General features: G+C 42.6%; 1 long non-coding RNA gene across 3 annotated transcripts; it reads right to left on the bottom strand.

The window, feature by feature from the left end:
* Positions 1-24,221: 24,221 nt before the first annotated feature.
* LOC310686427 lies at positions 24,222-67,284 on the bottom strand. 3 transcript variants are annotated; one of them, XR_014515894.1, is made up of 6 exons: positions 67,104-67,284; positions 58,982-59,132; positions 57,940-58,050; positions 43,260-43,317; positions 29,461-29,586; positions 24,222-24,473 (listed from the first exon to the last, which is right to left on the bottom strand). It is a non-coding gene; the product is annotated as an uncharacterized lncRNA (long non-coding RNA). The 3 variants fall into 3 exon arrangements; XR_014515895.1 differs by lacking the exon at positions 29,461-29,586; XR_014515896.1 differs by lacking the exon at positions 29,461-29,586 and having other exon boundaries at positions 59,056-59,132.
* Between the last annotated feature and the right edge of the window lie 4,805 nt (positions 67,285-72,089).

The raw sequence follows: 72,089 nt of genomic DNA, 5'->3' as shown, positions 1-72,089 counted from the left end.
CCCAGGTCTCTTGCAAGGTGTGCCACATTATTTCCCTTCGCGTTATTGCATGCTGCTGTGTCTCGCACCTTCAGGAAATGGACCCCGTTTCATCACTGGAAATTCTACCTGAGAAGAGACCTTTAGGCCCTCTCATGCCTACCAGTTCTATGACACTAATCTCTTTAATCGATTACTAATATGAAAGCCATCCCATACTCTTAATTATTTTTATATTCCTTCTCTTCACCTCTTTGCTCCTGCTATCCCTGTATTATTGGCACAGGGAAAGCTGCACTCTCAAGCTGTCAAAATGGATCGTTTCATAAGCACTCAAGTCATGCAAGGATTTTTGTTTGTTTGTTTTTAATATATGCTGCCTCCCAAGAACGATTTTTTTTCATATATAAAAAAAGCTTTGATCTGTTTGAATGTTAACTCATCAGGAATTGAAGACTTTTGTTCTGTAGGATTTGTTATACAACACTTCAATAGATTCAAGTTCTGAAGTGCAATAATCTTAAAACTTCACGAAGCTCCTTTAAAGAGTTATTCCCATCCTTTAAAGACCATTCAAATACACTATAAAGAGCCAGAAAGAAGCACATTTATTGCTTTTGCTGTGTGATGTGCTGAATGTATGCATATCCTATTACAACTGTAGCTATTAGCATCCTGGCCAGAGATGGCGCCACATGCAACCTATCCTACCAGCCATCTAGGGCTCACCACCTGCTTGACTGTCAGAAAAGTTCCAGGCTAGCCACCCACCAAGTGTACAACAAAATATCTGCTCCAAAACTACAATTGGCCCGGAACCCAGAAGCTGGGTTACTGACCAGGGGTCATGCATCTCTCCAGTTTCACTGTGCATATTTTTGCCAGGTAGCAAGGATGGGGAATCCATGCCTCTCTGTCAGGGGCTGGACTAAGGAGGAATGGTGGAGACGGTTTTTTAAAGGGGAGATTGCGTTGAAATCAATGTCAATGTCCTGGTGTCACCAAGTGGGGAGAATGCCCAGAGAGCTGCAAATGGCCCACATACTGACACCACTGTCCTGCATTCACTTTTCTCCTACTCCAATAAGCAGTGGAGGCAGGGGAAGAGCTTCCATGTACAAGGGCCCAAGTATTATTTTCAGACAAGGCTGACTCCATACCTCACCCCTTTACCTTCATATGCAGTGGCTGTCGTGTTACAAACTTCAACACACACACTGCTCCCCATCTCTGCACCCAGGGGGCCGTGGGTGTTTGGGCACCCACAATAAGATAATTGTGGGAGCCAGGAACCCACAAAGTCAATGAAAAATTTTGTCAGGTGGCAGCGGTGCTGCCTCTGAGAGAGAAGCAATTCAGCTCTGTCTTCCGCAGCCAGCCAGCAAGACATACTTTTCTGTGGGCTGGGCCTCAGACAGAGAGGCAGAGTCTCTCTGCTTCTAACTCTAAGGCCTGTCAGCATCACCCTTGAGCCAGTGCCACCAACTGGACTCATACACTTCAGCCCCGACTGGGCCAGGAGAGCTGGGTAGAACTTCCAGAGACCACCTTCTGCACAGGAACAGGTCAAAGTGCTGTGGACTCACAGCTTAAGAGTTGTGAGCACCAGATTAACTCCAACAAGAAGACAGTCGTCACACAGCAGAGTACAGCAGAGTATAGCAGAGCATAAACGACTCAGAGAGCAGCTCTGTAGAATATCTTCTTTTATTCTATCTACAACTATAATACACAACTATGTACAGAGCTAAATGAGGTCTAAGCGAGAATGCTGAACTGCACTGAATGTCTGCAGCTGCTCTTAGCAGCAACCTTATCTATACACACGATCTCTCTCTAACACTCAGTCTCTCTCTCTCTCTTTTTGATGTGAGGCTGGAGCGGAATAAGTAGAGAGCAGAAACCGCCCCCTCCTCTCTGGAGAATCAGCAGAGAACATCAGCAGATTCTTGGATATGGGAGGGGTGAAATCTCCTCAAGGCCCTCCCTGTGGAAAAGGGTGCCTCGCTGACTGCGGATAGGAGGAGGAGTCACTGCCACCACCAGCCGCCACTGGCTGCCTCAACACGGACATGCAACGTCACATGCACACACCTGCACATACAGTGTGTGATGTCACACACATTATGTGTGGTGTGTGCGGGCACCCACAATCCTGAGGGCAAAATGGCGCCCCTGTCTCTGCATATAAAATATGTGATTGTTTTCTGAATGCTGGTTCTCTCTTGCTCTGGATATTGAACCTGCTTTGTGTCTGGAGTTCAGTTTCCAGACTAAGGACATCCTGGATTCAAAGCACCACCGTTCTTCTGGTTTGGATGCTTCCTTCAAGATGCGGAGCTAGGGAGGGGCAGGGAAAGAATGGGTGAGCCTGGGGGATTGAAATTGGAGTGTGTGGGGGAGAGAAAATGCACCAACATTCCTTTCTTCCTCTAAAGCCAGCATATTTTCTAGCAGGCTAAATAGAAACAGCACCATATCTAAACGAAGCCTCTTTTCCGAATGGATTCTGACAAGGGTCCTTCTGAGCCTCGGAGCTACTATTCAAATGATCATTTTTTCTTCTTCTACAGATTTAAAAGGTAACGTGCACCTGCAGTATTGAGTCATCAGAAGCAGAAGCCGATTCTAAGCTCCTGCTTCCATGGCCCTGATTTGTTTAACTGAAAGAAATGAAAGTGCTCTTTCCTTCTTTCTAAAACTGTGTTGTCAAATTATTTCTGAAAAGCCCGCTTAGAATTATAAGAGATTCATTATGACTGTAACAATGACAATAACTGTCCCACCCTCCAGAAGGCGGAGGCGGATAACGTAACATAACCTAATGCTTTTGTGGTTGTGTGTTATTCTACAGATTTTATGTATATTTTTAATCTTTTTATCTGATTTATTTTATCAGGTTTATCTTCATTGTCAACTGCCCTGTGGCTTGCACAAAGGATGGTATACAAATGGCTTAAATCAGCTAATGATTTAACAAACAAAACTCTTCACTCTCTTTTTTTTTTAAAAAAAAAAATTATTAACAGGCCAATCACATCACATTATCCGTATCACATTGATTCTAAATTATACAGCCAAATTTTAAATTTTGTTGGGGGTACCCATACATCAAGCTCCGCTCGAGTCCAAAACAGCATCACTTATCTTACTGCATTAATTAGACAGTTCTGTCCAGTTTGATCCGGATAGTCCTTTATTACTTCCTTTCTCTTCTTGTTGTTATCATAAATTCCTTTCTTTGCGATCTCTGATGATTTTCACAAGCAGGTTGAAAGCTGGCATTCTATGTGGGTTTTGTACTCTTCCAAAAATTATATCGACCCGGGACAACCTCCGTACAACGCTTCCATAAAAAAAAAATCTCTGATCTGTCCTTTATTTTTCTCAGGCTTACCGAATAAATCAAATGAGTCTGGGGGTTCTGTCAGGTCAAACTTACATTCCAGCATTCCTTCTCATTCAAACAATCCTGATTCTCCTCCCCCAGTCCTTCTTCCCCCGGCAAACCTGTCATGGCGAGACGCCATTTTTTAACTGCGTCATTAAATTTTTCCTCTTTTCTCACTGTTCTCCAGTCTTCTTTCCTGTTATACTCCATCCCACATAGTTCTTAAAATCCTGCCTGTGATTCACAGAAACGCGACAATCTTTTTTCTATCTGGGGTGAAGGGTTATTAATGTCACATCATGCAGGAAAAAAAAGAGGTTTTTCCTCCACCCCCCCTTCGTTCCAAACATACAGTCTCCTTATGGTAATTCATCAGAAGATTTACTTATCCGTCCGTCACTCCTGGTCGCAGAGATCCATTAATCAGCAGTCTTATCAGTCGAGCTTTACTTGATGTATGTGCTTTCAGCTTCATTTCCAAACGTATGTTTCCAATTATAATTCCAAGCTGCAGCAACCAGCACGCGCTGATTGGAATCGGCGACAGGAAGATCTGACTTCACCGAGGGCCTGTGCCAAGTGTTCGGCACCCCCGCCACTCGTTTCAGGGGGTGCAACTCTTCACTCTCTATAACAGCAGCAGCTAACATGGTTAGCTGGATGTTGTTGGACCACAGTGCCTGGAGACAGTCAGTCAGGTCGTGTATCCACAGCAGTAACCATAGGAGAAACGATCACTGGGAGGAGCACAGAGAGAAGAAATGCCATGCTGCATCTGCAGCAGCACAACCAGATGCCTTCATCTGCCCCAGCTGCAACAAAACATGTTTCTTCCCTATCAGTCTCAACAGCCACAGCAGACACTGCAACTCTCCAGCAGTTTGACTTCACCCATGAAAGCACACTCCTCCATTGTCCTCTGAGACAGATGGATGCCAGCCAGCCAACCAACCAACCAGTTCCCACCAATCCCAGGCCAGCACAGCCTAAAGTCAAGGGTGATGGGAGTTGTAGTCCAACAATACCCATATAACACCACATTGGCTACCCCGTGTTATTACGCATAGCTCATCCTTTCATTTGGCTTGTTCAGCTTATGTAGCCAAAATGGCACCATCCACACATGAATAGGCATGGGACAACCCCAAGGTTTGCAGAAGTACAGAAACATATTTAGGAGGAACCTGAAACGGCATAATAAGGATTGAATGTTTTCAGCGGCTGTGGGATGTTGGCTGGGACCTACGAAGTGAAGGACATAGCATAGCACTACACAATGACCCATTTTACTTCAGATCCCATGCCTGAGTTACATCATGGGAGAAGGGATTCCAGCTTTGCTACCTCTTGCCTTTAGAAGCCTCGCACGTTGCAATGTAAGAGAGACTGCAAGCAACATCGTGGGAGGGGAATTTATAGAAAGAAGATGGAACGATCAAGCTTCCTTGTTATTGCTGCTATTGCCAGGACAGTCTTAAGGTAATCTTGTTGCCCAAACAGCAACAACATTTCCGTCTTACAAATCTACGCTATTATACTTGTTATTGTGCCATTTTATTATACTATTCTGAAATTGCTTTTGCACTATTTGCTTTTGAGAATCATTCCTCTTTTCTTTGTTGTAAGGTGCTTTGAGCTTGATTGCTTGATTGATTGTGGAAAAGCAGCATACAAACAAAATAATGAATGAACAAATGGCCTTAAACTGCTCAAGCATAAACCCCATTGTGTTCGTCAACATCTGCACAAGTCAGAAACAGAACCCAATTTTCAAACAATTTACTCCCCGAGTAAATTTACTTTCCTTGAGCTACCTTCCTAAAATCTATTTTCCTTTTTCATGACTCAGTGTCCCCAGTTAACATTCTCATTATGTAATTGCAAAGTGCCTGAGCATTTTGTTTTAAAGAAATGTATCGCACGCATAGTATATTCAGTTAAGTGTCCACATGCCCAGAAGTCTTTGCTAATATCTGTTTGTCACCGCAGAAGGTTCTGGTTGACATGATTTTTAAAAGAAATGATTTCCAGTTTGAATTCCTTTTCTAGATGATGAATCCAAGAAGGTGAAATAAGAGTATCCTATGTATAAGCAATTATATATATAATTGAAATATGGTCTCATATCTCCACCTACAGACACAAAGACAATGGCAGGAGATTTTATTTTCCTCTTCTGCTAATGCCTTTTAGAAACCAGTGCCATATATTCTGAAGCAGAAGACATGCAGGTACTTCACAATAACACTTCATTATACTCGGGCCTTCACAGCAAATGCTAATAAATGAACAAATGCATATTTGCATATTTTACATTTGCATTTCATTTTCTTTCCTGCAGCAAATGAACAGTCCCGTGTTAAACCCTTTTCTGTGCAAGTCCAAATATCCTTCATCATCGTATGAAAAGTGTCACACGTGCTTCAGAGCAGCCCAAGGCATTTTGATGCCTGAGGCAAATAGCAAGATTATGCCCCTTCCCCAATTTATACCAACTAGGCTGGCAGCTTCAAGACTGGCAACCATTTAAGTTTGTTTGTTTTTAAACTAAACTGTTTTTACTGTTGTAAATTGTCGTGACCTGCACTTGGGTCTTGGGGTGATGTGTAGGTTAGTTAATTAATTAATAATACCCATCATCTTTACATAAGTACAAAGATTTTGTTGACTACTGCCTAGAAAGCCTTGCGAGTACATTGTACACAGTTACTGCACAAGCAGCACATATGCAGCAAAAATAATTTTAAATTGAAATACACGATGTAACAATTCCATTAAAACATAAATGACCATGTTTAAAACGTACAATAATATCTTATTAAATATATTATCAAAGATATCTTTATCAAAGATATTAAGATATCTTTTTCTTATTAAAATAACATGGCAATTTTGCAACAAAGCAAACTGGACTCCTTGGCTGGCTTTGAATAAACATTTGGTATTTCAGCAGAAAGTGCACTCCACAACACCAGAGCAACTTCTTCTTCTTCTTCTTCTTCTTCTTCTTCTTCTTCTTCTTCTTCTTCTTCTTCTTCTTCTTCTTCTTCTTCTTTAAAACCTTCTTTGTCACCACAAGCAAATCTCTACATTGTTCACAACAAGCTAAAGCCTCTTTAAAAAATACTGAAAACACCCTCCTTCTCAATCCATAGTCCATAAAACACAATTAACAACTAAATAAAGATACTCCCATCCCAGATATCTGAAATGCTTTAATAGCGACACTCCTTAGAATAGTTTTACAGTCGTACCTTGGTTGTCATATTTAATCCATTCCTTGGTTCAAAAACCAAGGCGCAGCTTCTGATTGGCTGCAGAAGATTCCTGCACTCAATCAGAAGCCGTGCCAGACGTTCGACTTCCGAAAAACATTTGCAAACTGGAACACTCACTTACGGGTTTCCACCGTTTGGGAGCCAAAATGTCCGAGTACCAAGGCGTTTGACAACCAAGGTACAACTGTAGTGACAAAAACAGCTGGCCCTGTTGATGGTGGAAATAAATCCACCTCAACAGCTTATTAACAGGTTAATTGAAATGATAGGCATAGAATCAACTTGAAATTGTTTATCTTTCTCTGGCATGGTTGGGGTAAGTGTGCTGCCTTCCCTTGTTTTCATTTGACCAGATAGCCATTGGTTTACTTGGCACTACAAATAATTCGTCTTGCTTCTCTCTCTCTTTTTCCTTCTTTAAAAAGGAGGAAAACCGCCTTCTCTGAACCTATTATAGTGAACAGCACCAACACTGTAAAGCGCACATGTGCAACAGAGAAAATCAGATAATAATAATTATTATTATTATTATTTATACCCCGCCCATCTGGCTGGGCCTCCCCAGCCACTCTGGGCGGCTTCCAAAAGAATATTAAAATACTATAATACATCAAACATTAAAAGCTTCCCGATGTAAAAAGTGATATTCTTGTTAAATTGGCACAGAATGTGGAAGCAGAAAGACCTACGGGGGGGAGTTCTGCTTTGTCAGGACAATGACCCTGGCCAAGGCACACATTTTCCTATTCTTCTTTTGTGTCCTTCATCCATCATGCCACAGTCTCAATTAAAAGAAAGTGTCTATATTTTGTATGTGCTACCATTAATGACTGGGACATGGGTGGTGCTGTGGTCTAAACCACAGAGCCTAGGGCTTGCTGATCAGAAGGTCGGCAGTTCGAATCCCCACGACGGGGTGAGCTCCCGTTGCTCGGTCCCTGCTCCTGCCAATCTAGCAGTTTGAAAGCACAAAGTGCAAGTAGATAAATACCGTATTTTTTTGCTCTATAAGACTCACTTTTTCCCTCCTAAAAAGTAAGGGAAAATGTGTGTGCGTCTTATGGAGCGAATGCAGGCTACGCAGCTATCCCAGAAGCCAGAACAGCAAGAGGGATTGCTGCTTTCACTGTGCAGCGATCCCTCTTGCTATTCTGGCTTCTGAGATTCAGAATATTTTTTTTCTTGTTTTCCTCCTCCAAAAACTAGGTGCGTCTTGTGGTCTGGTGCGTCTTATAGAGCGAAAAATACGGTAGGTATCGCTCTGGCAGGAAAGTAAATGGCATTTCCTTGCGCTGCTCTGGTTCACCAGAAGCGGCTTAGTCATGCTGGCCACATGACCTGGAAGCTGTCTGCAGACAAACGCCGGCTCCCTAGGCCTATAGAGCGAGATTAGTGCACAACCCCAGAGTCGTCCATGACTGGACTTAACGGTCAGGGGTCCCTTTAACTTTTTACCATTAATGAAATTATTCCCACCTACACCTACTCTCTCTGCTGTGAAATGCATGCTGTGTTGTGTGGTGATGCTCAATAGAGTTGTCCTCCCATCCACCCTGGGTCTCCAATTTGGGGTGAGGGGAGATCAGGCCACTCTGCTTTGGGCTGACCTAAAGTCAACATATGCTCACCTCAACTTTTGAGGTGTCCTGGTTTTTACTTTTTGAAATACGGCAACCCTACTACAGAAAAGCCCCTCATGAGTGAGCAGAACCACAGACAGTGTAGGGAAATATCACAGAAACTAGCACAGCAAATGTATAGATCAAACAGTGCCCAACACCGAGGGAGGGAGGTGCTCTGGTGCACAGGATATATTCAAGGGAAGAACACATTTAGTTAGGTCATTTCATAGGGAAGAGATTAGTGGACAACTCAAAACTATTAACCAGCAATCTCCTTAACAAAAGAAGAGTTGATGCTTGGTGAACATCTTAGTAATAATAATAGGTTTTTTATTATTTATACCCCGCCCATCTGTTTGGGTTGCCCCAGCCATTCTGGGTGGCTTGCAACACACATAAAAACATAATAAAACACCAAACATTTTAAACTTCCTGATACAGGACTGTGTTCAGATGTTTTCTAAAAGTTGTATAGTTGTTTATCTGCTTGATATCTGATGGAAGGGCATTCCAGAGGATGGGGGCCACTACCGAGAAGGCCCTGTAACGTCACTTCTTACAGTGAGGGAACCACCAAAATGCCCTCAGAACTCAGCGCCAACAGTATTAGTAAAACCTATTGGTGTTTCACAACTTTCTGACAGGCCCTTAGCCAGACCTAGCAGAGTAAACGCAGAATCCATGGAAGCAATTGGCGACTTGGCTGCAGACAGGATAGACGAAGCAGGAACCAGGAACTTGTAGAACAGAACACGGATCTTTTGCTAGCTCTCTCTGACACGACTCACAACTCCTACAGTGACACACAGAACTCTGAACACAAACTCCGAACTAACACATTCCAGTTAGTAGGCCATTAATTATCACTCCCTTGAGAGGAGAGAGCTTGACCAATCAGGGAGCGGTCTCCATGTCTCTGTTATCACCAGGGAGACTTACTCCTTCAGATTGCCTTCTGGCTGTCTGCCAAACCTTAATTGACTCTGTGTGAGTAGCTGTATGTACACAGTTTCCCAATAAACACTTTGAATTGTGCTCGCAAACATACCAGGAGCCAATGTAGATCCTTTAGGAACAGTGTTGTACTGTCCTGGCAGCTGTTCTCAGTCGCCAGTCTAGATTCCGCATATCAATACAGTTGGGGTATGAAAGTACATAATCAAATATGTACATTAGCTCAAGTGGCAAAAGTGTAAGTGATCAGAATAAGACGGCAGTGATCTTAAGAATCTAAGATGCCCAGATCTGGAAATCTCTGAACTAGATGGAATGGTAGAAGGGGAGCCACTCACCCCCTTGCCCAGGTAAGTATGCCCACACCCACCTAGTAATTATACTTTAGGAGAAAGTCATTATTGCTTTCCTTGCTCTTTGTAAGTAACTATAGATTTTGTTGTCTTGATTTCTTTCCTTTTTACTTTTTTTATTCTAAGCTGTGGCACGTGTCCAGTTTTGAAAGGACGCAGTTCTTGTTGAGGGGAAAGAACATTTCAGATTTATTCTGTCACCAACAAATCTAGGGTTAATTTGAGCTTAGAAATGGGTTATTTTATGCACACCTCAATAGCTCTAATCGCCATATTTATCACCATGCAAAAGCTGGAACTGCTAGGAAGGTAGTGACATTTTAAGAGAAAGCACAGCTTCCCCATAGGGATTTTATTCTCCAGCATTACAGAACACCTGCCATACAGTGGTCATTGTCACCACAAGCTCAGCTGTGCAACACAATAACTTGTTTGCTAAGGGCAAATGGGCAAAAATGTCCTGGTATTATCTGAAGATTTCTTGTACTGTACAAAGTGCTGCACTGAACCTTTGTGAAAGCTTGCTAACGGGGGCGGGGAAGGGAGGAAAGATTATAAAGCATGTAGATTCAAAACCACATCAAGATTTTTAGAAACTATAGGCCTTTAGAAAAAATAGTAGCAAATTCTTTAAGGCATCTTTTAAAGTAGGGCTGAATCTTAGGCAAGTCAATCAAAAATTGTGAAATATCATGATTTGGGGGTCTTCCTAAAAAAAAAGCTCATCAACTTTGGGGTGTCCTAGTTTTTACGTTTTGAAATACAGTGGTACCTCGGGTTACATACGCTTCAGGTTACATACGCTTCAGGTTACAGACTCCACTAACCCAGAAATAGTGCTTCAGGTTAAGAACTTTGCTTCAGGATGAGAACAGAAATCGTGCTCCGGTGGCGTGGCGGCAGCAGGAGGCCCCATTAGCTAAAGTGGTGCTTCAGGTTAAGAATAGTTTCAGGTTAAGAACGGACCTCCGGAATGAATTAAGTACTTAACCTGAGGTACCACTGTATAGCAACCCTATTTAAAGTAGACAATGGGGGGATTAATACTGTCATGCACACCCCAATTTCTGAGCGGCTCCAGGGGTGCCAGCACTTACCAAGAATTCTGTTTCCTTGGAATGAAGGTCACTGGAGATGGTCTTTAGGATATATTGTTTTGTTTACATATATATGCAGCCTGAGCACAATATAAAAGGACTCACAACATTAGTGCCCCAACAGATCTTGCTTCCCCTATTTTTTAGTAGGGTCCTGAAAGTCATAGTTTTCATTTCAACCCAGAAAGCGTGCCCAGGTTCTACATTTTTCAAGGTCCCAGCTTCAGACCAGACTAAAAAAAAAAAAAGGCTAGCTCTTGGCCTATTGTTCTTCTACCTACAAAATGGCATGGCCTCTTGTAGGTGGGAGGAGCAGGCTTACCCCTTCCTTAAAGTGCACCTCAGTCAGTTGTCTCTATCTGTTCTTCACCAAGACTTTAGACATGTAAATGTATGCCTAACAGATTTAGCTCAGCCCATTACCTTTAAAAAGAATCTGGCCTGACCACTTCAGCAGGCCCTTCTATAGTGAACTCCCATCCCACAGATGGACTTGACAATGGACTTGACAGAGACCCACAGGCATAATCCAAATCAAACTTTCAAAGCGATAGCAACTTGAATGTAGTGTCATTCAGTGGACTTTTGATGCAATCCTAACCTCTCTTGAAGTAAGCACCTATGGTAAGTAGGACTTTCTTCTGGGTAAACTCAGTTAGGATTGGGTTGTTAGCTTCAGTTTACTGACAATCTATTTGTGCTACTGCAATGAAGCATCTTAACACCAGTTGGTTAAGCTGTGGTGACATGGAACTGTTTGCTGAACAGTTTTTGTTTTATTTTGAAGAGTTCTACTAATAAAATTTGAATAATATTTTCATGGGTCTGGACAATGCTTCATTTCCAAAAGGAATCCGTTTACATGCATCTAATCGCTTGAAACTGCACAATATTAATAATATCTGCAACACTGTATGGCAGAGGGTAGGAAGTTGGGTACCAGAAACAGAGCCCTTTCAGTGTTTCCCCGAAACCTATAGATTATGATCCCCAAGGTTTTGTTTAAAGGACTCTCAACACATGTTAATATTGGATCTGTTTTTTATTAGTTGTTATCACCTGCTGGAACTCGCTGTTGTTTCATTTCATTGATGAATCACTTTCCACAAGGAACCCCAAAGTGATCTGCAATATAATAAACTATATAAAAGCAGTTAAAAACAATCACATAAATATTTCAAAACAATTAAAACAGCACATCAATTCAGTTCCAAGGCAGATGTCAACTGTGATAAAGCTTTTAGAAGGTTTGTTGAAATAGGTGCTCCTTTAGCAGGCAGTGTCTGATAAAAAGTGCTTGTCTGATATACAATAGGAACAAGTTCCAATGTATAGGTGCCACCACACTGAAGGCCCCATGCTGACATCCTGGTAGGATGGTAAATGCCAGTTGCTCTCTCCAGCAGAACACAGTGACTGGGTGCTCTTTAACTGCTCGTTCTAAGGTGTTTAATTGTTGTTTGACATTCTTGTTTTTATTTTACATGCTGTCAGAGCTGCCCGAGGTCGCAGCTCACAAAGGACCAACGCCAGTTCGTTGTTATATACAAAAGTCTTTATTGAAGTTCATTTTCGCTTTCACAGCCGCAGCGTGCAGCTCTACGTCTGAAACTCTAGACCGCTGAAGCTCCGTCTGAATCTCCTCCCCCCAGACACCAGTTTAAGACTCTAGCCTTGCTCCACCTCTTCCTTTGCTCTTTCCTCCTCTGGGTCCGCCTGTCAGCTGGGGTCTCGCCCTTCCTAGGCTCTTCTGACGCTGAGTCCCCTGAGTCTTCCCCCTGCCTCCGGCGGGCTTTAGGACCTGGTTCCCCATCCGGGTTTTCTGCTGTCCCGCGCGCCTGTACATTCGAACTTGGCACGCGCGCCCAGCCGGCAACCTTCCTCCTGACCGTTACACTGCTCCTGTCACTGCTTCCCCCTTCGGGGAGGCTAGCTGGACCTCCCCTCCATTCCCCCACTCTCCGACAGAGGCGTGGTCAGTCCCAACTCATCTTCTCTCCCTGCTGGAGGAGACGCTGGCCCTGACACCTGGGACTCTTCCCCCCCACTATGCTCTGGTGGGGAAGCTGGTCCTGATCTCCAGCTGCTGCTTTGGGAGTCCCCGCTGGCCCCCTGTTTCTGGTGTGTCCCCCCTGGGACCCCCCTTGCCCTGACCATCGGCGCCTCCTTCTGGGAATCTTCTGATTCGCTGAAGAAGCTCATGGAATCTCTCGGGTCACTGCCATACTCCCCTACGCTGCCCTCAGATCCTTCCCCTTCGCTCTCCATTTCCTCTCTCCCCTGTGCCTCTGTTCCTGAGCCCCTGACACATGCTTTCCACATGCCACCTTGTGAGGACATTTTTCCTAAATGGTGGGACATAAATGAACACCTATGAGTCCCTTAACCACAGGCAACTTTGTTGTAAATTCTAAGCATCCGCTATCGGGTTACACAGTTCCAGTCCTTGGAGAAGTGCATGGAGGCACCAAGAATATAAAAGTTATTCATCCTTGTTACAAGAGCATCCTTAACAGCTGTGAGATCTGACTGAGACCAAATCCCTTCTCTGTTGCAAAAGAGCCTGCACACTTGAAACAATGGGGTAAAGCTCTGCAAGATTTATGATTTCTGCCCAGCATGTATTCCCCTCTTCGCTGACCACTGAGTGAACTATTGGCAGTTTGTGCTAATTGTCTGTGGGTTTGTGTTTCGGCTTAGCACTTCTTTGGCACACCTCCCAGTCCGCTTCTCCTTGGGAAGGGAACATAATCATAAGGAACAGGAGATTTAAAGGGATGAGCACACACAACCCTAGTTACAGTTTACCTGGACCAATGCAGGTAGCCACGGGAACAAAATGTTTAACAAGATTTTTTGGGAAGATTCAGCATGCCAGCTCCTATTAGCAAAAACAACAGAGCCTTGCAATGGCACCATAATGATCAAGACACTTATTGTGAGAGCCCAGTTCACTGGATGCATGAATGGAAACCAATTAGAAGAAAACATTTCCCCCCGTGGGGCTAAGGAGGGGGAACTGCAAGATGTCAATGGAAATATCCCAGCTCCACAAACTGTTAGTTTAGGTGTGTTTTGGGACTACAGTGCTACCTCAGGTTACAGACGCTTCAGGTTACAGACTCCACTAACCCAGAAATAGTACCTCGGGTTAAGAACTTTGCTTCAGGATGAGAACAGAAATCGTTCAGTGGCGGCACAGCGGCAGCAGGAGGCCCCATTGGCTAAAGTGGTACCTCAGGTTAAGAACAGTTTCAGGTTAAGAACAGACCTCCAGAATGAATTAAGTTCTTAACCCGAGATACCACTGTACTTGTAGTCATCCTCAAAATTGGACCTGGAGTTTTATCAGGCGGTTTTATCAAGTAGTGAGCCATCACCCTCCAGTTCTGACTACAGGGAGATATTATTGTTTGTTTGTTTGTTTGTTTGTACCCCAGCCATCTGACTGGGTTGCCCCAGTGCTCTGAGACGCTTCCAACATATACAAAAACATTCCACATTAAAAAGCTTCCCTACACAGGGCTGCCTTCAGATGTCTTATAAAGGTTATATTTTTACTCATCTCCTTGACATCTAATGGTAGGGTGTTCCACAGGATGGGTGCCACTACTGAGGAGGCCCTCATCTTTGTTCCCTGTAGCTTCACTTCTTACAGTGAGGGAACCACCAGAAGGCCCACAGAGCTGGATCTCAGTGTCTGGGCTGAATGATGGAGGAGATCAGCCAACAAACCATGAATCCTCTGAACCAGAAATAGATTAGATGAGATCAGGTGGTACTCCTTGACCTTTATAAAGGGTACCAGTTCTGGATTGTTCATTGGTCTCAGTAACTTCCTTCTACCTCCACTGTTGGACACAGTATGCTTCTGAGTACCAGCTGCTCATAAGTGTGGAGTGTTTTGATGTGTTCAGGACCACTTTGAGGGTTCCATAGGCATCTGGTTGGCCACTGTGAAAACAGGATGCTGGTGTAGATGAGTCTTTGCCCTGATCCAGCCTGGCTCTTCTTAACTTGAGAAGTCTTCTTCTTCTGCTGGATGCGTGTCTTCTGTTATCTTAATAGTTGGAAGGGAGAAGTGGCTAGCTTTTCTTTCTTCACTTTAATTTATTCTGTCTCCCCCCTCCTCTCCCCTCCTCCCCGCATAGGCCTCTCTGATGCTAGGACCTGTTTTGGAGAGGAAGGGGCAGTAGTTTCAGATCTCCTGCCAGTCGACGAGAAGCCCCGTCCAATGCAACTATTGTCTTCTCACTCATTTGGCTGAGCATTGCAAGGATGCATGAGAAATTCAAGCTTTGTGAAGTCCTATATGAAAGCACACCCTCCAATATTGCTCCGATGAAAATAGGGACGTCCTATCTGGACCTGTGGGTCTTGGACTACTGTGAGGATCAGAATATAAGTATTCAACAGATTTCATACTTCTCCATCGTTAAAATGTTCCAAGTATGCATTGGTTGTCAGGGCATCAAGAAGAGCTCTCAGCGAGCAATTTGTTTAACTCAGTGTCCTGGTCACTGCTGGATTCAAAAAACAGACATAAATGAATAAAGTAGGAAAAGTAAGTCTGTAACATATTCGTTTTCAGGAGTGGGGGGGGGGAGTTAGCTTTGAAAACCTTTTTTGTAGATAATTACCCTTTAAATAGGTCTGATTTGTGCTGTTCAAAGCTTCAAATTTGCTTAGTTGCCAAAAGCTAATTGTCCTAAAGGTTAAAATGAAATTAAGGCTACTGTTTCCTTTGAACTAAAGCTGTGGCATCCCCCCCCCCACCCGCTGGAAAAGCCTTTCTTTACTTTCAAGAGAGCTTAATTAAAAATGCCAAAAAGTTGGAAAGAAAAATGGAAGTGGGTAGATTGAATAAAACATTCAATCAGTGTTATATTTCACTGAAACATAAGTGCATCAACATATATATATATATATATATATATGCAGGTTTTGGTGTCTTCGGGTGTCTTCCCGTGTAAGAGTTGGGGTGTCTAGGCGACGTTTCGACGAGGTCTCACTCGTCATCTTCAGGCTGGTGCTTTCGGCTTCTTGTTACTGGAACAGAAGCCGAAAGCACCAGCCTGAAGATGACGAGTGAGACCTCGTCGAAACGTCGCCTAGACACCCCAACTCTTACACGGGAAGACACCCGAAGACACCAAAACCTGCATTCCTGTACCCGTGAAAATCTACGAAAGCAAATATATATATATATATATATATATATATATATATATATATATATATATAAACTATTAAAAAAATATAACTTCCAAATTTCATCCACAGTGAAATTTTACAATCAACGTCAAGGCTTCTGTTTGGGTAAAATATCTAAGGTATTTTGAGGAAAGGGGGCGGAATTATTATTTAAAAAATATTATTTTTTAAAGCTTTTATTTTGCTAAAGGTATGTGTGCTGAAGACAATATTTAGTTTGAATCCAGTTTTGGCACTTTGGAAAGTGGTTCCTTTGCCTAGACTGCTTCAGAGGTCATACACAGGTCAGAATCAGACCCTCTCTTCAGAAAGCTTGATGGTTTCTGTATCTCCCCATTGGCTTACAAGAGGGAAATGAAAACATGGCTATAACTTCTTTAACTTTCAACAGAATTGGATGAAATTTGCAGGTGCAAATTATCATCCTGCGTAGATGATATCTGCCCAATTTCAGACAAATGAGTTTCAAAAAATAGCCTTTAAATTTTTATATATAAATATTTTTTAAAGTGAACTACCATTTTAAAAATGGAAGAACTGGATGAATTTTACAGTCAACTTCTGAGTTAATGTGACCTTGATAGTGAGGCATCTGATCAAGGCCTGTAATTTAAAATGAGCTTAAAGATATATTTGCAAATGTTTGTATGTTTCATGCCAGGCATAAAGCAGCTGGCTAAGTACTTTGGCAGCTGTTTATCTTCCTGCTGTCCTGGACAAGGGCCCCCCTGATTTATAGCAGTAGCAGGAGACAAATTTCTCAAAGTTGTAAAAGGGAATTACAGGCTGGGAGCAAAGGTCATACTGACCATACATATTACAGAATACAATCAAGCTGCAAAAACACTAATTAAGAGTTGGTAAATAGTAAGATTTATTGTTTAACAGAAAATAATACCATGTGCCTCCCATTAGACTCGAGTCATATTTTCCTAAGGTTAAAGGGCAAGAGCTAATGGGAACAAGCAGCTGGCTGGGAAAGGGCGTTGTAAATTGAAGAGGTTGCTTTTGAAACTGTTTTTACTGAGTTCCTTTTCTTCTAAAAAGCTATCTATGTTAATGTATGAAATTGATTGGTTAAATGTAATTATGCAAAGGATTTAGAAAGTAAGAATTTTTAGATTCTTATGTTAGATTCTTATTTCATTGATGGTGTGTGAGAAGGTGAACCCAAGATCTCTGTTTAGATAAAATTTAAAACCATGAGCCATCTGTTTTAGCCATTTGTTTTTGAAATGCCAGGGGCAATAGGGCAAAAGGTGATCTCGTAATTAAGGTGCCTTGTCGAGGCAAATGTAAGATATATGGCTACTTGTCTGCCATTTATGGATAGAAGGAAATATAGCTCTTTGTCTCCCATAAAAGGTAATAGGAAGTGGGTGTATCTTTTATGATTGGTTCTAGCAAACAGCCAATAGGAATTTCAACCAGGCTGATTGGACAGAGGCAGCCAAAGGAGGAGCAAGGGGGCTGGGCTGAGGAAATATAAGTGCTGGCCATCAGGGCTGGAGTGGGCAGAGCTTTGGTAACCATATACCACTGTGTCTCTCATTTATTTGTCTGACAAATAAATTATTATTTTAATTTCTCTATTGCTGCGTTGAATATTTCATTCCAGCTAAGCGTTAACCACAAGCAGGGTGCTACAATAGATTTCAGTCAGATAGATATTTTCTGCATTGCTTACAAAAGCACTGTGACTGAAAGTACAAAGGAGAGGGCTGGTTAATTCCTGGATGGAAACTAGATGTGTCTGTCAGTAACAAAACTGTACTCCCTCCCCTTCCCCCATGTGATGTTTTCCTAACTAGACTGCTGCCGGGGGGGGAGGGGTATCCATTTTTTCAGACACATTGTATCTCTGAGTTCCTCTGAATCACCAAATTGGTCCCAAAGCTTTAGGAAATGCCCAGTTCAGTTTGAGCTCCGTTGGGGACATCCATTTCTATTTGGACCTACCTCAAATCCACCAGAGTGGCTTTATTCAGTTAAGGATTCACCCAGACCAAATGTACATCCCTAGTTCCAGCACATCTCTGCTTGAAATCTACAGAGGATACAGGTTTTGTTATCTTCTGGATCTCAACTGTATCGGATGTTCGGTTGAGAACTTTGGACTAGATAAGAAACACTCCACGCTGTCTGCAAGAATATGACCTGCAGCCAATCACAAGTATCATCTAAAGTGAAAATTCATGGCAACTCTGAGGATTTCTGTTCAGGAGAAACTTCAGGATAATTCACAGAAATCAAAGAGTTCTCCATTTCTTTTTGTTTTCAATTTGTTACTAAAGGACAATTTTAACTTAAACCAGCTTTTGAGAGCACAGTCCTGTTCATGTTTACGTAGATGTCAGTTGCATTCAATTTACTGTAAGCCTGATTAGAATTGCAGCCTAAATAAATGCAGAGCTGTCATATTTGAATATTGGCAGAGTTTCATCTTAAACTCTGAATATGCTTTTTTGAGGAGATGCAGGAAAGTCATGAAAATAAGGGTCCATGGGTATCTGGATAATATAGTCTTTAGGATAATTAAGAGTGCATTGGGAACGTTTAAATGGATAAAGATATTAAAACATTACATCAAACAAGATGCTATTTTATTACCTTCATCTCTATGAAGCTATATTTAAACACGAGGCTCATTTTGCATTTTCAAAACAGCATGCACACTTGATTAAAATGAGCTTGTAACGGTAATGTTTTGTATCAGTGCTGTACAGGGATGCCAACAGGATTTCCTGGTTCCAGTATGAGCTCCCAAAATGCATGCATGTGTGGCAATCACACAGGGTTCCTGGACGTTTCACCGTCTATTGATCCCTGTGCCACCACTTTATTTCTCCCTGCCACCACCCAGGCCCTACCTGGTACAATACTGAGTCCAGTCAGGGTTAAATTGGAACATAAACTTTTGTTTATTTATTGCAGTTTAACAAGCGTATGTTTTCATAAACAGTATCAGTCAATTACAATCATGGGGGACCTATCCAGACCTATAACTTCTGCTACTTGCTCTCACTCACTAAATAATAATAATAATAATAATAATAATAATAATAATAATAATAATAATTTATTATTATTTATACCCCGCCCATCTGGCTGAGTTTCCCCAGCCACTCTGGGCAGCTCCCAATGAAATGTTAAAAACAACCACCTCTCAGATATTTACTTGTCTTCCTAGCCCCTAACTATTCCTGACTCAGCTTATTTCGCTACACTAACTCAACCTACCCACATACTCTATCCCAATTTACTCCCACTCCAACCAACCACCCAACAAACTCCTCCCTTTGCCCCTGCCAGAGGTGGTTTTATAGTCCCTCTGACTCCACCCCCCTGGGTCCTGATTGGGTAACCTGTTTAACTATTTCACCTCCAGCACTCTCATATGTTAACATCACAGCATGCACACACACTTTACTGGCTAGTTCTGATGTTTATGTGCATATGTTAAATTAGCTGAACTTACCTCACAGGGCTGTTGCAAAGATAAAATGAAGGAGGGTAATGTACACTTCCTTGAGCTACTGGGATGTGTCGTAGAGTCGTAGAATTGTAGAACTGGAAGGGACCACGAGGGTCATTTGGTCCAAGCCCCTGCAATGCAGAAATCTTTTTGCCCAAGGTGGGGCATGAACTCATGACCCAGAGATTAAGAGTCTCATGTTCTACCAACTGAGCTATTACCCTCCTCTCCCCCATTTTAGGGACGTGGGTGGCGCTGTGGGTTAAACCACAGAGGCTAGGACTTGCTGATCAGAAGGTCGGCAGTTCAAATCCCTGCAACGGGGTGAGCTCCCATTGCTTGGTCCTAGCTCCTGCCAACCTAGCAGTTCGAAAGCACGTCAAAGTGCAAGTAGATAAATAGGTACCGCTCCGGCGGGAAGGTAAACGGCATTTCCGTGCACTGCTCTGGTTCGCCAGAAGCGGCTTAGTCATGCTGGCCACATGACCTGGAAGCTGTACACCTGCTCCCTCAGCCAATAAAGCGAGATGAGCGCCACAACCCCAGAGTCGGTCACAACTGGACCTAATGGTCAGGGGTCCCTTTACCTTTTACCCCCATTTCACCTTTGCAACAGTAGAGTGTGTGAAAGTGTGTGCGTGCATCTGTGTGCAGGGTGTTCAGTTCACACTGTACTGGAACCAAGAGATCCTATACAATGTTATAAGTTTGGGCCTGCCAGACTTCCCTGAATTCCTGGACCCAGTAAGTGTTAGACTTTAATCATATTTTGTATTTGCCATTTGGGGAGGGGATTATTTAACGTCTATCCACACTTACTGTGTAGGAGTATTTCCAGAAAGCATATTCCAATGAATACCTGATCTTAGATGAGCCCAACCACAGGATAGAAACATGGGTGGGATAGAAATAAATTATCATCATCATCATCATCATCATTATCATTATTAGTATTACGACTTGGTGGAAAGGAAGGGTATGGAGATTCCAAGGACTTTTGGGAAATAAAACAGAAGTGTAAGAAACACACTAAATGGGAGGAGAAGACAGCAGCTCTTATGATCCGAGGGATTCCTGTTGCCTCATGTCCAAACAACTCACTTAGCAACCACAGTTCTGACTTCACTCATTGGATAAAACAGTGTTACGTGACAGCAGCTTGGCTGGCCCATCCCACAGAAATTTCTTAGAAGAATACCTGCACATGTTGCTTCATACCTGCCATACTTGAAGGGCTGTTCCTCTGTATATTTCTGAAGATAAAAAAAGCACCCTGCACACGACTACAAGTCAGATCAAGCAGTGCAATGAATCTTTTTAGTTAAATCAAATCAGCACATTTTTCTGGTTCATTTTGAAATCTCTGATATCTACATATGACCTTTCCATTTTTATTAATACTTTATTGGAATTTTGCATTGCAGCCAGTGGAAGATAAAGTTAATTTACACAGATGTGACAGAAAGTTAGGCAAGCAGCAGTAAACTCCAGTCTATTCACTGAATCTTCCTGTAACTTTTACTTGACCTATCAATTTTGTTTTTAAAAAGCTGTGTACATTTTGTGTCTCTGTTAAAAACACACACACACACACACACAAATGAAATCACCTTATTTCTGTACTTTTCAATTGCTTTTCAATTGTTTTTAATATTGTGTTGTGTTTTAATTATTGTAGCCTGCCATGGGACCTTAGTGTGAAGGGTGAGTAATAAAGTATTATTATTGAATGCCATCTTCATCATCTGCATTTTATTGTTCAAAAAATCTCAGAGCAGTGTATCAATGAAACACAAGATAATAAAATATGGCAAAAGCATCAAAATTGCAGCATATAAATCTTTTATAAACTGCCTCCAATGTGATACTTTTTCAGATGCACTGTAGGTGAAAAAAGAGTGGCCTCCATTGTTTATTTTTTTAAAGAGATGGTTGATGTAGGCCAATGCTTCTGAAGGGACAGTGTCCTTGGTGAACATATTGGGTTGTCTCCAATTCAGAGTAGATCCATGAATAACAATGGACCTAAGTTAGTAATGCCCATTACAGTGGTACCTCGCAAGACAAATGCCTCGCAAGACGAAAAACGCGCAAGACGAAAGAGTTTTCCGTTTTTTGAGTCATTCCGCAAGACGAATTTCCCTATGGGCTTGCTTCGCAAGACAAAACGTCTTGCGAGTTCTTGCGAGTTTGTTTCCTTTTTCTTAAAGCCGCTAAGCCGTTAATAGCCGCTAAGCCACTAAGCCGTTAATAGCCGCTAAGCCGCTAATAGCCGCTAAGCTGCTAAGCCGCTAATAGCCGTGCTTCGCAAGACGAAAAAACCGCAAGACTAAGAGACTCGCGGAACGGATTAATTTCATCTTGCGAGGCACCACTGTACTTTCTATAGTTCTACTCTGAGGGACTAAATATGGACACAACCCCCTTGGTCATGTGTAGGTAGGAAAGCATGGATGGAAGAAAGATGCAGAAAGCATGCATGCTGAAATCTGGTAATTAGTTTGTTGTTGTTTTCAAAAAAAATGTCCTAAATAACTTGAAATTTTGCAAGAGCAATATCCTGGCCACAGTGAGTCCATAGAATAACAAAGTTACACAATGAGGGAGATCTGTTGATCCCAAGAGACCACTTGCAGTATTAGCATAGAGTCCAATCTTGCATGAAGCTTTCCCACTAGGTTAAAAAAAAAGGTAAAGGATTCCTGGATGGTTAAGATGGGGTTGCAGCACTCGTCTCGCTTTCAGGCTGAGGAAGCTGGCGTTGGTCCACAGACAGCTTTCCGGGTCATGTGGCCAGCATGACTAAACTGCTTCTGGTGCAACGGGACACCATAACAGAAACGCGGGTGATGCTGTGGTCTAAACCATTCCATCAGAATGAATGTTAGAAGGATGTTGGATAGCAACTAAGCGGTTTCCAGCTGAAATGTTTTAAGAGATATGGAAAGAAAAAAAAAGAGAGGTTTTATAAATAGGTAAAAGTTTAATGGTAAGGATTTGCTGAACTAACAAATTGAACTGGAACACAAAGAAGGGAGGTATGAGGAGGTCCGAGGAAATAAGTGTATGGAAGTTATGTTATTGAAAATTAATGTGTGTTTTTAACTGTTTTTTATTTTGTATGTTTATTTTTCTTTTTTCTTGTTATATCTTAAAAACTTTTAATAAATATCTTTTTAAAAATAAATAAATAAATAAACCATTCCATCAGGCAAGGCCTCTTTCCACCTGCCTTGCCCCACCCTCTAGTCTCTGCTTCTCAATTTGTATTGTATTATTTTATGTACTGTGGCTTGTCATTGTTTTACTGATTATACTTTAGAAATTATTTATTATAACTGCTGAGTGGATTTCTGTTTACTTTTCTATGTTATTATTATTATTTAATACTATTCTAATGATTGTTGGATGATACTTTTTTGATATAGGTTACTTATTTTAAAGTTACGTTTTATTATCACATTTTTGTATTGCATTAGATTGTTATTAAATGTATATTTTTTGTTTCTTCGGCTTGTAAACTGCCTTGAGCAGCATTGTAAGATAGAAAAATGGTATACAAATTAAAAATGATGAATGATGATCATCAGCCTCTTGGGCTTGCTGGTCAGAAGGTCAACAGTTCAAATCCATGTGGTGAAATGAGCTCCCATTGCTCTGTCCCAGCTCCTGCCAACCTAGTAGTTCAAAAGCACACCAGGGCAAGTAGATAAACAGGTACCACTGTGGCGAGAAGCTAAATGGTGTTTCTGTGTGCTCTGGTTTGCCACTCTGAGGAGCACAGAGTAGAGGCTGAATTCAATACAGTGGCTTCATTTTTCAGAGCTGTTTCAAAGCACACAGTTTGAGAATCGTGGCTTGAGAGACTGGGGAAATATTGACACCATTACTTTCCCACAAAATGGTTGTGCTTTTTTTTTCAGGTACCGGGGCAGATTGGGTTTGCTGCTGTCATTACCATGAATGAGAAAAGACAAGGCATCATTTATGTGAAGCCACTCAGGGAATAGGCATGAGTCATTAAAATTTTCAGAAATGGTGAGTGTGTTTTTTCTCTCTCCCTCCCAATAAAGCAATAACTCTAAACTAATTACAGCAATCTAAGCAGTCCTCTACTCCAATGATATTAACATTCATTGATCCTTTGCATTTAATCTTTATTTGTCTAAATGCAAAATGACATTTATTGCACAAAAATAACAGTAAATTGTACAAGCCTGGATCTCTGGATAATTAAAGGAGTCAGACGAGATTGGCAGGATTTTGAGAGAAAGGATGTCCAGTATGGTGTTGTTGAGCTAGAGGACATCTTGATTAATAACTTTCAGAAGTGCACAGAATTTCTTTTACCTTCTGGGCTGTTCTGTTGTATTTGGCTGAATTTTAATGCTTGGGGAGAGAATAATATAAGTAATAAAAAGAGCTCTACTGAGTCAGACTAAAGGCAGACTAATCCAGTAGCCTGTTTTCTATGATAGCCAACCCAGTTTCTCTGGCAAAAACTCTAGAAGCAGGATACAGTTGTTACTGAGCAACTGGTATTCAATATGCCTTCATGGCTTTGAAGTATTCTTTTATATAAAGTTTATATGCCAAAATGACTTCTAAGTGGTTTACAACTATAAAATCAATGCATAATTAAAATGCACAATAATAAATCCATTGCGACATTAAAACATCCTCAGTTAAAAATACAACAAACAATTTAAAAGCATAACAATTAAAACAGTTAAGAAACAGTTAACAAAATTTGTAGATCTGACAAAGACTTTTGACCTTGTCAGCCCCAAAGAACTCTTTACACTATTCAACAAGATTAACTATCTTGTTGAATAGTGTAAAGAGTTCTTTGGGGCTGACAAGGTCAAAAGTCTTTGTCAGATCTACAAAGTCAATGTACAAGGGGCATCCCTAGATGTTACTTATCCCAAATTTCTTGAGAGACTTTGGAAGAGGCAAATGTTTTAAGGGGGTATCATGTGCAGAAAGGCTGAGGGAGTAGCAGCGTTGTCCAATGATATTCATTGTTGTGTCATCATGTCCACTGAGGTGATTGAAATTTAAGGTAACATATGCTGGTATATGAGTCAAAAAGCCACAGTTTCAGGTACTGCCATGTGGAAACAAAATCGGAGAGGATTACAGGGGAACCTCGGTTGTCAAACACTTCAGAAGCTGAACAATTTGGAACCCAAGTGCTGATAACCCGGAAGTGAATGCTTCCGTTTTTGAACGCGCCTCAGAAGTCGAACAGCTTCTGAGGCGCGTTTCTCCATTTCGCTAAAGGAATTTTCCGACCGGCAATTGCACCTTGGTTGTCGAATGTTTCGGAAGTTGAACGGACTTTCGGAACAGATTACGTTTGACAACCGAGGTTCCATTGTATTAGCATTATAATCAGGAATATGAATACAATATTCCCCAAGACTGAATGCACACTAACTGAAGGGTCTTTAAGACTCTTTGCCAACCACATTCCTTCCTCAGCAGTTCCAAACTATTCACTCTCAAACAGGTTTTCTCCATGCCTGGCATAAGGAAAACAGAGTGACTCCACCAATAATTCCTGCTGGATTGTGTAAGGTTGAGTATAGCAATAATTCAACAAAACAGTAATGCCAGCATCATCTGACGTCCAGCCAGCAAGAAGCACTTACCATAGCCCAAAGTTACAAAGCCAACATAAAAAACAACAACCCTAGAATTTAAACTGCTGTTTTTGATGATTGTGTAAGCATATCCAAAAGGAAGGCGAGGGTGAGCGGAGGGAGTGTGGGGGACATGCTCAACAAAACAAATTAGACAAATCTGCTGGAGCTTCACTGCCTTAGGGAGACACAAAACATCGCACAATGCATGGAGCAAAAACAACATGGAAATCAAACTCATGGCAAACGCAAGCAGCGAGCCACAGAACAGGAAAGCTAACCCCCAAAAAGGATGTGCTGGTCAGGAATGACAAAAGAGAAGAGAAAATGTTACCCTCAAGCTATGAGCATGCTGCCAGAAGTCATCAGACTTAATCTGCAATAGAGTGGGCTACTGTGAAAAGTAGGGCCAAGCAATGTGGGGGTGTGGGGGGCAGGGGGTGTCTATGCTGCCTCTGAAACACTCCTAGGTTGGGATGCTTCAGGAATTGCAAATTATGGTAGGAACTGGCCTGATTTGCTGTTCTGCCCCAGATTAATATGTAGCATCACTAAGGCCAGCTCTACCATTAGTCAGAGGGACACGGGTGGCGCTGTGGGTTAAACCACAGAACCTAGGATTTGCCAATCAGAAGGTCGGTGGTTCGAATCCCCACGATGGGGTGAGCTCCCGTTGCTTGGTCCCTGCTCCTGCCAACATAGCAGTTCGAAAGCACGCCAGTGTAAGTAGATAAATAGGTACCGCTCTGGCGGGAAGGTAACCGGCGTTTTCGTGTGCTGCTCTGGTTCTCCAGAAGTGGCTTAGTCATGCTGGCCACATGACCCGGAACTGTATGCCAGCACCCTCAGCCAATAAAGCGAGATGAGCACCGCAACCCCAGAGTCAGCCACAACTGGACCTAATGGTCAGGGGTCCATTTACCTTTACCATTAGGCAGAATGAGACAACCACCTTAGACAGCATGGTTGAAGGACAGAGCTGTATTTGCTACACAGCCCCTTTTGCGTACAGGAGCTGCTTGAAGGAGGCATACAAGGTGTCATCCAGCTGTCTTAGGGACTCCACTCTAAATTTGTGTAGGGTTTACAGTGGTACCTCAGGTTACATATGCTTCAGGTTACAGACTCTGCTAACCCAGAAGTAGTGCTTCAGGTTAAGAACTTTGCTTCAGGATGAGAACAGAAATCGCACTCCGGGGGTGCGGCAGCAGCAGGAGGCCCCATTAGCTAAAGTGGTGCTTCAGGTTAAGAACAGTTTCAGGTTAAGAACAGACCTCTGGAACGAATTAAGTACGTAACCAGAGGTACCACTGTGCTCCTTATTCTTTTTTACTCCTGAAGGTATCTCATAAGGCTACAGAGAATAAAATAATAAAAAGTAGTCATAAAACCAAACAGAAGCCCGGACATTACCTAAAAATGCCTACTGGAATAAGAGTTCCTTATACATATCTGGTGGACCTGTGAAAATATCAAAAGCTTCTGGGATATAGTATATGATGAACTTTTAAAAAATGTTTAATTATAAGTTTGTGAAAAATACAGAAGCTTTCCTATTGGGAATAACAGACACAGGTATAGCAAAGGAAGATCGGAAAACATTCCTTTATGCCACAGGCGCGGTGAGGACCTTAATTGCCAGAAATGTGAAAAAAGAATTTGTGCCAACAAAAAAGGGCTGCCAGGATAAATTATTATATTATACTGAACTGGCCAGTTTAACAGAGGCAATTAGGGGACAACCCAGTCAAGAATTTCAAAAAGAATAGGGAAAATGCAAAGAATACTTTACCAAACAGTGCCCCAAAATATATACCTGGACAAATATATACCTGGACTTGTTTTGATTAATTTCTACAGGAGACTTTGTGGTTTTTAAAAGTCCTAACTAGGAAAAATTATATACAAGAAGTAAATAAGGAGGCCATTTACAGGATGAAGGAAGTCTTCTATTTTGATGTTTGTTTTCTTCATGTAAGGGAATAGGAGTTTAATTTTGATAATTAAATTGTCGATAGTGGTGGGTTTGTTTGTATGTATGAGTTGTTGTGGACTATGTTGTAAATAAATTATTATTATTAATTTTTAAAGAGTTGCTTTGTCATGCACTTGAAGTTCAGCAAGGAGAGTGCTGAAACTAAATTCTCCAAGATCCCTAGTTGGGTTCAGCAACACCTGGTGGATCACAAGTTTCCCTTTCTTGATATAAAGCAAAGAAAAAGTATAACAACAACAATAGTTTATTTATTATTTATAACCCGCCCATCTGGCTGTGTTTCCCTAGCCATTCTGGGCGGCTCCCAACAGAATTAAAAGCACACAAAAATCAAACATTAAAAACTTCCCTAAACAGGGCTGCCTTCAGAAGCTTCTAAAAGTCAGATAGTTGTTTATTTCCTTGACATCTGATGGGAGGGCATTCCACAGGACAGGCACCACTACCAAGAAGGCCCTCTGCCTGGTTCCCTGTAACCTCACTCCTTGCAATGAGGTAACTGCCAGAAGGCCCTCGAAGTTGGACCTCAGCGTCCAGGCTAAACAATGGGGGTGGAGACGCTCCTTCTGGTATATGGGGCCAAAGCCATTTAATTCAGAACAAACACTTTGAATTGTGATCGGAAACGTACTGGGAGCCAATGTAGGTCTTTCAGGACTGGTGTTATATGGTCTCGGTGGCTGCTCCCAGTCACCAGTCTGGCTGCCGCATTCTGGATTTGTTGTAGTTTCCGGGTCGCCTTCAAAGGTAGCCCCATGTAGAGTGCATCCTCTTCACTTAGTGTGCATGCTGTGTAGAAGAAGAAGAGTTTGGATTTGATATCCGGCTTTATCACTACCCGAAGGAGTCTCAATGCGGCTAACATTCTCCTTTCCCTTCCTCCCCCACAACAAACACTCTGTGAGGTGAGTGAGGCTGAGAGACTTCAGAGAAGTGTGACTAGCCCAAGGTCACCCAGCAGCTGCATGTGGAGGAGCGGAGACGCGAACCCGGTTCCCCAGATTACGAGACTACCGCTCTTAACCACTACACCACACTGGCTCTCTTAAATTCCCTAAGCATGGGAATTTAAGCATGTGAGTTTGTTGAGCTCAGCCCAAACCACTATTTCACATGTTTCATAGAAGACTGCTGAGGGGATGTATGTTTGTGATTCGTCCCATACTTGCCCCCCACCCCCGTTCAGTGGAACTGAGGGAGGCAAGATAGGGTGTGGCAGAGCAACATGGCAATGTGGCAGGAACAACTGTGAGAGGTAATCTTGATGCTTGTTTTTCACCCATTCCCAAACTCCCCTGAGCTCCTGTCCAGACAGCAAGAATTTTAAAAATCTCCCTCTTCCTTTCTTCCCCCATCATCATTCCACCTGCTTTCAACATCAGGTGCTAGTCATCTGCCACAAAGTTTCATCAAATTTCAATTTTCTGCCCATGTAGGTCTTTCCCGGAAAATGCAAAGTCTGCCCTGGTGGTTCCGATTCACCATTCCACTTAATTTATTTCCAAACCTGCTTAAATTAAACGTGACTGGGGACTTTATCCGTTCCTGCATAGATGAAGTTGTCAGAGAGATCATAAACACACAGGCTCATTTGAGATATGATGAAGTACAAACAGTCAGGAAGGCATCCAGCTATATGACAGAAAGAGGTCCAGGAAAACTCCAGCTGTTTATGCAAATAGTGATACTGAGAGGCTGGCATCCTATCAAGGACCCAGGGATCAGTGGCATATTTGTATACTGTCGTCAGCATGTAATGGATGTTTACTGCTTCAAAGAGAGAGAAAAATGTGTGCTGTTCTGTAATAATTTACAGGGTTCAGAATACAGGGATGTTCAATAGTGCCTAAACTAGGATTATATAATTGAACTTGCCTGGAACTACTTGCAGTTTTCACTCGCCAGTGTTCCCCTGCATGCTTCAAAGAAAGAATTTTATTTGTTCTTTTCAAACAGAGTTGCCACCAGCTTTCTCCTAAAGTGAGATTTGAGGTGAAATTGGTAGACCCTATTTAGGCAAAACAGTTCTAGAATTTCAAGGGGAAACAAAGGAAGTTCACTGAAATTAACAAAACATTTCCAGGAAGGTAAAAGGTAAAGGACCCCTGGACGGTTAAGTCCAGTCAAAGGCGACTATGGGGTTGCAGAACTCATCTCGCTTTCAGGCCGAGGGAGCCAGTGTTTGTCCGCAGACAGCTTTCTGGGTCATGTGGCCAGCATGACTAAGCTGCTTCGGGTGAACCAGAGCAGCACACGGAAACGCCATTTCCCTTCCTGCTGCAGAGGTACATATTTATCTACTTGCACTGGTGTGCTTTCGAACTGCTAGGTTGGCAGGAGCTGGGACAGAGCAATGGGAGCTCACTCTATCATGGGGATTCGAACCGCCGACCTTCTTATCAGCAAACCCAAGAGGCTCAGAGGTTTCGACTACAGCGCCACCCCTGTTTTACCTTTGTTTCCAGTAGGTCTGTCTGTCTGTCTGAGTGTCTGTCTGTCTCTCTCTCTCTTTCACACACACACAGACACTCCCCTGAAATTGAAGCATATTTTGGTGGGTCCTGTTCAGGCAAATACTTCTGCAAGAAATCAAAGGGTAGTTATAGCAATTTTAATTTTAAATACAGTGGTATCTTGGTTTACAACTATAATCCGTTCCAGAGGTCCGTTTGTAAACCAAAACAGGTTGTAACCCAAGGCGCGCTTTTGCCAATGGGGCCTCCAAAAATAAATTGTTCGTAATAAAAAAACAATGGGTTGTAATCCAAAAAAGAAAGGTTGCAAACCGGGACACACACTTCTGGGTTTGACGTGTTTGTAATCCAAAACGTATGCGAACCAAGACATCTGCAAACCAAGGTACCACTGTATAGCAATATTTCAGGAGGTGTGAGTTGGACTCATCTAAGCGATTGCTGCATTTCACCAAAAGTGAAGGTTCTTTATCAGGTGGCACATGTGTAGGGGTTTTCAGACAAACATTTCTCAGTGTCCATTTCACATGTCTCTTCTGGTCCATTAGAGTGAATGGGAAACGGCACCGCCAAGCTGAATTGCCCCCTGCCTTCTTCCCTACATCCTCTTACTTAGTCTCAGTTTTGCCTTTGTAGAACTCATCAGAAAAGATGGGGACTAAACTGGAATGAATTGCCTCTGCCTCTCACTGACTATGGTCCTACTGAACTTTGAGCTACATGCTGTCTGCTCTACCACTACCATGGACTGCACAAATCCTCTTTAGCTCTGATTTCATACATATTTCCCCCCCCCCCCATATCTTGTGCTGTGTTTTCACAGCCTGAGCTGCTGCTGATGGCTTCTTTGCCTGGTTCATCCTAGACGGGGCATCACTCCCTCTGCCACTCGAAAACCAGTCACATAGCCATATAACTGGAAGAATACACCTCAAAGTTGTGAAAGCCAATGCTGTCCAGTGGGCAAAGTGGTGGCTGCGGACCTGGGTGACCTTGATTCAAATTGCAAGTCAGTGGTGGCCTTCATTGTGATATAATCTCTCATGTTGAGTTATATGGCAGGGAGTGAGAGCTATCCTATACAGATGTGCAGCTGCTGATCAAGATAGCATACTCATAATATATCTATAAGAATTTGAATTATGTGTGCTTTAGAATCATTACTCATTTGAGGGCCTTTTCTTGAGTACTGGTGGAGGGGAATGAACACTATCATTGCCATTCATTTCAGCTTCGAAATGCTTACATTTTATTTATTTATTTGGGCTACACTTTCCTTGTTTGTTTGTTTTTATAGGATATTTATTAAAGTTTCCAAGATTTTACAAAACACACACAAAAAAGAAAAAATACAAAGTAAAAATATTTAAAAACAATTCATTCCTTCCATTACTTGACCTTCATTTGCTTATTTCCAGGACCTCTCACACCTTCCTTTTTTGTATTCCAGTTTGGTTATTTCGTTCAGCAAATCCCTCCCCTCTTTATGTATCCTAATCATTAATCATAGAGTATTGTAATTTTAGATTTTTGCATATAAATAAGCCTTTTTTCCATATTCCTTATAACCTTTCAGCTAAAGCACTTAGTTTCTATCAAACATCATTCTAACATTCATTAATTTTACAATATTTCTGTAGATAATCTTTAAACTTTTTCCAAATGTTCCTCCATCGACTCTTCTCCCTGGTCTTGGATTCTGCCAGTCATTTCCGCCAATTCCATATAGTCCATCGCCTTCATCTGCCATTCTTCCAAGGTGGGTAGGTCTCGTGTCTTCAACATTTTAAGCTGTCCAAAGCGAAAGGTGTCATTTCACAGACGGTGGTCACATTCTGAGCATTTCAGCATGGTTTCTTAAATGTGGTCACCATCAGGAGTATGCATGGACCAATGGTACCAAATAGTATGGGAAACAGCCCTACTAGAAAAGTTAACCAATAAACTGAAACTGACACGGGGACAAACAGAAGAAGATGGCTCCCCTTTATCACATACACAGCCCAACAAGACAATGGCAATAATCCACCAACAGCATATAAATCAATATGGCTAACCTGATCCAAAACACCCACCCACCTCACCCACACACAAAAACAAAGATCACCACAGCCAATTACAAACAAACAACCATACCCTAGGCCAACCCCAACCTCTCTCACCACCAAAGGAACACAAGTGAACAGCACAAGCAACGCTGACACCAAACCCTACATGCATTAAGCATAATAGAAACATCGCCACCCGACCCCCTCATCTTTCCCCCTCCCCCCATCCCCATCTCCCCCCCCCCCAATGTCTCAACAAATGAAATGGATTTGTAAAAATGTTACATGGAAAAAATACGAGAGACATTACACATATTTCTGTAAAACAAGAAAATCTTTAATAAAAAAACCAAAAATCTAAATTTAAATGTCGTCACCAGGATCTTCTAATAAAGTCTCCACCCCACCCACCCCACCCCCACCCCCATTGAGCTGTGTGCGATATTATAGTGTTGTGACTGTTGGGATACTGTGACCAGTGGACATATTTTGTGACTGTATACCAATTTCATAACCACTGTTCTTGAGTGTCTGAGAAGCTTATCAAAGATTGTAATTATCCAGTCCTCTTTTTCCTTGTAGAATAATGCAAGCCAGTTAATTTATAAGGTTTGTGCATGAGAGAGGCTAGTGTATGTGGGTGCTTGAACACAGTGAGAGTTTTAAGCAAACAGGCTCATGCACTCTTAGAGGGGGACATTAACAAAGCAGCGTTTTTTCTAATGCAGAAATCTATAGGCAAGGTAAATCAGAATCTGCATTAAGTAGACTTCTAATCCTGTAAACAAAATGTAAATTAGAACGGAATTACAATATTTAATTGCAATTTCATTTATGATCATGAAATTATGGTTGTAAAAATATTTTACCCCTAACTTAAACAAAGTGTCACATTCTCTTTATTGAGGCTTACAAACTGTATAACAAGATGACACATTATTATGATCTTTGCTAAGCACCAATAAATATGTACTTAGTAATCAGATTTGTATTTAACAAGTACTTGCTACCCTATTAAATCCAAATTAAACACCGAGTGCATGCAAGGAAAGAAAATGTAAAAGTTCTTAGTGATTGTCAAAAAGTTAGTTTCCCAGAACTAACTTTTTCTTTCTTTCTTGGACTGTTTGTTACGTTACATATAACCTCACTCAGATGTTCAGCACAATATAGAAAGAAGTAGATAAAAACCCAGGGCCTCTTCCCAGTACTCCATTACTGTTGTTGCTTATTACATTTTCTTTTGCCAACCATTCACCATAGGTTCCCAAGGCAGGTTACAGCAAGATAGAATTCAGTTTTTAAAACAGTTCAAACGAATTCCAGTCACAGAAATAGGGTAGGTGCCAAAGCATGTGCCAAAGTCCAGCATAAAAAGGTGTGTCTTTGTCATCGAAAAACAAACTACTTAATGAAATAGCCCAATGCCAACACTATATCGAAGGGGTCCACAGCTTAGGAGCTGCCACAAAGAATGCCCTCTTCCAAGCTGCTACTTTCTGAATTTCTGAGGACCATAGAACTACCAAGAGGACTCCCTCTGCTGATCTTAAGACCCAAGGTGGTCTTTAGGGATGGAGGTAGTCTTTCAGATATCTGGGGCTGAAGTCATTTAGAGTTTTAATTACTAGTGTGAACACCTTGAATTGGGCCGTGAAACAAACTGGCAGTGGTAGCCAATGCAGCTGTTTTTAAACAGTGGTTATGTATTTTTTAAGTGCAGATCTCAGAAATTCCTGATACCTTTCAGTTTGGAGCAGACATCAAATTACTTGCCGTATTTTTCCATCTATAAGGCACCCCTATGTATAAGACGCCCCCTATTTTGGGAAACTCTGATTTAAGAAAATGGGGGAAGAGCTATCCGTGTATAAGATGCCCCCAAATTTTGAACATTACATTTTAGGGGAAAAACCTAGTCTTATACATGGAAAAAATATGGTAAATTGCCGCTTCAGATCTCCCCCACATCAAGCACTCAGTTGCATTCAGAAGCCTCATGCTGCATGGACTTGCATGCAAACTACTTCTAGTTTTAACGATTCAAAAAGCTAAACTAAATAAAAATGCACGACAGAAATGACCCAAGTTGGAGCAGAGACTCCTGTCTTTGATACTATCCCACCACCACAGAAGCTTTGTGAACACCACAGAAGACCTCAAGGTCTGCATGTTGGTGATTGCTGGATCGGACCATAGAACCCTTTTAGTGCAGGGATGACTAACCGGTAGCCCTCCAGATGTTCTGGAATGGTATGTCCCATTTTCTCTAGCCACTGACCAAGTTAGCAACATCTGCTTTAGTGGATTATGCTGTCATTCAAAGTAATTGATGGCATCCATATGAATGTTAGGTTGTCCAGATTGGAAGCTCTGGATTTTTAGCTAAAGAGCAATGAAAGAAAAGTTCAAGCTTCCAAAATAGAAGCTTTCTAATTAGATAAACTAAATTAGCAAAACAAGTAAAGCAATAATACTGATGGAAATGTTAATGTCAGTTGTGAATGAGACAACAAAGAACCTAAACAATTCTTTGAAGTCAGAGAAGCAAGAGACAATGGAAAGGATTAGTGTCCGGGCCGAAAGGTATTTCTAGTTCAAAGTGGGTAAAGTGTTATCAACGTCTTTCAGGGTCAAAGTACAAAATGTTTTCCATTTTCTCCAAAGTGTGATATTATCATCTGAACAGCTACAGGGTTTATACCTTTCCTGCTTCGAAAAATGCATGGGCGCCACATATATAGTCCCCTGAAAACAACTGTGTATGAGTTGCAGCAAATAACAAATATAATAATAATAATAATAATAATAATAATAATAATAATAATAATAATTTATAACCTGCCCATCTGGCTGGGTTTCCCCAGTTACTCTGGGTGGCTTCCAACACAATATTAAAATACAGCAATGCATCAAACATTAAAAGCTTCCCTAAACACCTTGTATGTCACTTTCATTTGCTCTCAGTGGTGAAAACGAGCTGAGGTCAGACACCTTGTTATGGTGTCTGTTTTGAGACACAGCAGCTTGCCATTATAAAGCAAGGAGTTAGTTTTCCACGTATTAACGAAGATCTAGAATACCATTCTGAACATTCACATTCATAGAACATGCAATCCTGGTTCACCCATAAGCACTGGCCATCAAATGGCTGCCCCATCAAACCATGGTATCAGAGCTATCTCCAAGGGGCTGTGGGGGCTTTGGCTCCCACAATAAAATATTTGGGGGGATGGGCCCTGTAGTAAAATTGGGCCGGCACACGCCCCTTCCTCACCTGTCCTGCAATCCAGCGGGACCAGGCTAAGAGGGAAGGTGGTGCCACAACATTAACTTTTACAGAACAAAACGCATCAGAAGGGTAGTTGCTGCCACCACTCCCTTGTAACCAGGGATAGCCAGAAGATTAACCCAAGGGAGAAGGTTATTCTTCTTAGTTACCGGCTGCCCCACCCTGCAATTTGCTTCCACAAAATGCAGGCAGAAATTCAACAGGTTCCGCAATTACAGGCAGAAATTCACAGGCTCAGTAGGCGGCTAAATGGTTAGGCTCTGGATTCAGACTTCCCCAGGAAGGCACACAGAACAAATAAAAAATTCTCTTTTTAAAATTTATTTAAAAAACAAGATTAAACATACTTAAATGTAGGCACATCTCTTATAACGTTTCAGACAGAAAAAACAAGAACATTGCAAAGTATCACTAGCTGAACGTACTTACAAAACGAGAACAACAAAAAAGTTAGAGCAAGTCATCATCATCATCATCATTTAATTTAATTGCATTAGCATACAGCCATAGCAAAATAAGACAATACAAAAATGTTGGAGACAAGCAACCAAGCAAAATTCAAAGCGATATTGCTGGCGTAATGACATTTAAAATACCTTAAGACAATAATACAGAGATTTAGTTGCCAGCGCCAAAAAAATCTAATATGCGGATATAAATAAAGCATAAAATGGCCCCAAAATAGGCTCAGCACATTGAGTTAAAAAAGGTAATAAAAGAATTAAAACAGGTCCAGGACTAGGACACACTACCCTGTCAGAGTAGCCCTGAGTTTCAGAGCCTGCACTATGAAGATTGCCACCCCACGTGAAATATGGGGATTTGCGTCCACAAGAAGTGCTTTCAAACAGTCTTCCTTAGATGAAATGGAGAACGGGATCAAGAGGAGGAGCTTAGGTCTTATTGGGTCATAAATAGGGCAGTAGAAAAAGAAATGTATGAAGTTCTCTACTTCATTCATTGTGCATGGACATAGACGCTGAGTAATAGGGGTCTTAGAGTAGATCCCCTGCAGGAAGGCCGTGGGTATAGAATGGAAACAGGCCATAGTAAATGCTCTTCTCAAATTGGGCTCCGTCAGGTCTATCTAGAGCAAGTCAAAAGTCCTCCATTGAATCCGCATCTCAAAGACAGTAGGGATCTTCATCACAAAGGCATGCATACAAATGTAGCAAGTCGACTGTCAGCGTGATGGTTACCTGACAGAAGGGCGGATGGCGGCTGCACACTGCAGGCTCCTTTCCTAGGGTATTTATTTTCAAAAACCCCATGTGGAATCGGACCTCAAGACCAAAGTTGATGGGTATTCCCATTCAAATGGTGTGGGTGCACTCAGTGGCATAGCATGGGCCGTCAGCACCCGGGGCAAGGCAAGTAATTTGCGCCCCCTAACCCATGGATTTGCGGCCCCTAACCCTAACCCCCAGATGTTGCGCCCGGTGCGGCCGGCCCCCCCTGCACCCCCCACGCTACGCCACTGGGTGCACTGCATCATGTGATCGATTTATGTGGGGCGGGGCTTACCTAGACCTCCACAATATTTTATTCAAGTTGGTGCCCCTGAACCGTGGCACTTTTGAATGTGTTGTCCTAAACAAAAATCTACCACCTCATCTTTCTTCAGGTGTAATGCTCTTCAGTGGATACACATTAATAAAGTGATGAGAATTCCAAATGCCCAGTTTATTGAGCATTCATCCTGATTTTTTTGCAGGGAGATTTGACAATGTTTGCTATTTAATATACATACGGTCATCCCACAGGGCTCAAACCAAGTCACGGCAGTGTCCCAATCCTGTATCTGTTTTCAAATGGATACACTTCAGGATAGTGAAGAATCAATGTGCAGTGAGCTTTTATATTTAGAGTGAAACCAGTTTCTCAATAAGCACTTTTTACGAGCAAAAAAACATGCAAGAGATCTGGATTGTGCGACGACTGTGTACACAAAACAAGTGCTCAGTTACCATTGATTTTAGAATAAAATGTTGTGTGTACACAGTCCATGACTAAATTGACTCCATCAGATTGGTATTTTCTGTTTTGGGTATCATTTCGCTCTGATATTAGTGACTTTTTTCTAAAAGCTCCACCAAAAAAATTCCAAGATTTTCTGTTTTTGGAGAGAATCCTGAACCACATCTCCGAAATGCAGGCTGTGCTATATATGTCTTGCTTACTCGTGTAAATGAAATCTCTACTTACTAAAAATGACAATCTCCTGAATGCTAATTGTCATTTTGTGAATAAGTGTTATGTTTCGTGTTGCACGCAGGAGAAGAAAAAAACGGCACTTCAGCTTGCTATTGTTATGTTCATGTAGGTTGCCAAGATGATCATGAGGCGCAATAAGGCATTCTTTTTATCATCCAAAGAACAAGGACGGGAATGAGATGACTGCTTTTCCGTGTCAGTTAAAATCATTCAGGCAGTTTTGGCCTTGTACGCGATCAAAATAAAGCTTGTAACAGACGTTTTATCTTTTTAAAGGCATACAACGGTCCTTACTTTTCAGCTTTTTGTTTCTTCCTCATTAAAAACCCTGAAAGCATAATTATGCTTAACACATTTTACCTGTGACATATTTATGAAAGACAACATCAACAAAGTATAGGCACAGCATGGATTCTGGCAGGATTGAGGCAGGAATGGAGAGCCTGTGGCTCTCCAAATTTTGCTAGACTACAACTCCCATCATCCCTGACAATCAGCCCTGTTGACTGGGGCTAATGGTAAGTTGGAGCCCAGAAACACCTGGACTTCACAGGTTACTCATTAGTGGATTAAAGAGTGCAATCCATCAAAATTTATGGATTCTTCAGGGAAAGAAATTCAGTCTAGGTATCACTGAAAGCTGGCTCTATCAAATGAGGACTTTCCAAAACAATATGCAAACTGAAGCACAGCTCTCCTTCAAAATTCACACTTTGTGAAATTCTGTGATGCAGTTCATCAGCTAAGCAATCTTTACGAAAGTGCATATATGAGACGAAGGGTGCATAAAAATGAATATACTGGTGAAAATACCACACAGAATGCCTTATATTAATGGAAATTGCTTGCAGAAATGTGCCCATTTGTTAAAACTGCATATACAAATGTGCCCATTGGGAGAAATTCACCCTAAAATTGTGGTGAATTTCATGAGGATTTTAAAAAATCACGAATTGCTGCAAAATGTGGAGAAGTGAATTTAAGATGGGGAAAATAACAAGCCGAGAAAATCGAAATTGACACATCCTTCCTCCATATTTGGCCAGTACCATTCTAACCATCTAATCACCTCAATGAAGACTTATGTTTTAAAGTCCCCTCCCTTCCAGTCAAATTAGACAATGAAAAGAATACACTGGCAAAACGAATAAGCTTCTTTCTAGAGGGTAAATCCTTGTTTTGTTACTGTTGCTTATTTCCAGAACGATATTTTCTCAAGCAAACTGGAGCAGGACGGCTTTTGTGCCTGCCAAAAAATTCTCAGGAAGCAGAGCATGTTTCAGGGATGCGCATTCTTGAGTGCAAGAGACTGAGGAAACTGTCTGCTTCAGTGCCATCCACAGCAGCAGGAGATGACAACAGTGGCTGTAGCAGTGGCATGAAGCCGGTTTTTCAATTTAGAAATGAAACTGAGCATATGGAGTACTAATTAGGCTTTTCCTCATTTGACCAGAATAGACCCAACTGGGCAGCATCAATAGAGATACTGTACAGGCAGAAAAATGCAAGGTGCCATTTAGGAAAGACCTTTAAAAAAAGCATACTAGCAACATGAATTCCCCTCTAAATCAGGCGTGCACAACTTACAAGCAACCGTGCCAAACTCACCCTTGCATGATGATCTACCAGGAGCACAATAAATGTCCCAGCTTCATTGGCTGCATGGGACTTCAACATCTATGCCAAGAGGTCATGGAAGGCCTTGATAGTGTTTGGTGGGACACATGTCAGACCACCCAGTCCAAATGGCCTTGAGGAAGGGTTTATTCTTCACCTTTAAAGCAGGGATGGGAATTTTTTTTATCCCATGGGGCCACATTTCCATCTGGGCAATGTTTCAGGGGCCATAGGCCAATGTTCTGCAAAAACAGGCAGAGCAGCAAATGTGGATGTTGCAAGCAATTTTCAACCTCTCTATTCTCCACCCTCGCAAGCAAAAGGTGTTATCAGGGTTCAGGGACACATTCCAACCATGCAAAAAGACACAAGGAGGGTGTAAAGCAGTGTGGAATGCAGCCTGGGAAAATGAGATATAGCTGAATAGAGAGACTTGGGGCCACAATTGGCACACAGGCCTGAGGTTTTCTAGTCCTGCTTTCAAATGAAGTTGCTCACTATGATGTTTCCCTCCCCCTGCCTTTTAAAGGTAAAGGTAAAGGACCCCTGACAGTTAAGTCTATTTGCAAATGACTCTGAAGTTGCGGCGCTCATCTCGCTTTACAGGCCAAGGGAGCCGGTGTTTGTCTGCAGACAGTTTTTAAGGGTCATGTGGCCAGCATGACTAAGCCGCTTCTGGCGAAACCAGCGCACGGAAACGCCATTTGCCTTCCCACCGGAGCGGTACCTATTTATCTACTTACATTTTTGGTGTGCTTTCGAAATGCTAAGTTGGCAGGAGCTGGGACTGAGCAACGGGAGCTCACCCCGTCGTGGTGAGAGAGGCTTGGAGCCACAATTGGCCCACAGACCTGAAGTTTTCTAGTTCTGCTTTCTAACGAAGTTGCTCACTGTGATCTCCCCCCCCACCTTGTGCCCAGCCCTCAATCTACAGCAGTAAATCTCTTAATTTATCTCCAAAGATATGCAAACTGAGAAAGTAGGCTGGTATTTACAGTGCCTCATTCTGGCGTATTCTATTTCTTCATGATCAATCATTCCACAATAGGATGATTGCACTAAAGTAAGCAGCAAGTGGCCCGTGGACGACATTCATCTCATGAAACACTAAATCTTGTCATTTCCCCCTTTGCAATTCATCCTCCTCCTGATTCTCTTTCAGAAATGCTGGTTCAAGTATTTCTCATTCTGATTATTTCATACAGTTCCAGCTGGTATTCTCCTTGGCAGGTTAGTTTTGAATGCGCAGGGTGACGATCATCATCATCATTACATTGAGACAGCTAAGAAGTTCTGTATTTATCTACTTTATATTTTGAAAAGTTGTTTATTTGCTAGGCATTTGGACACCTCTTAAGTTACCACAATCAACTTTTGTATGGTGGTTCCTGAGAGCAGTAACTCCATTTTCATCTATGTTTCGATACAATTGGACACTATTTTGAATCCAGAGGGTGGAGTGACCTTTTCAAAACAGCTCTGATTTTAACAGCTTATTTCACAACTTCACTGAAATTTTGGCTCCTTGAGTTCCTGAACAATGTCAGGTATGAGGCTATTAATTATATTATAATGTCAGGGATGGCCAAAATTTGTCCTCCGGTCCAAGCCATTGTAAACAGCAGCATGGTGGAGGGACGGAATCCAACTGTCAGGAACGTGCCCCCCCCCCCCGAGCACAGGAGAAGAGCTAGACTCAGAAATCGAACTAAACAAACGTGGACTTTGCAGATGAGAGTCGAGAAAGGGCAGTCCAACCCCCCTTCCAGGGAAAACTCTATTAGCTCTCAAGATGAAGAAGAATTGGAAGGCAGCCAAAGTGTTGCTAGGCAATCAGCAGATAAGCAGAGGTCAGAGTCTGGGTTGAGTAACAGTGGGGAGGGGGCAGACCAGCTTCACAATCCTCAGGCTAGGAGTCTGGATAAGATCAGATGGCAACGGAAGGGCAAGAGGGGAAAGGTGGGTTTGGCATCCTTCCTGCTGTGGGAGGGGCGAAATTTCAGACTGACCAACTACAGTGGTACCTCAGGTTACATACACTTCAGGTTACATACACTTTAGGTTACAGACTCCGCTAACCCAGAAATAGTGCTTCAGGTTAAGAACTTTGCTTCAGGATGAGAACAGAAATCGTGCTCCGGTGGCGTGGCAGCAGCAGGAGGCCCCATTACCTTAAGTGGTGCTTCAGGTTAAGAACAGTTTCAGGTTAAGAACAGACCTCCGGAATGAATTAAGTACTTAACCCGAGGTACCACTGTATTGTAAATGTGAGCAGGCGAGAAGCCGTATGTACATAAAACTCCCGGAGAGTTATTACTTCTTATCAGGGCTTGATTATCTGCCAGATATCATTAGACCAACTGAGATAGTGGTAGTGATAAAACATTAAAGACCCCTTCCTGACTCCACCCTCCCATGCCAACCATTTGCTAAAATGGGTGGGGAATCTGTGACTTCCTATACATTGCAGTAGCACAGCTCCCATCATCTCTGACTCTTGGCCTACTGTGGATAGGAATTGAAGTCCAGCAACACATGTAGAGACACAGGCACCGTACAGTGGAAACATCAAATCTAGGATGGCCCTTAGCATCACTCTGTTCTCTAGACAGTGAGTCAGAAAAATGCATTTTACGGTATACATATGTCGTCCTGACAAGAAGGATGTAACATTAAACAATGAACCAAGAAATGCAATCCAGGAATGCTTCAACCTTCACTGAATTTTGTCTCTGGTCCTGGCCACTGCTGGCATGTGGCTTCCTATGAATTACCCTTGAAGGAATGAGACTCTCAACAGAACAAAATGTTCCCCATTCCTGGAATTAAAGTGCGGAGTAAGGTAAAGGTAGGGGATGCGGGTGGCGCTGTGGGTTAAACCACAGATCCTAGGACTTGCCAATCAGAAGGTCAGCGGTTCGAATCCCCGCGACGGAGTGAGCTCCTGTTGCTCAGTCTCTGCTCCTGCCAACCTAGCAGTTCGAAAGCACATCAAAGTGCAAGTAGATAAATAGGTACCACTCCGGCGGGAAGGTAAACGGCGTTTCTGTGTGCTGCTCTGGTTTGCCAGAAGTGGCTTAGTCATGCTGGCCACATGACCCGGAAGCTGTACGCCGGCTCCCTCGGCTAATAAAGCGAGATGAGTGCCGCAACCCCAGAGTCGGTCATGACTGGACCTAATGGTCAGGGGTCCCTTTACCTTAAGGTAAAGGTAAAGGACCCCTGGATGGTTAAGTCCAGTCAAAAGCGACTATGGGGTTGCGACGCTCATCTCACTTCTCAGGCTGATGGCGTTTGTCCATAGACAGCTCTCCGGGCCATGTGGCCAGTATGACTAAACCACTTCTGGCACAATGGGACACTGTGATGGAAACCAGAGTGCACGGAAACACCGTTTACCTTCCCGCGGCAGCGGTACCTATTTATCTACTTGCACTGGCATGCTTTCGAACTTCTAGGTTGGCAGAAGCTGGGACAGAGCAACTGGAGCTCACCCCATCGCAGGGATTCAAACCACCGACCTTCTGATTAGCAAGCCCAAGAGGATCAGTTGTTTAGACCACAGCACCACCTGTGCCCCAAAGTGTAGAGTATAGTAAGCCCTCAATTTATGAACATTTAACTTGTGTGCATTCAGCTTTACATGCTTGGCAAAAAGAATTAAAAGGGGGGGCAGAAGGGGGGGGGGAGACAATACCACCTGCCATTGCACCCAGTGTGTTTTGACTATACGTGATTTTGGCTTTAGGCACTATCCCCTGGAACATATCCCCCACGTAAGTTGTAGGTTTACATCTGGTTGGCACCAGATTGGATAATGCTGCTCTACTCTTACAACTTGAAATAATTCCCCATTCCTTTTGAGAGAAACTATGGGCTACATTTTGATCCTAACTTGATCAATAGAATTCTCCCCAGATTTTGGGGGGTCTTTACTGATGTTCTGTAGTTTCCTGGTAGGGATGTTGAAGGGGCCCTCTGTGGTCCACAGACCACCTCTCATCAGTCAGCCATCACGGTTCTCATCTAGAGCACCATCATGGACATGTAGATTTGCTGTCTCCCTTGAAAGAGTGGAATGATTTGAGGATATAAGCAGGCAGAAAGTTACTTTTTCTCCCTTAATTGCAAGAATTTTATCTGAACCAAAGCCCAAAGTCTTTCATAAAGTCTGAGAAAATGACACAGGAGTATCACGTTATTAAATCAATCCTTGCATCAATTTCTCTTTAGTGCACAGTGTCACTTTTTATTCTGACAGCTTCTTGTTTCAGATCCTGGCTGGAACCGAGTGAAAAATGTAGTGATAAAAGGGAAAGCTGGAAATGATATATAGCCCTTTACTTAAGTTCTGCTTTGTGCTTTAATTAGGAATCTTACTAAGGCCTACACTTTGAAAGGCCATATTTTATTTCATGTTTTCACAAATTCGTTCTGCATAAACTGTTGGATTGTGAGGTTTGGATGGGAAGATACTTCGTAGCATCTTTTTAAACACATCAGACAATGTCTGGTGTTTAACTCTCAGACTTCTGCCAAACTTTGCTGTGTAAATGGAAAACATTTGATGCTGCTGTATTGAAATAAATCAGGATAGTACTACTTACTTTTATAATTATCCCATAGAATCAGACATTCTTGTATTTCTTTCACATTGCATGACCGCTGGGAGAAAAAACAGCCCAGGTGGATCTCTCAGGATTTGGTAGGACAAGATTTGTGGACAGCAAGGATCTACCCGAGCATTAAAACTTCAAGCTACATTAAGCTTTCTCAACCTCACTTCTAGATCAATTAATGGCCACACACACACAACCCTACCACATGATTTTCTTCTTCTGATTTAGGTGCCTTTCAGTCTAAATGGAGCTGACTTCACTAAGATATTCAGGCTTCATAACTAGTGCCAATGAGGGGTGTTCAGGTGTCAAGTGTTCCTTGTTTAGTTGGTCTTTAATAGTAAGGTAAAGGTAAAGGGACCCCTGACCATTAGGTCCAATCATGGCCGACTCTGGGGTTGCGGTGCTCATCTCACTTTATTGGCCGAGGGAGCCGGCATACAGCTTCCAGGTCATATGGCCAGCATGACTTAGCTGCTTCTGGCAAACCAGAGCAGTGCACGGAAACGCCATTTACCTTCCCGCCGGAGTGGTACCTATTTATCTACTTGCACTTGACGTGCTTTCAAACTGCTAGGTTGACAGGAGCAGGGACCGAGCAACGGGAGCTCACTCCATCGCGGGGATTCGAACCGCTTACCTTCTGATCGGCAAGTCCTAGGCTCTGTGGTTTAACCCACAGTGCCACCCGCGTCCTGGTCTTTAATAGTAGTTGGCTTCTATTGATGGAAGGCTCAGCAACTGCAAGTAGGGTTTCAGCAAACTCAGAAGAAAAATGGAAACAGGAATAGAATTTGCTTATTTGTCCCTTGTCCAAATCCTGAAGAATGTTGTATATAACTTAAATACTTGAAATATATTGAAGAAAGAGAAATCAACATTTTAGCCCTTTTCCAAAAACCATACAGGAATATTGGTGATGCATTCACCTAACAGCATTCATTATTTTTATTTTTTAATGCTTGATTCAACCAAATTGTGCTTGTGGGAGCCAGTGCTCTCCCTATGTTACCTTCATACCTTCCCCAAATCTTCTTGGGACAACCTTTAAACAGAGCAGAGGGAGGAAATGAGTGGTCGTTCTGTCTGGCAAGCACATTTCCACTCATAATAGCTTTATCTTAATAGTTCATAACAAGTCAGCGTGCAAGAAAGAAGTGCAAGAAAACAGCCAGCGTGCAAGAAAGAAGTGCATGTTTGCAAATAAAATTTAAAAACCTTGCCTTCTTTCATCATCCTGTCTTTCCCCCCTTAAAGAATAGAAAACTTTGAAATGTTCCCATTGCATGCAGTCTATGCTCTATTTATGGTTTGATATGTGAATGACAGGGATGGAAACAATATAAACAAACTCTGGATAAAGGCTCAGTCAGTGAAAGTTTTGAGTTCTGTGAAGATGCAGTGGTCCATGAACAGAAACATTTCCCCCCCTTCACGGCTGATCATATGGCTGAATTTTTAAACTGTAGGCAAGGATCTAAGTTCACCTTTAAGGACATTCTGCAAGTTAAAAACTAGCAAAGGAAGCGGGAAAGACTTTTCACCCTGAAGTCTTCGTTCTATAAACCCCTTCTTGTCAGGCCGCAGTGCATTATGAAGACTTTATTTCAGTACTCTGTTGCTGAATGTGCTTCTGCTGCGGACTGCTTTTGTGGGGTATTATGGGAATTTATGGATATCTACTTATTATTTTTACAATATTCTCATGAACCAAGTGAGGGCCACTAAGAAGTAGCTTCTAGAGCTGCATTTTAACCCACAACAATTAGCACTTCCTGCTGTTAAAAACAGAGGATTAGGCCCAAGTCTATTTTCCAGAGGAACCTGAAGGGCAAGTTGAAATACAAATGTATAAGTGTATGAAACTAAAGGTCCCTATTATGGATCTGCATGTGTCTGCATACATATTGTGTCTGAGAAATATGGGTTGTTGTTGTTTTGAGAGAGGATAGCAATCATCTCATTTAAACTTGTGGTAAAAAGTATAATTGCATTTGTCAGGAACTGTGACATCTCTCCACATGAGGCCTTTAAGCCCAAAGAAGAATATCAAAAAGCATTTGGCACCCTTCTTTTTAAACTCAGAATATAGATGCAGACCTTTTCAGAAAGCATACTTTGCTCCAGAGCCGAAATGAGAAACTTCTGTCCCTTTTATCTAGTAAGGTTCTTGAAACGTCTGACCCAATCTATGCCTTCAACACTGTTAAATGTCTTTTCAATTCACCACCACCAGAATGAAGACACAAGGAAAATAAGTTGGGTAAAAGGGTCAAGGCTATCTTACCTAAAGTTCTGCAGCAGGAAGTAAACATGCATGAACGGCAGCTTGTTCTAGGAAGTGGCCAATGCTTGTTCACCTTTGGTTCCAAACTTGGGCAAACCTGCCTGGCTCAAGGCTCGGTCTAGTCCAGGGATGGGGGACCTCTGACCTGCAGGCCAAACTTTGATCACTAGGCCTCCCCAATTGGTCTACAAGGCTGTTCAGGGCATGCCATGCCTGCCATACCTCCCCCCCCTTACCTGATGTGTTTGGAGCAGTTAAGGGCGGGGCTTCAAAGTAACAATCAGGAACTTTAAGTGAGCTCCTGGCTGTACTTTTGCTGGAGCAAGACATGCCCTCCATGGCCCATCAACTTATTGGTGGTAGGAATGTCCCTAACTCCGGGAGAGGAGAGCGGTTTCCACTGAAACCACTTTTAAAATGGAGGGGAGGGATCTCCATTTTAGCAGTGGTTTCCCCCTCCCAGTGCTGCTCCTTTAATCTCCAAAAACTGTTTAGAAAGTTTAAAGGGGCTTTCAAACAGGCCAGTGCTGCTCTTTAAAACAGAGTGATCCCCTCCCCGCAAAATCTATACAGACTTCCCAGGCAGCAACTCCTCTGAAGCCCAAACAGTCCATAGCATGGACAGCTGGGTTGGTGTGCCAAATGCAGCTGAGGAGGAACAGATGGAAAAGATGTTTATACGAACCTTACCCCTTCTGATTGGCTGTGTGTACAGTGGTACCTCAGGTTAAGTACTTAATTCGTTCCGGAGGTCCGTTCTTAACCTGAAACTGTTCTTAACCTGAAGTACCACTTTAGCTAATGGGGCCTCCTGCTGCTGCTGCTGCTGCACTGCCGGAGCACAATTTCTGTTCTCATCCTGAAGCAAAGTTCTTAACTCAAGGTACTTCTGGGCTAGTGGAGTCTGTAACCTGAAGTGTATGTAACCTGAAGTGTATGTAACCCGAGGTACCACTGTACAGCTGAGTGGATGGGAAGGTAGCCCCTCTAGGAGAAGGAAAACTCTGACCCTAAATCTCTGCTGCTTTGTGGCTCTACACATTCATGAGAAAGGCTTTGGGAGTGAACCCCGAGGGAAACTTGTGGGACATCTCTGGGAGAAGAAAGGGCTACGGAGTAAACCCTACCCAAATCCATAGTGGAGTCCCTAGGATGGTTGGATGGTGTCATGAATGAGCCAGCTCCCAGGGAAGGATGACTGCCAACTGAAGAAAGCAGCCAGGAACAGAGAGGGTTAACTGCCATGTAGGATGATCATCGGCTAGTGCCAACTCCCCCGCCCCTAGGAATGCCGGCTGATAAGGGAATGGCGGAGAGCAAGTGGGCAAAGCTCACCGGAAACACAAACAGGTAGAAAAGAGTTAAGAGACAGCCTCTCAGAGAATGGGGTAGAGCAGGGAGCTGACCCACTCAGTCTGAGATCTCGACGAATGGGAGGGCTGCAAGATAGGAAGCAAAACGAAAGACGAATGAAGTGAAAGTTCAGTTGCTGCTGGTCACGCCGGAAGCAATCCTCAGAAGGGTCATCTTGATTGATGATGGCGGAGGCTATCTTAAAGCCATCTGGAGCTATCTGTTTCTTTTGACAAAAAAGCATCTTTTTTAAATAACAATGCTCACTGTGTTATCAAGCCAGGAACTGGACTCCTGACAGATGGCACCTTGTATGCCTCCTTCTGGCAACTCTGGCAGCCAAGCTGGTGCCAAATGTATTGCTTTGCTTTCCTTCTGACAGCATCAGTGAGGCCAAGATGGTCTGTGTGTCTGGGCAGTCCAAGACCTCCATACACCCTCCCTAGGCTAGCACCTTGGAGGGGTCACTTTGGTGCTGCTGATACAGCAGAAACAATGAAGGAGGGAGAAGTTACAAGTTATGGGTCCCTGCAGCCACAGCACATGCTGTGATTCTCCAGTGGTTTGAGTTCAGTCCTGTTGGCACACTCCATTGTCTCTCAAGATTGACAGATGCCAACAACACCACATTGGGGCACCTGTGTGTCCCTTCCACATGACCTCATTCTAGCTTTTTGTGGGAGGGGGCAGACCTGCTCTCCCCTAATGGCAAGGTTTGACATTCTCTAAGTAAGCTGCTCAGATTGTGAGGGAGGAATGATAATATAGATGGAACTGACTATTCCCTCTAGGCTCATTTGTTTGCTCCCCAAGTTTTCCCGGCAACGATATGTTGAAATCTCTATTGAAAATGCAAAAACAGACAAGCAAGCTACCATTGTAATATTGGATCTTTCCATTTTAGAGATAAGATATGTACACAAGTCTGCTTTTTTTATATAATGAAAGAATGACAGGGCAAAATCTCACTAGGATTAGTCAGAGAACATCCTTCCCACCGAGACGGAAGACATTTAATCATTCCTTCACTGTTCCGGGCAGCTGCACACTGACCCCTGAGACATCACCTGCTTCTGGTCTGTCAGCCACAGTGCCTTGTGCTGAGGAGAGAGGAGATACTTCTCATGCAAGCTTTACAAAGAAGAACTGCCACTAGCTGTGACAACATCCCTAATTAGATGTTGAAATACTATTGCGAGGATTTGTCACTAGTGATTATTCATCTCTATAATGCTTCCCTCCAACAGAGCTGTGTTCCGGCTATTTAGGAAATGGCTGATGTCATTACTAGTCCCTTAGGGGCTTATCCTAGTACTCTAAAGGACAGCTGTTCAATTCTGGGGTGAAACACAGTTGCCAACACTAGAAATAGCACAGGTGGGGCAAGCTGATCTTATTGCAAGAGGGAACAAAGGGTAACTGCAGACAGGAGATGACCTGCATAAGCCCACTGCCAGTGCAGAAGAGACCATGAAAGGCGTCACTCAGAGATCAAACTCTGAACCAGATTTGGAAACTCTTCCTCTGGTAAAACATGCAAGGCTTTTGAGGGAAGCCTCAGATGCGTGACTGCATAATGTCTAAAAGTCCATGGAGGGATGCCTCCACATCTCTAGATAGTCCCTAAATTTTGCCAAAGTAAAATTCTTGGTGAATTTGGAGATTCCATCTCAGGGGAAATGCCCAAGGGATGCCATAGATAGCAAAATGTTCCAGAGGTTTCACATTTCCCAGTACTGGACGCTAAGTAAATTATAACAAAATGTGTGTGTGGGGGGGGGGGAGATATACTGAGAAGAAAATGGAGGAAGATTAGTCTAAGCATAAGTAGAGCAACCACCTGTGCGTTTTCCAAAAGAGAATCTTATCAAAACCACACCATTCATTATTTTTTAATCTGTTTTTAGTCTGTGGCACACATCCACTTATTGACACCTTACTTGCACATTAAATAAACCATGGCTTACCATGAAGCAGCAGCATCACTCTATCACTTCCTTTGTGTTTTGCCATTCCACCCCTTTTATTGGCTTTGGTTTATTGTGTCATATGAACTGGCCCTTGGTGAACCAAGAAAACCCATTGGTTTAGCATTGTGGTTTGACTGGAGAGAAGCAAACCATGAGTATTAGCTTCCATACCATAGTAAGCGAAGATTTATGACTTGTACTTGACTCAAGGAAGAGTGGAGTGAGTCAGTAGTGCACTTGTATATTTTTCAGTCATGGTAAGCTATTGTTAATGACTTTCCATGATAGGAAAACATCAGTATGTGATGTTTTTTCCAGCTCATAAAAAATAGTTAGGTTGCACACAGACAGTGCTTTATTCCATCTTCCTGATGTTTGCTCACCAGTTAATTTTTGCTCACAATGTGATATTTCCAACAATGTAAAGCCTTCTTCAAATATAGTGGAATCTAGCTAGAGTTTAGTGCTCATTTCCATGTTACTTATTTCCAGAAAGAAAGAAGAAGAAAAATCAGGCCAACCAGGAGCTGATGACACAAGTTCTCTGGTCTGGGCTCCCTCGTTTCTCCTTTCCCTCAGGTCCATTCATGGTCTGGAAATGGCTGCCCCATCAGTTCCGCCTTCCCTCAGAGCACACAGATCTTTTTTTAAACCAAGGAAAGGTTGGGGAGGAGCTGCCACAACATCTCTCTCTGGTCATTGATGGTTCTGTCAGGGGCCTGTGGGTTCTGACACAAAAGAAGGCTTCTAAGTGCATTGAACCAAGTGCACTTAAGAAGCTTCACATCAGATCTTAGCACTCAGCACAGATGCTGGACTAGGCAGTGATGCAGATTTTGTGGGTGGTGTCCATACATCTGTTCCCCCCCAATGGCCAAAGAACACAGGAACAGCCCTATACTAAAATTCCTACCTTATTCATACTTTTATGCACAAAGTTTGAAGAACTGCATTAATGCAAACTTAAAGTTAAATGATTTTCCTACATATTCTATCTGCCAAACTAAATTAACTTTAGCTTAACTTATATGCGTGCCCTGTAGAAATTCATTCCAATTTAAAGCAGTAGTTGTTGGCGTTTCTAAAAAGGATTTCATCTCTTCCTAATAGCCTAGACACTCTTCGATACACAGCACACATTATCATTTTTGTGCATTGAGCAAATTGATAAACACGGAATAGTAACCTGAAGATTTGTAATAGAGGGTCTAACTTACCAGAAATAAAGTCATGGTTCATTCCGGTGGCAACTCAGCTGAGAAATTACAGATAAATTATTACTGACCAGAATAGCTAATTGTCACAGAGTGAAAACATCTTCCTTGTGGGTTAGCTTACATGCAGGGATGAACAAATCAATCTATTTTCAGTCCATGTCACTTTCAAATGTGTTTACATCACATCGTCACATTAATTTGCACCCAGCCCCCCCCCAAGTGTATTCTCTCAAAATACACATTTTTATACTGTTTCTTTTTTCAATTTAATTTTTCCCATCAAAACATGCTTTTAAAAAACATACTTTTTCAACATTTTGCAAGCTAGAGGCTGTGTCACAACATTTGCAGGAATGCAAAATTCAGTGGACAGCTCCTTTCTGATCTGCACATTAGTTCATGAGCTGGTGATAAGGTCAGTTCATATTGGAATCATCAAAGACTGAATTCCTCAGATATTCCTGTTCACAAGACCATTACTCAAACACAAGGAGATTTTCATGAATGATAGGATTGGATGCCATCTGCTTTTTGGAACAGGTTACCTCATGGGTAGGCAAACTAAGGCCCGGGGGCTGGATCAAGCCCAATCGCCTTCTCAATCCGGCCCACGGATAGTCCAGGAATCAGCGTGTTTTTACATGAGTAGAATGTGTGCTTTTATTTACCGTATTTTTCATCCCATAGGACGCTCCGTCCCATAGGACGCACCTAGTTTTTTGGGGGGGAAATAAAGGATTCCCCCCCTTTATTTCCCCCCAAAACCAGGTCGGGGAAACCGAACCAGGTCGAGGAACAGCGGGATGGTGGCACTGCGCCTCCCTGCTGTCCCCCGAGCTTGTGGGGCTGGCCGATGTCTGCCCGGCACGCGGGGCGCTCTGCTTCAGGGTGTTCCGTGCGCCGGGCGGCAGGCTGCTATCCGCAGCGTGGGGAGCCCTGCGAGGAACTCCTGCAGGGCTCCCCACGCTGCGGATGTCTGCCCGGCGTGAGGGGCGCTCTGCTTCAGGGTGCCTCTCGCGCCGGGCAGCAGGCTGCTATCCACAGCGTTGGGAGCCCTGCGAGGAATTCCTGCAGGGCTCCCCACGCTGCGGATGTCTGCTCGGCGCGAGGGGCGCTCTGCTTCAGGGCACTCCTCGCGCCGGGCAGCAGGCTGCTATCCGCAGCCTAGACAGCCCTGCGGGAACTCCCGCAGGGCTACCTAGGCTGTGGATGTGTTCCCGAAGCGCCGGGCGCTCTGCTTTCAGCACGCCCGGCGCTCCGGGAAGCAGGCTGCTATCCGAAGCCTAGACAGCCCTGCGGGAACTCCCGCAGGGCTGCCTAGGCTGCAGATGTGTTCCTGAAGCCTGGAGAGCGAGAGGGGTCGGTGCGCACCGACCCCTCTCGCTCTCCAAGCTTCAGCGAAAGCCTGCATTCGCCCCATAGGACGCACCCAGATTTCCCCTTCATTTTTGGAGGGGGAAAAGTGCATCCTATAGGGTGAACAATACGGTAAAATGCATCTCTGGGTTATTTGCGGGGTATAGGAATTTGTTCATTATTATTTTTTTCAAAATATAGTCCATTCCCCCAACAAGGTCTGAGGGACAGTGGACTGGCGCCCTGCTGTAAAAGTTTGCTGACCCCTGGGTTAGCTACTTACCTTGGATATTGATTAGTAGGTGACACAATCTTTTGCCGATGAATTATTAGACAATACAATTATTTCATCTAACTTTGACAGTGATCAAAATAATCTATTTCTACGTTTATCTAGCTCAGCTGCAAACTCCATAAGGACTGTACGGTGAAATATAGCACTATTATCACTGAAATTAGTTTTTATTGTGCATTATTTTTGCAGTGCGAAAAATTCAAGAAGGAGCCTGTGAGTGGACTACAAACTCCTGTGGATTAGACAACGTCCTTTGACACAATAAATCGTGAAGTTTGTGGCACAGCATGCTGTCCATATATGATTGCTATGTTTGCTTGTTTTTATGATGGCAAAGGTAATGAAGTGTGTTGATCCCAACCCCCCAAAAAATAAAAAAGGGGGGTGTTAACCATGACACTGTGCAAATTTGTATTACGGACCCATTCCACTGTGTCACATTTATCAGCCATATTTCCATTTCAGGGTTTTAACAAATATGTATGCATCAGATTTATAATCAATTGGAGACAGGCTATCAGAACAGTTTTTGAGAGAGGTCCAGTGCCAGATATACATATAAGCTAAACAAGCTATAGTTTGGGGCCGCACTCTCTTGGGGGCCCCCCAAAAAATAAAGGAAAAAAACCTGGATTTACATTTCCAAAATATAAGATAAAAAACCAATAAAATAAAACCTACATACAGCAACAGTGTTTTGTGTTGTGTAGGCTCCTATGATGTAGGTAATGGGCCCCGTCTGCTAGCCTGCTCCTTAAAATATCACTGGTTTGCTCATTTCTACATATAGGGTGCCTACATTCTGCTATTTATAATTATTAGTAGTTTGCATCATATATTCACGCCTGTTATTATTTCATGTTATAGCAAGTTTCGAGAGACTAGATTATGAGTCTTTGTAAATTGTGTTTCTAAAGGAACTTGGGTTATTGCCAAATGCCAATGTGCTTGCATTATTAAGTTTGTTATGAATAAAAAATCATTTTAAGTCAGAACTTAATATTTATTTCACTATTAATATATCAGTACCTCTTCTTAATTGTGTTTCACTATTAATATACTTCTTCTTAATTGTATTTCAGTTCAACAATTACTTTGATAAAATACATATTTCGTTATGTGCAAATGGCTTTAGATACCTATTAGTTCCATAGATTTCCATTTACTGTAGCATATATTCAACACGAAAAACAGTGACAATTTGTTGTTGACAAAGGACAGCTGGACATATAAAGGGCCCCATTACCTTCAGGAGCTTAGGGCCTCATCAAACCTAAATCTGGCCCTGGAGAGGTCATAAAAACCTAAGAAGAGTTTTACTGGATCAAACCAAAGACCTACCTAGCCCAGCATGATGTCCTCATGGGGAACAAACCCAGAACACAGATTATCATGAGCACCTCGCACTCACAATTCCAGCAACTGGTATTCAGAGGCATACTGGTTGTGATATTGGAATCATCAGGACCTCAAGCCTCAATGGATTTTTCTAATCCCCCTTTAAAGCTGTTTAGGCTGGTGTCCTGTGTCCTCATTGATCACACATTTGAGGACATTTAGCAAAACTGTGGGCTGCTTTGCTTTTGCTGCCACATTTCCCACATTTATGCAGAAAACAGAACTTTTGCACACACAAAAAGACGGACACTTTGCACTAGCCAACACAAGGTCATCAGCGTAGCGTTCATCTCTCTATTGAATCCAGAAATTCTGTCACCAAAGTCACGCTCTAGCAGTATTGTGCGGGATTATGCAGTGTCTGACAAAGGTGGGTTTTATGTTTGGTAGGCTTGCCTGCAGGTTTATCTTATCACAGAGGGGGGGAAATATCTACCGTGTCACTGTCCTTGCCTCACTTCTTTATAGCTGTCCATGCTTTATCAATGCCATCTATAATCAGCTGGGATGTTTCCATTTTAACCATTTGCATTTTAAACTGGGAGTAGAGAACTTCTTTTTTAAAGACGCCAATTTTATCAAAATCCTTACTGGGGAACATCTGCACGGGCACGTGGAGGCCTTCTGTAAACCTGCAGTTGTAATATATGTGTTACAAGGAAATACAAATATCCAGGAGGGGAAGCATTGTTAAGGTTAGCACTGTGAACTCTGATGCTTATGCTAATGTACAGTAGATGCATTTGCATGCAAACATGTGTGCCAGTCTGAGATTGGGTTTATATCTCATAGAAGTAAGGACCTTAGCTGATGCTGGCTGTACAAATATCAATCACTGTGGAAGAGAGACTGACCATGCAACATAAAAATATATGGTTATGATTTTATATCAAGGGTGGAGAACACATGACCATTTAAATGTAGTTGGATTTGAACTCTCATCAACACCAGCCCGCATGGTGCAATAATGGGAATTTTAGTCCAGCAAAACGCGAAGTGGGGTGGGGGTTCCACAGGTTCCTCACACCAATATATATGGCACTTTTAGTGCACATGATACTTTACAAAATGACTTAGGGAAACGACATAGCCAAAGGTACTTATTATCTACAGTTAAAGCGGGGAAACAGGAAGGTGCCATGGGTTACAAGGGATGAAAAACTGAATATCTGCCAATGTAGTGATGTGGCTGGGGATGAGACCAATCTGTTAACATTACAAGTACATAAAATGCTATGTTTGAATGCATTGTATTTGGATTGCTGTAAAGAGAAGTTAACCTTAAGCAAGAGGTTTCACTCTGGGTGAAAGCGGAAAGCTGGTGTGTTTCCATTTTAGTGAGTCCCTGATGACACATCACAGGAAACCCAAGTTGCAGCCCTCACAGCAGGAGATGAAACCTGAGAAGTCAGAGGTGCCTAGTAGCAGGAGTTGTAGCAGAGGATAACTGCAATGATGTACGAGCTTAGGATCTCTCTCTGGGATCAGAGAGAGGAAATCAACCATCCAACATAAAAATATATGGTTATGATTATATATCAAGGATGGAGAACATATGACCATATCCAAATGTAGTTCGACTCCAACTCTCAATGCAACTCCCTGCAATGATGAACGAGCTTAGGATCTCTCTCTGGGACCAGAGAGAAGAAAGTTTTCAAAACTGCATAAGGCAGTTAAAGGACTGAACCACACTACTTGTTTGCAATATGTTACTCTGTTATTTTGTTCATGTTATGTAACTAGTATTTAAGACTGTTCTGCAGTAAAACTTTGAAACTCATTCTTGGTGGGGAAAGCTCATATATATCTACACAAGGTCCAGATTATTGATTCCACTGAACAGCCCTAACACAATTCGTTTGTTAGAGCAGTGGCAACACTTCCCTGTGGAGGAGGCCAGCTACAAATGAAATAGATACATTGATCATTTAGCCTTAGAACTGCTTTACACGTGTAGCAGAATGAGGTAGTGGACTAAACTAGCCAGATTGAAAACAGGGTTCACATATTATTATTATTTTAAAAGAAAATATTCCACCATGTAACAATATTCTGACAATTAAAAAGAAGCACATCAGGGGAAAAGTTGTGGTACATCATTTCCCCTTCTGTGGCTGCTTCAACTTGCAGGTAGACTGGATACTTGTTTATACAGCAGGGATCATTTTAAAATGTGGCAAGACCCCACCTAGTCTGAACAATCACAGTCCATTCTCCCACCTCATTCTACTGCAAGTGTATACTAGTCTCAAATCAGAAAGGCAAGTCATAAATCAATAGGCCCAATAAGGCTGTGGTGCCATGGAAGGCTTCCTGTTCAAATAAGCTCTCCAAAGGCTTAGGCAAAAACAAACAAGAAACAGAATCAGGACCAAATGCCAAAACTTCACAGACAACTGAGGCAACATAATCTTTCATAAACCTGCTGTATTGTTCCCAAAACAGCCAAGCTCCCATAATCAGAATCCATTCATTTGTGAAGAATGGTTCTGAGGCTTTCCATCTGTACTAATGTTTGTTATTGGGCTATTTTGCAGAAATAAAAAAGACTAAAAAACTAATAATAACCAAGCTCTTTCTTTTCAGTAATGCTTGAAAACAAATGAACCAAGGCAACATGGTGCATACATGTGCTCACAACAATCTATCAATTTTGAAATGTCACATCACTTAGAAAGGAACTAGAGAACAGGGCAACTAATGACAGCTACCACAAAAGTTTAATCCTCTAATGGACAATTGGCAAATTTTTCTCGGTGCCTGTACTCTGGAAGCATGCTATTTATTTCCCAAGCAGGTTAGGAGGTGAGAAACATGGTGATTAGAATTCAATATAAAAATACTCTTAAATAAAGTTGGAAGGAGTGCTTGACTCAGGGCTACAGTGAATACTTTCATAGCTTCCAAATAGGCTTGGATTGTGCTTTTCGTTAACTTCTTTTCCCCCTTTGTATAATACAATCCCTTGGAACCAAACACCCATCACACTTTTGTTTGTGAGATAACAACAGGGGTGTTCACGTGCTACGTTCAGTGAGTGTACACAGATACAACAACTGTGCACTCTTTCACACAACCCTTTATAGATGTGTAGCTTCTACCTGTGCTCAGAATAATATAGGCCCAGTTCATGGTGCTCACATTCAAAGCTCTCAACTGACTTAGGCCCTAAGAATCTCAAAGACTCCCTCTTTCCTTACAGACCCCCTCAGGTATTAACATCAGCAGAGGAGGCCCTCTTGGTAGTTTCACCTCCCTCAGAAGATATGTGGTAGTAGCAACCCCGTAACTGTGGAATGCTCTCCCTACAAATCTGTACAGTCATACCTCATGTTGCGTCCACTTCAGGTTACGTCTTTTCAAGTTGCGTCCCGTGGCAACCCGGAAGTACCGGAAGGGGTTACTTCCAGGTTTGCCACTCGTGCGTGCACAGGCGCGCGCTTCTGTATGCGAACGCTTCGAGTTGCAGACGTGCCTCCATGATTACGTCTGCAACTCGAGGTTCTACTGTATCTGACTTCTTCACTGTACAACCTTTGGTCAATCCTGAAGACACATCTCTTTACCTTTGCTTTTGACAACTGGGATATGTGATTTCAGGGGCCCACCTTATTCTTGTGAATGTAATATGTTCTAAATGTTCTAAATTTTAAACAGTTGTGGTTCACCCGGGGACCTTCTGGAGAAGGGCAGGCAATGCATTTAATGATGAGAAGAACAATAATAATATTAATGTGTGAACAAGACAAATGCAGCCCTGTGCATACTCCCTTGAGAGGAAGCACATGGAACACAATGGGAATATTTTTTTCACAAGCAGGACTTGAACCCTTTTCTCTCTTGCAACAGCCCTGAATAAAATCACTGACTCGAAAGTGTTATGTTCAGTGAGAAGAAATTTCCAGAGCCAGAACCTTTGGTACAATCCACTCAATAGCCATAGTAGTAGTAGAAGTAAGGTGTTGTTTTTTTTTGGGGGGGGGGCTAACACCACAGAGCCTAGGACTTGCCGATCAGAAGGTTGGCGGTTCGAATCCCCATGATGGTGTGAGCTCCTGTTGCTCGGTCCCAACTCCTGCCAACCTAGCAGTTCGAAAGCATGCCAAAAGTGCAAGTAGATGAATAGGTACCGCTCCGGCGGGAAGGTAAATGGCGTTTCCGTGCGCTACTCTGGTTCGCCAGAAGCAGCTTAGTCATGCTGGCCACATGACCCAGAAGCTGTATGCCGGCTCCCTCAGCCAATAAAGCAAGATGAGCGCCGCAACCCCAGAGTATGCCACGACTGGACCTAACGGTCAGGGGTCCATTTACCTTTAACTATTTCAATAAAAATATTCATGGAGGCTAAGACTGCAACTGCCATATGGGGTCCAGTGTCCACTCAAATGAAGTACCTGGGAGCAGACTCCGGGGAAAGAAACACTTGGCAGCCACAACTTTCTGAATAGGGGGGGAATATGCAATGGGGGGGGGAGAGATAAGGCTGAAATCTTCAGCACATTTGCATAATAAGAATAATTCTTATTAAGCTCATTAGAACTTGCTGTTGAATAAATATGCATAGAGCTGAGCTGTTTATATGTTTCTTAGAGTAAATGGGTTTTGAAGACTCAGTGCTATATATTAAAAAATCTTCCCAAAGTTATGTCCCATATATGAAAGCGCAAAAAGTCGGAACCACATCTACCTATCTGAGGAGGAAGTTGTTGCCCAATTACTATTCCATTTCTACTGTCTTAACAGTCAGTGAGATGTGAGAATGCCAGTGACATGGCAGGCAGAATCTCACCTGCTAAGGAAAGAACCTGTTGAAGATTGCCAGAGGCGGTGTTGACAGAAACTCAGATTGACAATCCACTATAGCAAATATTAATCTGCAATGTAAATGACACACCTGCACCTTAGATAAGAGAAACAAAAGAGGTATAATTGATGTAGCTCATTAATTATATCATTAATTATAGGACATTTTAGTAGAGGTATGAACAATGGCTGATGCCAAATTTGGAGTGTAGAGGGGAGTAGCTATATCACTAGCACAGATTCCTGAAAAGCATAAAACAAATAGGGGTTTTTGTGAGGGGGATGTTTTTCTAACCACATCCACAGCCATGCTATACACTGTGGTCACTGTAGAAGGTGGAGTGGCAGGCAGACTGTGACATCAGCTGGAAGCTAGAGCAGTGATTGGACCCAGATCAGGCCTGACACCATCATCTGATGGCAGCAGGACTGACTCACAATACAATAGACTCCAGGCCAACTCGTCCCTGTTCCCAGCAAGCCCTGTTTTGGAGTTGGCAGGAGGAGATCCGCCCTGGCATCACTCAGCAGGTTCTGTCTGGTGAAAGATTGGCAGTTTCGAGCTCCTTCACCAAGTTCACTCCCCCCCTCCCCATAGCCTGGTGAAAAGCAGATATGGATTGCTCTGTAAAATATGTATTGCACCTGAATACCACACTTAAGGCAGCTTTCCTGGATCAGTTTTCATTGCAAACAGTTGGTTGGTTGGTTTTAAATCCCAATACTTTCATAGTAGCTGGGACAGGGAACCATGCCAGTAGAAAAATCCAAGAGATTTCTTGGGATGTTCTCCCAACTCTTTTTGATTTTCACAAACCAAACACAGACACTTAAACCTGCACCATTGGATCATGTAAAAATCAGTTGGTTTTCTTTAAGGTGGGTTTTCTTTTGGTCCCAGGTGCTTTTTGTGCATAGAAAGTTGGAACTTGAATGATGACACTGTCTTCTGCACTGATGTTTCATCTCCTCCTATCCCAGTATATTAACAACTAATTAAATTGTGAAAATATGAAGGTAAATGGGACCTTTCTGGTGTCGGATATCAGTGAAGAAAGACATTGAAATCGAATCTGAAAAGCCCATGGTATTGCAGGCTCACCTCCATGTCATGATAAATCTATCTCTATGCAAGATCAGCCATCCAGTCCTTTATTGGAACACGCACAAGCTCTGTTTCTGGAAGATACAGATAAAATTTCAAGGGCAGACACCACACTAAAAAACAACAGCTTTGCATTGCTACATCCCACTTCATGGCAAATGCTGGAATTTTACCTCTTTACCAGATGCACAACATAGCAAGAGCCATAGCAAAAAACGGATATACCTCTGATGGTGTATGTGTGCAGAACAGTCAGAACACAGCCAGACTAACAGGTCTGATGTTATTTTACAGTGATAAATACAGTATTTTTGTTATAAATACATATTGATAAAATAACACTGCAAGCACCTAATGCTTGTTAGGTATGCGAATGCCTTTGCACATCTTGGTCAGATCATTGGAAGGCGCATGCAGGTTTACTTCTTACTAGGTAAAATGCTGCCCATGCATATTTGCTTGCATAAAATGCCTTGAGGTTTTCTTGTATCATAGAGTTTAGGTCCGATTTGGTTCATTGATTATTATTCATTAAACGTGCCTGTCGCTTCTCACCAAGAAAGTCCTAGATTGATTTGCAACCAAAATGAAAAGAACAAAAAAAAAAAAAGATTGCATAAGTGTTATTAAAAACAGAGTTAACAGTACAGTCATATCATTTCTGCTGCCAAATGCCTGGGAAAACAAAGAGAAATTTGCCTGGTGCTGAAATGATGACAAGAATGGCACCAGTGGTAGTGGCACATGTTTGGACTGGTGGAAGAGAGACCAACAGTAGGTGGAACTGGAACCCATGGCAGACATATCTGACATGCTGTAAGGATGAAAGCAGGCAGGGGATGGCTGGTTGAGGGCAGACTGAGGCTGGTGGGAAAGTTCCCCATTTCCTCTTAGGTGTGATGGCCTGGGACTCGGGCTCGGACCTGGAAGCAGAGGAGACTCAGTCTGCACAGGATCCTTTGCCTCAGGCATCATCTGAAACAAGTTTGGGGCATGATCCTGAAGAGTCCCAGGCTGCACAGGTTCCCCTGCAGCAAACACCAGCTGGGCCGAGTCAGGGGCCTTAGCCTGCCCCGGCTCCAGATGCGGGGATTACCTCGTTGCCTCCAGCTAGGCAATCACTTACAGCTGCTCCACTACCAGTTTGGTCATGGGAGGCTGAGGTGGCCCCTGGGTCTAGTAACCCACCAATGTCTCCCAAGTTGCAAAGACTCAGGTCTGAGAGAAGGAGAGACCTGAGTACTCACAGGAGGAGTGCTTGCCTTCGGGTGAAACAGGGAGGTGAGTCGCTGGGGACCGCACCTGGACCGCACCTGACTGCAGTTCCTGGGTTACCCCTGGGCCCAGCACACCCATTTCCTCTTAGACACCAGCCTCCCTGGCATGATTGGTGCCAGGTAGGCTTCGTAGGGAGAGCATTCAATAAATAGAGGACTACTACAGAGAAGGTCTCATCTCTCAGCACCACCCTCTGGTGCTCCACTGGAGAAGGAATGCAGAGAAGGGTCTTAGATGAAGATCTCAGGATCGGGGCATGCCCGATTGGGAAAAGATATTTGGAAGGGATGTCTGGATGTTACACTAGTGGCCAAAACTGTGGAAACCTTTTGGGAAAAGGGCATTTCTGAGATTTGATGGTTCATAACACCACTTTGTTTTGGAGGAATATCATAAAATTATGTATCAATGGAAAGATAATTTAATGGAAAATGTAATGCAACAAAGTTTGTTCCATTATCTGTACAGTGGTGCCCCGCAAGACGAATGCCTCGCAAGACGGAAAACTCGCTAGACGAAAGAGTTTTCCGTTTTGGAGGTGCTTCACAAAACAAATTTCCTATGGCCTTGCTTCGCAAGACGACAATGTCTTGCGAGTTCCTGCTGGTTTTTTTTCTTTCCCCCCTTTTTCTAAGCTGCTAAGCCGCTTATCAGCTGATCCGATCAGCAGATAAGCCGCTAAAAGCCGCTAATAGCGCTAATCTGCTAATCCGCCAATGGGCTTGCTTCGCAAGACGAAAAAACCGCTAGATGAAGAGAATCACAGAACGGATTCTTTTCGTCTTGCGAGGCACCACTGTATAGTCAAATAACCAGAAAAGGGAAGCACAACTTGCTTAGGTTGATATGCAGTAGATTTCCTTCATTTGAATGTAGCCGATGAGCATGAGTGTTTAGAGAGCCAATCAGGTGTTATGAGCCATCAAACCTCAAAAATACACTTTCCCCAAAAGTTTTCCATCTTGTCATCTTGTATAAGCCCACTACTCAGTATAGGGCCTGCAATTTGTGATGCCACCACAGCATCTGTGGACAATAGCCATCCAGCCCCCCCAGAAATATCTCCATTGAAAGATCCTCACCATTCCCAATGCACTCTGTGCTACTGTTCAACAGTGTTTCTTCTAATACTAAGCTGAAATCTGCTCCCCCAGCAACTTTCCAAACATTGGTTCTAGTCTTTCCCTCTGGAGTAACAGAGAATAAGTCTGTTTCATCTTGTTCATGACAGCCCTTCATGAAAACTGCTCTTATGTCACACCTCGCTCTTCTCTTCTCCAACTAAGCAAACAACATTCCTCCAACCATTCATCACATAACTTGGCTTCTAGATATTTCACTGTTATGGAGACTTCCTCCTGGACTTCCTCAAGTTGTGTGTGTGTGTATTTTTTAATATAATGTGGTGTTGACATCTGAACGTAGTCTGGCCTTTGGACAAAAAGGTGGTACATGAATATACTGTAACACAATGCAATACAACATCATATAACCAACCCTTCCCATATGCTAAGTCTGTTCCTTGTATTGGAGTTTACTTGGCCAATTATATGCATGGGACTTCTGCAGTAATGTTGTTTGTCTTACTTGGGAACTGAATTTTGCTAGCATGAATTGAATTGTGAAATTGGGCTTGCTTTTGGGAGGCCTGGGTTAAAAATCCCCACATCTGCCTTGGATTCATTCTGTGGCCTTGAGAAAGTTATTTGAATGATGTATTTTTTACCCTGGAAAAAAGCAATAAAAAAAATTATATATATAAAAAAGAGAAAGTTATTTGAACAACTCAGTACTGCATCCCGTGAGTCATACCCTACAGAGTCATCAATCTATAAGAAATGATCAACAGATTGTGCCTGAAGGTTTGCAAGCAGTGCAGGAGTCCCCTCACCCCCCAGAAAAATATTTGACTTCACAGTCTGGTGATTGGTATGGTTACTCCTCACGATGAAGTCAGTAGAATTCGGTACGTTCTCCTTTTATATTGACTCCTTGAAAAGCACAACTTGAGAACATCTGCAGAAATGAAAAGTTGGAGGAACATTTTTTGAGTTGTTTTATTTTAGTTGTGGTGTTCTTTGTAGCAGGAACAAGGAGGTGCAGCTGACACACGGCTTGTAGGAAGAGCTTTACGACTGAGCTGAAACCAGAAGGAGTTTTGAGCACCAGCAGTTTTGGCAAGCCTTAACCACCAGTGCAAAGGGAATATACTTCCAAAATGTTGTAATGGGGAGATGCCCTAAGCTGACAATAAAATGCAGTCTGTTTTTAACGAGTTGTTTTTGTGTGTTTATTAGAATGTTGTTTTTAACTTTTTCCCCAGAAGTTTTAATTATACTGTTTTATATGTGTTCCACCCTGGGCTGCTTTGGAGCAAGGTGCAAGATCTAAATTTAAGAAATAATATAAACAATATAACCTGGGTACAATTAAATTAAGTTCTATTTAATTGTACTCAGGTTATATTATTTATATTATTTCAACTTTGGTATGTACAATGAAAGTGAAATAGGAGCAGGCAGCAAGTGTGGGGGGCTCCATTTTAATTTGTCATTAGTCCTAGAAAACACACACAAACATTCTTGTTTGCGTGTTAAGATCCCAAGACCTCCCCCATAATAAAGACACAATTGACACAGAATTTAGTTTAATGTTATTGGCATAATTTTGGCCACAACTTTATTGATTACCGATCATGAGTGGTTTGCTTAGGCCAGCCTTTCTCAACCTGTGGGTCCCCAGATGTTGTTGAACTACAACTCCCATCACCCCTAGCTAGCAAGGCCAGAGCTCAGGGATGATGGGAGTTGTAGTTCAACAACATCTGGGGGCCCACAGGTTGAGAACCGCTGGCTTAGGCATTGGTTCCTGACTAGCTGCACTGGCAGGGCAGCACTGATGACTGGATACTGGCAGAGGTCAGTACAGGTAAACATTGTGGGGGAGCATTGGACCAGGCTCAGACTCAAGCTCACCCCAAATGCTCCCAGGGGCTCTGGCGTGGACCTAACCCCTGGAAAGGGATCAGACAAAAGCAAGGTGAGCCCCTGGCTTCCTTTAACGGAATACCCTTTCACGCATTGGAGGGGCAGGTGTGACAACCTCCCCTCCCCTCCAATTAGAGCTCTTCCGTATAGTTAAAGCTATGGTTTTCCGAGTAGTGATGTATGGAAGTGAGAGCTGGACCATAAAGAAGGTTGATCGCAGAAGAATTGATGCTTTTGAATTATGCTGCTGGAGGAGACTCTTGAGAGTCCCATGGACTGCAAGAAGATCAAACCGATCCATTCTGAAGGAAATCAGCCCTGAGTGCTCACTGGAAGGACAGATCCTGAAGCCGAGGCTCCAATACTTTGGCCACCATATGAGAAGAAAAGACTCCCTGGAAAAGACCCTGATGTTGGGAAAGAAGGAGAAGAGGACGACAGAGGACGAGATGGTTGGACAGTGTTCTCGAAGCTACGAACATGAGTTTGACCAAACTGCGGGAGGCAGTGGAAGACAGGAGTGCCTGGTTTGCTCTGGTCCATGGGGTCACGAAGAGTCGGACACGACTAAACGACTAAACAACAACAACAACAACAACAACAACAAAAGAGCTCTTGCTACAAGGATGGCTGAATATTAGAGCACACGATCACAACTGCCATGTGGCAGTGAAGACTGTAAAGAAGGCATACATTGTGGCCTCCATTGAAACCTGACATACAACCCACTGGGATTCTTCAGGGTGGTATTGAAGATTGTTTCCCTTAAAGATGGTGATATTGAATGAAAGTTCAGCACTGATGGTGCCTATGTTTCAAGACTGGACTCTATTATGACAGGTTTATCAAGTTTTAAAAGGACCAGGCCATAGTCTAAGCCCTGACATATGATTCGAAAATGTAGTCTGCATGTTTATGATGTAAGTCCCATTGAAATATGAACATCTGCTTGAGCCCTGCACATGCTTTGAAGTTCGGGAGAAAATACACAAATTGCAATGAGATATAGTCTAGAAAATATAGCCTCGTGAAGACTCCACCCCACTGGAAGCTTCAACAGTAGGTAATATACCATAATCCTCAAGAGACAGAAGTTGACAGGCTGAAACCCTATGCACAGTTGGTGGAGAGCGTAAGTTTGACTGAATATAGCGGGACTTACTTGGTCCTGCAAAGGATTGCACTAAATATCCATCAACCGTTTCCCCTTTTAACTGATCAACTCCCCAGATAAAGAGTGAGTACAATGGAGCAATTAACAAAAGGCCTCCATTCATTTGTTTTTGGCAATGTCACAATAAAACCTCTGGGGTGTCTAAAATATTAAAAACTCTGGAACAGGGCACGTCACTGTTGCATTATTTTCTGTGAAAGAATGAATTGGTTTTATTCCTCCCCTCCCCCCCCCACCTTGTTATCTCAGCTGGAATATATGCACTTGACATATGGACATTTTGGATGCAAAAATAAAGAAGCAGTAAAGCTTCAATCACATGGTAATTTTGGAAGTAGCCCAGGAGCTAAAGTGCCTTCCTAATAAGGCAAAATCGCTTTGGTTGCCCAAGCATAAATTTGCCTTGTCTATCCAAGTTTCAATAAACATTTGGCATAATTTTCTGACATGGAAAGAAAGGCTGGTTAATGGAGTTCTTGCCTTCCCCTCCTGCTCCCCCAGGGGGAAGCCAGCTGAAGTGGCCAACTACTAACAATGAATAGGTTGGTAGGGAAGAAGTAGTAAAGGCATATTGCCTTTATTATATTTGAAAGCCAAAATTATTAATTGAGGAAACACACAAAGCGTCTGCAGCTGCATGTAGCTCAAAAAGGTTTTTCGCACAGTGGGACTTTTTTAGTTTAAGGAAGATTTGCAGGATAGGTATGGAAAACAAAACAGAAGCACAGCTTCCCCTATGACTTAGGGTACAGTTGATGCAATACAGGTTGGAAGAAGAAGAAAATCCAGGAGAGGAAAAGCTGAGAAGCCATGAGGGGAATTGAACAGCAAAATTGTGGTGAGTAAAACATCGGGGGGGGGGGGGGACAACAACTGCTAAGAGTAAAGTTGTAAGGGGGGGAATGAGAGTGGAAGGCAAAAGTTTGAAGGGAAAAGACAAGAAAGTATTCATTTCTTTCATACATATATTTTGTTCTATGGAAGGTAATTTGAACAGCAGGAAGAATTGAGACAATAGATGGTTACAGTGGGAAACAGCATGGGCTTTCATGGACCACAGCTGATTTATGCATCTTTCAGGCCAATCGCACAACCAGTACTAGTTTGGGGCTCTGTCCCACCCGCATTGCTGACAGTTGCTTTCTTCGTCATCATGGGTAGACGTCAAAAGTTCATGTCTGGCTAATGGGAAAGGACTAGTTCAGTGGTATAGGATATGCTTTGTATGCAGAACGTCCCAGGTACACTCACAAACAATTCCAGGTAGGCCTAAAAGAGATCCAGCTATTGACAGTTGCTATAGGTGTTACTAGGGTCTCACAAGGTAGAGAACATAAAAATTTTTGAAAAAATGTCCAGTAGCACCTTAGAGACCAACTAAGTTTCTTCTGGGCATAAGCTTTTGTGTCCATGCACACTCCTTCAGATACACGCATGCATGCACACGAAAGCTTATACCCAGAACAAACTTAGTTGGTCTCTAAGGTGCTACTGGACAATTATTATTTTTTCTTTCGACTGCATCAGACTAACACAGCTAGCTACCTGAAGGTAGACAACAGCTTCCTATGTTCCTGTGGTCATCTCTGAAACCACACTATGTGGTTTCTGTAACATCAGAGCTCAATGTCGGTGTGACTTGGCCAAATCATATCCTCCAAGTGTCCCAATTTTCCAGGGACGGTTCCAGAATTATGAAAGCCATCCAGCTTTTGATTTGATCTTGGAATGGCTCTATTTCACCTGCCAGAACTGTCAGTAGTAAAGAAGAAGTAAAGGCATATCCTCTTTATTATATTAGAAAGCCAAAATTGATCCGGTGCTTGTCCTGAGCGATGGCGGTGGCAGCAGTGTCAACTTTGAAGGAGCATCCTGTTGACTCTTCATGGCCACCTCTGCTGGCCTCCCTTCTTGGGCAGCTTGTGGTGGCTGCTGGAGAGCAGGTGAGAAAGAGGAGAGGCTACCGCCCTGAAGCACAATCCTGCATGGCATGTCAGCTCTGAGGGGCAGGCAGAGGGCAAGGCCACCCAGACTGGGAAGAAAGATGAAACAGAGCAGAGAGCAAGGTCTTGATTTTTCATATACAGTGGATGCTCAGGTTGCGAACATGATCCAAGCGGGAAGGACATTCGCAACCTACAGCACCGCATGTGCACACACGCAGGTCGCGATTCTGCGCTTCTGTGCATGCACACGCACTGAAACCCAGAAGTAACCAGTTCTGGTATTTCTGGGTTAGGCGCGGTGCGCAATCTGAAATTGTGCGACCCAAAGCGTCTGTAACCCGAGGTATGACTGTATTTAAAAAATGCTTTGTGTCTCTGTGTCTAATCTTGCCCCTTTCTAAATTTATTTGTTGGTGTGTGTTTTTCTTTTTGTCCAACTACCAAAGAATAACATAAAATCAAATCAGGATTAAGGGGTTTTCTCAGGATGGTGGAACAGCAGCCTGAAGGGGGAGAAGGGAGAGTGACTCCACCTGCCGCTGATCAGCCTTCAAGGACACAGAGGGAAAGGTGCTGATGAGAACCAGCTGGCTTCAGCCTTCTTAAGCAGAGCTTCCAGCAGCAGTCAATGGTAACAATGCTTTTAGTTCCGGGTCTTACCTTACTGCTTCCTGCACATCTTGACCCTTGACCCCCATGATCATCAGATTCCCTGACTCCTGAACCATCTGAAGACATGGATTGCGGTTTGCCTGCCCCTAGGACTGGACCTGGCTTTGGATGCTGACTCTGCCTCCAGGTAAGTACACCTCAGAGACTCTTCTGGTTGGCTGGCTTCCCACTCCACTGAGCTCTGCACATGGTTGCTCAGCAATGAGATTATGACAGAGGGTGGGTGTGCTGTGTCCCATTGGTGTGATAGAAAATGCTCTGCTGTGGGTGGGGAATGGGGGTCAAGGAGTGTCAGTTTATGCAGACAAGGATTAAATGTAAGGTATTGGTTGTGTTTAGAATAGATTTATGAAAGATTTAGAAAACGTATTGACTAGAATATTTGTGTGAAATTGTATCTGTTATTCCATATTTTCCCCATACAATCTTGCTTAAAATGTATATAGGAAGTGCAGTGTAAGCAATGGAAGTTAACCAATGAAATTTTATTATTTTCATATTGAGATTTATAGAATAAACTTGTAAGAAATTCTTCCAACTTTTCTTCTTCTTTTCTCTTTATTTTTTCTTCTTTCTTCTTTTTTTCTCTTCTGTTCCTTTTTCATATATATGTCCTTATTTGAAATATATATATATGTATGTATTTGCAATATTTTGTTTATATTTTATAACAATTATGTTAAATAAATTAAAATCTAAAAAAAAAGGAGTGTCAGTTTGTGGGCTGGAATGAGAAATGTTGCTATTTCCATCTGAGGAATGTTGAAGGGAATTAATCACATAGTACAGCCCCCCATCATTTTATTCCAACATTGACTTTTTCTTGTAGTGTGGATTGAATGTGTATGTATTTAGCTGAACTTCCTAACTTTCCTGGACTAGGGATTAGTGAGACCAGAACAAATTTAGGGGAATGTGGGGGACAGGCAGGGGAAGTTCCACTGAGCAACCAAAGAAATCCTTGCAGTTGTAGAAATACTTTGGTGGATGCTGCCCATAAAGAACAAAATGGTTATCTGGATCAGTTCCACACTGCTAATACGCTCATGATGCTGAGAGCAGATAACTGAAAATTCAGTCCTTAGCTGTATCTGAAGGTTCCAGTTACAGATAGGTAGCCGTGTTGGTCTGCCATAGATACGGTGTATCTGAAGAAGTGTGCATGCACACGAAAGCTCATACCAAGAACTAACTTAGTTGGTCTTTAAGGTGCTACTGGAAGGATTTTTTTTATTTTGTATCTGAAGGAATCTAGGTGGCTATATGCAAATGAATTTGCATATGCTTTAACGTTTCTTTATGGCTGTGCTGCGTTTGGATCTCTGCTATAAATCATAAGCTTTTCTGCTTCTGATGTTTCTTACACTCTGACCTTGGTGGCTCCTGTCAGATTTGGTTCCTTGTCTAGCTCTTGTCTTCCTGGTTTGCGTTTACTTGCAATGGCATGTTGCGATGTGTGGTAGCTTTGAATGTTTGCTGTGAGCTGAAGGGGCCTGGCGTTGAGCAGTTGCAAAGGGAGCAGGATGTCAACCCCCTGCCATGGCTGTCAACATTGCTTGGCTTCAGCACCATCATACCCCATTTTTATCTCATCATCTACACGTTGATTTCCCTTTGACCCTCACTGCCCATCTCGCATGGTAAAAAAAGATCAGTTGTTGAACTGGACATTGAACATGCTTCTATTTTGTATCTAAGCGCGGACTCTGACATCTTAAGTTCACATCACCTAAGCGCCCATAGAATGAAAATAGGCAAGGCTAAGGAGACACAGGTTTTTAAAGAGAGCAACGTTTAGTGGTACCCAGTACGTTGGCTCCCAGTACGTTTCTGAGCACAATTCAAAGTGTTGGTGTTGACTTTTAAAGCCCTAAACGGCCTTGGCCCAGTATACCTGAAGGAGCGTCTCCACCCCATCGTTCTGCCCGGACGCTGAGGTCCAGCGCCAAGGGCCTTCTGGCGGTTTCCTCATTGCGAGAAGCAAACCTACAGGGAACCAGGCAGAGGGCCTTCTCGGTAGTGGCGCGCCCCCCCCCCATGAAATGCCCTCCCATCAGATGTTGAAGCGATAAACCAACTACCTGACATTCAGAAGACATCTTAAGGCAGCCCTGTTCGGGAAGTTTTTAATGTGTGACATTTTAATGTATTTTTGGTCTCTGCGGAAGCCGCCCAGAGTGGCTGGGGAAACCCAGCCAGATAGGTTGGGTACAAATAATAAATTATTATTATTATACCCAGGGGGGCTTCTATAAAGTTCTGCTTTTCCCAGCCTGCCTGGATCATCTATACTGGGTGGCAGGCATTGTCAAGACCTTGGCATACTAGAGGTCATGGCTGATGAACTGAGCGTGGTGGGCTAGAAACTGAATAGAAAAGAAACCCCTACAAAACTGAGACTGCCTGAGCAGCACCAATAAATGCCGGCAATGTAGTGCAGGTGAGGTTGTGTTGCTGAACTGGCTTTCCAACCCTGTGCTTGCTGGTCAATGAGAGGGAGGTACAAGGCAGCAGTGAGCTCAGTGCAGCGCAGGAGCAGCAACAGAGCCAATCAGATGCTCCCTCCATGGCTCTTTCCCACTCAGTAATTGGCAGTGATGTGAAGCATTGGAAAGCAGATCAGCAGCACAGCGCCCTCTGCACCGCACCACTGGCAGGCAGCAAAAAGGAAGACTAGGTGCTAGAAACATAGCTTATTGTAGCATAGATGTGTTTCATCTTTCTTCTTTTGAGGCCACTGCAAATGTACAACTAGGTGAGGAACGATAAATGTGGAGCAGATTATATCAACAATAAAAATTACCAGGTCTATTTTGTAAAGTTTACTACGCTAACACACACACACACGTCTAACAAACAGAATTCAAAACAGATTCCTGGAAAAAAGAGACAACAGTTCATCTACGTACTTCAAAAGCATATTCTTTCAAACTGGAAATAGGAATGAAAGTAAGATTCAAAATATAACCTGAAGACCTCTATAAAAATAAATGCATAAATATTATAATAACGAAGCTGCAAGCAAACATAAGAAGGCGGAATAACCATTTATAGAAACTCTTCTCCCATTTGAGGTATTCTCATAAATTGGCCAGTTCTAAAGCTGTTGGATACTATCTAACTTAGTTATTGAATAGACCTAAAGTATTTTGATTTCAATAGGCCTGAGTAGTTCTGAGTCTAGTTGGCTATCATCCCATTATCTGTTCCAAGACATTTGCAACTTAGATTTCAGATTTCTGTAGAAGTGGAGAGAACAAAGTAGCCAACATCTTAGGTTTGCTCCTGAATACATGAATTTGCATACACACATACACTTTTGCATATCTCATAACAACTGTAGCATTGTTATCAGTGCAAGCAAAGATTATTTATTTTTTAAAATGGTGTTTATGGCTTTGGCATATATAAATAGCTAATATGTAGTCCCTAGGGGTGTACAAACATGACCCAATGCATTCCAGTATTCATTTGCACTTTCATCTGGTATTTTCCATTCTGCTGAAATTGGTTTATTCTGTTTATTCTTTGCTGATGCAGAAATGTACATATTTTAATCTATTTTTATATAGCCCACAACAGACACACATAGCTCGGCCATCAACAGATATTTGCAAATCAATTAAATTCTCTCTTAGTTCATCATAAAGCCATCATAAAAGTCCATCATAAAGCCATCTATGGCTGCAAACCTGACTGTTTCTACTCAAAAGTAAGCCCCATTGAATTCAGTGGGTCTTTCTGCTAGGTAAGTGGAGTTAGGATTGCAGCTACATTTGCTACCTTGATTTTACAGTTCAGTATACACTTGTCATTTCTCATTTCCCACACTCGGGTATCAAGGAGAGATAGTTTAGTAAAAAGTCAAGAAAACTTCAGGGGGAGAAAAGGAAAATTAAGAATTATAAAATGAGAATTTAAGGTGGTCCAAAATGGGCAGTCCCCAAGCTGGTGGGAAGAGATACAATCCACAGGTAACAAAAGAGATCCTTTGTTTCCACATGGAAAGAACAATAATGTGTGATGCATTCCACAAGTTTTACAAAATTCACGAAAGGAAGCAGCATGAAGGTGAAATCTTAACCCTACAGGTCAGAGAGTAAGCCTCACTGAATTCAGTGGCATCTACCTCTGAATACAAATGGTTAGGATTGCAGCTTTAGTGTATGTTAAGTGCCTTTGGCAACAAAGAACACTTCCAAACAGAGAAAAGGTATCTGTATACAGATGGCGACCATTTTAGGCATGTCCAATTGATGTGCCATCTTTAACATACGGGTCCTTTTGGACCTGGAAGAGGCCAGAATAGGGATGGGACAGGGAGTGGAACAAGGTGAAATGGGGAGAAGCACACTTATACGTGCTCCGCTAAAGCATATGGGCGCTGAGAACGGAACCCCCACATAAATGAACATGTAAAGCAATTTATGTTTCTATTGACATATAATGTGTGCATGTTAAAAAACATTTGCTGTAGAGAATTAAGAATAGCTTTCAATGCAGGAGTCTGTGCTGCTGTGAAGGTTGAATATGCATACAGTAGACAATCTGCTTCATGGTTTGTTTTCAGTTAAGTGCTCTGACATCCCTACTATAACAGCCATCAGTTTATGTAGAACCGGTCAGCTAGCCAGAAATATGGGGTTGGTTAAAAAATCACACCAGGAGTTCTCAGACTTTCTTCTTTTGAGCCACACTTTCAGAATAAAAATAGTGCTTGTGCCACACCATTTTTTAACTAACAAGAAATACATTGGAAGACAATACATTGGAAGACAAAGCGAAACAACTCCTAGCAGTGCTTGATTTATAACGTAGAACACAACTGCTTTATAATGTGATCATGGGATATCCAGAAAGTATAAAACAATGCAGCTATACATGAAGATGAATCATTCCTGAAATATAATATTGATTGTCCTTGAATCTTCCCGCCATAGTTCCATTCTCTCTTGCCACACCTGTATGGCACAC

The sequence above is a fragment of the Podarcis liolepis genome (genome assembly GCF_965112155.1).
Source record: "Podarcis liolepis genome assembly, chromosome: 9".
NCBI classification, from domain to species: Eukaryota; Metazoa; Chordata; class Lepidosauria; order Squamata; family Lacertidae; genus Podarcis; species Podarcis liolepis.
The sequence above is the reverse complement of the archived record's forward strand: the minus strand, read 5'-3'. Positions and strand labels throughout refer to the sequence as shown.